At 33.6% G+C, this 72,089-nt stretch overlaps 1 protein-coding gene across 1 annotated transcript; it reads left to right on the forward strand.

Moving 5' to 3' along the window:
* Positions 1 to 20,123: 20,123 nt before the first annotated feature.
* On the forward strand, positions 20,124 to 26,216 carry LOC123566331 (clumping factor B-like). Its single transcript, XM_045360308.2, has 3 exons — positions 20,124 to 21,012; positions 25,378 to 25,422; positions 25,826 to 26,216. Exons 1-3 carry the CDS (start codon positions 20,946 to 20,948, stop codon positions 26,122 to 26,124), a joined length of 411 nt encoding a protein of 136 aa, XP_045216243.1. The 5' UTR covers positions 20,124 to 20,945; the 3' UTR covers positions 26,125 to 26,216.
* Positions 26,217 to 72,089: the final 45,873 nt, after the last annotated feature.

The raw sequence follows: 72,089 nt of genomic DNA on the forward strand, positions 1-72,089 counted from the left end.
TCAAAATAGGGCACTTGGAGCCTTTAATGGGTCACCAGAGCTAAAAATAGAAACATGTTTCAAATACTTCTTGAAACACTGGATGGATCTTCATCAAACTTGGTCTAAAGCATTAGTAGACGGTCCTTTCGCAAATTTGTTGGAATTGAGGCACTTGGCCCCTATTAAGGGCCGCTTGAGCTAATATAAAGATACCTTTAAACGACACTTCTCATGAACCATTTGATGGATAAACATTAAACTTGGTCTGCAGCATTAGTGTATGGTTCTATCTCATGTTTGTTCTTATAGGGGCACTGACCCGTTTTAGGGGCCGCTACAGATAAAAAGTAGATCTTGAAACGACTTCTTCCTATAAACTGTGTGATGGATCTTCATCAAACTTGGTCTGTAGCATCAATGCAAGGTCCCTTTTCAATTTTATCCAAATAAAGGGAACTCGACCCCTCTTTTGGACCTCTAGAGTTAAAATTACATTTAAATACATTTAAACGACATCTTCTCATGCACCACATAATGAATCTTCAACAAACTTAGTCTGTTGCATTATTGTAAAGTCCTCTGTCAAGTTTGTTTAAATGGGGGCACTTTGCAAGTTTTAGGATCACTTTTGCTAATAAAGAAATACCTTTAAACAACGTCCTCTCTTCAGGAACCATTTGATGGGTCTTCATCAGACTTTGTTTGTAGCATCAGTGTAAGGTCTTCTCTGGGGAACTTGGTCCATTTTAAGGGCCGTTACAGCTAAAAATAGAAATAGCTTTGAAAACATTTTCTCACGAACCACTTAATGGATCTTCTTCTTACTTGGTCTGTACAATCACTTTTAGGTCCTGTCTCAATTTTGTTTAAATCCGGGCACTTAGTCAGTTAAAGTGGCCGCTAGAACTAAAAATAGAGAAACAAACGACTTTTATTTTTGCATAATTGTAAATTATCCTCTCTCAAATTTGTCCAAATAGGGCCTCTGTAGTTTTATTGTCAGGTCCTCTCTCATTTTTTCAGATGGGAGCACTTGGCTCCTTTTAGTGGCCGCTATAGGTAAACATAAAAAACTTTTAACATTTTTATCTCATGAACTGTTCGGTAGATCTATATCTATAGCATCATTGCATGCATTGTAACTGGGGCACTTGGCCCCTTTAAGGGTTCATTATTAGAGGTAAACATAGAGAGAGGTTTAAACGACTTCTTCACATAAACCGCTGAATGAATCTCCATCAAACTCGGTATGTAGAATCATCCTCCGATCCTCGATCAAATTCATTCAAATGAAAACACTTGACCTGTTGTATGTTTTTTATTAATAACTGCCATTACTATCTATTATATACCGAAGTATATAACATCTGTAAAAAATCGGCTTGTATTTCACAATTAAATATGAACAGGTAGAAAAAATCCGTATTGTACATTTTGAATTCCGTATAGTACCTTCCGTATTGTATGCTGCCGGACTACTTTCATTAATATGCATGACCTGACACATGTCAATAAATAGCGCACATTTAAACTTCACTAGGTTCTATTTTAAACATTGAAGATTTCGTTCAGTAACAAGACAACAAACAAAAAGGTAGAGGTATATAATAAAAGGGTCATTATAACCGTAGCTAGATCTGGGATTTTCTATTCGGCTGTCATGGATTTTGCAAGGTTGGTGAAATCCGATCTGGCAAGAATACAGCATCCCAGATTGAGCTACTGATATAATAACGCTATTTTATAATTCACTGCGTCACATGTTTATTCAAGGTCAAATACTCAAGGTCAGATGAGCGACGTAGGGTCAATATAGCCCTCTTGTTTTGTTTACAAATTTATTATATTTATCCATAAAGATAAAAAAAGGCGGTGAATTTTGATGCACACAATACTTAAAGATGCTCGACTTAAGCAGTTCTGATTTACGATTTTTTATTGAAAAAGTTAATTTGCTGTTTCGAAATATTACATATTTGAACAGCTGGACAAATGCTCCTTTTTAAAAGACTTGTAATAAAAAAGATTTTCACTCATCGTTGAGAAAATGTATAAAAAAGGAATTTGCACAAGTAAATCGAAGTTTCACAAAAAAGCCTTTAACAGTGAATAAGAGTTGACATCTTTTTTCAGGTATACACAAACAAGATACATCGGAAGCCGCTGAAATCGATGCAAACATGGAAAAGGCAGGTAAAGAGAGTTTTCGTCTGAAAGACTAGGCGTTTAAAATAAAATTCTCGAAAGTCAGTTAAGCTGAGCGTGATGGCGGACAGGGCGGGAGTATCCAAAACTTAAAAGCCGGGCTTAAAGGGGTGGGTATGTGGCCATATTCAAACCTAAAAATCTACGGCCCTCCAAAACTATTTGCCTAAACATCTGTGTTTGAACAGATGCAAAACCAAGTAAATACAGATAATAGCATATTTCAAACGCCCTTAAGATGGTATTATATTTATATTTTATACTTGAAAGTAAATGATAGTAGTCCTTTTCACATGGGAAGAATGTTTGTTTGTTTGTTTTTTGTTAACGCCGTTTTTTCAACAGTATTTTAATTATGTAACGGCGGGCAGTTAACCTAACCAGTGTTCCTGGATTCTGTACCAGTACAAACCTGTTCTCCACAAGTAACTACCAACTTCCCCACTTGAATCAGAGGTGGAGGACGAATGATATCAGACACAATGTCTTTATCAAATCGTCATGGAGAACATACGCCCCGCCCGGGGATCAAACTCACGACCCCACGTGCCTACTTCACCCGATTTACATTCGGAACATTTCCACGCGTTTCAGGTTTTATCGTATGTTTAACACGGGACTGTTTAACCGTCCAAATACGGATAAATACAAGTTTTTTTTGTACGCACGTGCGTCCAATAAAGTTATATATTGTACGGTCACGTGTTGCAAATAAACGTTCACGATTGGATAAATAAAGTAGATATAGAATAAATAAAAGATATAAACATTGAGTACATGCGTCTCCAAAAAAGATTAATTACGATTTTCGGATATTTTTGAGTAAGCAACAATCTTAAAATGCTATAAACAGGAGAAATTTATATAAAGAAACTTTCCCTTTTTGGAACTATGTGAATTGATGACATGATAGCCCATTTTATGTCTCTTATAATCCTTAAAGTTATGCTAGTTTGTGTTAGAGAATTATTGTGACCTTTCGTTTTATTTTTCTTCAAAACACATTTATGAATAAAAAATATATGATGTATTAAGTAGAGATTTAGCATGAACCCTTTTTACCCAAAGTAAACAACCTTTTATAGGCAGAACCCGTAAATCATTATAATTTCCATGATGTATCAATGCAGTGCAAAAGAAATCTATTTACGTTACCTGTAATATAGGATTAAACAGCCATGCATATAAATATCCTAAGCTTGTTAGTCCCCTACTGGTTGAAAACCAGTTTCGGGGACTATAGGAATGCGCTTTTCCGTCATTCCGTCCGTCCGCAATTTCATGTCCGGTCCATAACTCTTTTATCCATGAAGGGATTTTAATATTACTTGGCACAAATGTTTCCCATGATGAGACGACGTGTCATACGCAAAACCCGCACCCCTAGCTTAAAGGTCAATGTCACAATTGAAGGTCAAACGTCAACAGGGCTTTTTTCCTGTCCGGTCCATAACTCTCCCATCCATGAAGGGATTTTAATATCACTTGGCTAATTGTACCTCATAATAAGACGATGTGTCATGCACAACTTTCAGACCTCTAGCTCAAAGGTCAAGGTCACACTTAGCAGTCAAATGTAAACATGGCATGAACAGGGTCTGTTTCGTGTCCGGTCCATAACTCTTTCATACATGAAGGGATTTTAATATAACTTGAAACAAATGTTTCCCATGATGAGACGACGTGTCATGCGCAAAGCCCGCACCCCTAGCTCAAAGGTCAAGGTCACAATTGGAGGTCAAACGTCAACAGGGCTTTTTTCCTGTCCGGTCCATAACTCTCCTATTCATGAAGGGATTTTAATATCAATTGGCACAACTGTACCTCATAATAAGACAATGTATCATTTACAACTTTCAGACCCCTAGCTCAAAGGTCAAGGTCACACTTAGCAGTCAAATGTTAACATGGCATGAACAGGGACTGTTCCGTGTCTGGTCCATAACTCTGTCATTCATTAAGGGATTTTAGTATTACTTGGCACAGATATTTCCCATGATGAGACGATGTGTCATACGCAAAACCCGCACCCCTAGCTCAAGGGTCAAGGTCACAATTGGGGGTCAAATGTCAATAGGGCTTCTTTCCTGTCCAGTCCATAACTCTGCCATCCATGAAGGGATTTTGATATTACTTGGCACAAATGTTCTCCATGATGAGACAACATGTCATGCGCAAAATTCAGACCCCTAGCTCAAAGGTCAAGGTCACAGTTGGAGGCCAAATGTCAATAGGGTTTTTTTCCTGTCCGGTCCATAACTCTGTCATCCATCAAGGGATTACAAGATTAATTGGCATAAATGTTCCCCATGATAAGACCAGTGTCATGCAAAACACCAAGAACCCTAGCTTAAAGGTCAAGGTCACACTGAGATCAATGGTCAATAGGATTTTTTTCCTGTCCGGTCGATTGTCATGCAAAACAGGATTTAGATATCAGTTAGCACAAACATTTCCCTGGATGAGACAACATGTTGTGCACAAAGTCGGGCCCTAGGTCTCAGGTCAAGGTCATACTTAGAGGTCAAAGGTCATATTCAAAAATGACTTTGTCTGGAGCATTTCTTCTTTATGCATGGAGGGATTTTAATGTAACTTGGCACAAATGTTCACCACCATGAGACAAATTATCATGCGCCAGAACCAGGTCCCAAGGTCTAAAGTCGAGGTCATACTTAAAGATCAAAGGTCAAATTCAAGAATGACTTTGTCCGTAGCATTTCTTGTTTATGCTTGGAGGGATTTTGATGTAACTTGGCACAAATGTACACCACCATGAGGCACAGTTTTTTAGAATTACGTCCCTTTGTTGTTACTATTAATAGATTATACTGTAACTTTTTTTATTACTGACAGTAGGGAAAAATCGAGACCACTTTTCTGTGGTACAGCATGCATGTTACATTCAATTTTTAGGTGTACTTTGATCTATCTCTACCTGGTAAAGAGTTTCTTTTGGACTTACATTATATAGACTTTTTTAGGATTAATTTCACTTTGTTGTTACTATAAATAACTTTTATGATAACTTTTTGTATAATCGGCCAAAAAAATTCCAAATGAAAACGACTGTACGTTTTTATATATGCAAATTTTAATCCAAGTGCTTTGTTATATTATATTGTATATATAGTACAATATTGTTTATACATCATTAACAGATATCAGTTCATTATGTTATACTGCAGTGGAAAAAATTAGGTGCCTTCCAGAAGGGGACTTTGTATTGCATGGCAATACTTCATTCACTTGTTTTCCTTGATTTTCGCATATTTCTAGATATTTGTCCCATATTTTAACGCATGTGTATGTTCTCTTGCTATCAATAGCTTTATAAACATCTCCCACCTTGCTAAATTTTTACGGATATTAACTTTAAATATCTTTGATAAATTTCACTACAAAAATATTCAACTTTCCCTAAGGCATTTAAAAGACTAATAACGCAGAGCCACACCCCAAGTAATCGTACTTGCTTTTCATGTTAAGTGGAAAAAGCAAACAATTTTATAGACGAGTGCAATTTGACATCTGCTGTTGTTATTGAGATCCTTGTCAATTTTATATTAAGATGATAAATCATTAACTCTTAGAACTTAATTCATTGAAAGAAAATATATTACAATATGATTGTATGATGATACAATATCTTTATAGCAATGATTACCAAATAGTAGATATTGAATAATTTATCATTTTATGTTACATTAGTAAACACATGTTTGAATGCTTTGTATTCTTTGAATTTCTATTGTAATAAGGCGTTATGTTGGAACTTGAGGTTTGCATGCCATCAGTCTATTCCTCCGGAAAATCTAAATAATACGAAAACAACAAAAATACTTAAGATGTCTTCATGCAGCTAGAATGTAAACAGAGATAAAAAAAGTTATCTCAGGGACAGAAGAAGGCATTGGCGTTTGCTTATGTTGTAATGAACTTGAGACAAAAAGTCGATCTTTGACATAAGTTTGACTTAAAATCATTTAACCTTATTTAACTTGTATTGTTTTTTATCTTAATGAGTATGTTTGAATATAAACGTTTACATAATAACTTTTTATCATTTCTGAGAAAATTAATTGATTTGTGCTCAGCAGAGATTTTTTTTTTTCAATAGTATTTTTGAAAAGTTTTGAACATTTATCAAACTGTGTAGAAATATTATGTTTTGTTTCTGTATTGTGATACAGAAAAGTAACCGCCTGTATTTTAATTGATCAGAATATTTCCATATAGATCTAGTTTTATTTTGACATTTAACATTTTGTATTCTTACATTTGAATGCTGGCGGTTTGCTTTTTCGTGTCTAGAGATACAAGGTGCATGGTTTGCAGTAAATATAATCATATAAGTTACCTAAGTCACATTAGCCTACTTAAGTTTTAACAGAGTTATCTCCATTTATCCCGACATTTTACCTCGTCCTACAAATTTTTTTTGTCCAGACTGTGTACTTTGATGCAGTTTATTACACACATTTCTAAAATAATTAGTACCTAATTAGTTCCTTGACATCCCTTGCCTATATTGGCCTGTGTTTAGCATTTATTAATTACCTGAATATGAGTTATAGACAAAATCAACACTACTGTCAATTAAAAATGATATAATGATAGTAGGAAGCGTATAAATTCATCGCTTAAACTTATCTTATTTTTCTTCGAGTAATATAACCATAGCTGTCTATGGAAATAATACAAGGCTTAGGTAATTAAATGATGAAAACAAATAAAAAACAATACATGATCGGTAATTTCCAAGATTTCGTAATAATCCATCTACAAATGTATGTATCTAAATATTTGATAACAACGTCTAAATTGATACTTAATGGCATAATGCTCTGCTCAATTTATTTTTACGCCTTTGTACGAGAATAATACATAATACATAATACGTATAGTATCTTTTAGGATAAAATGGGTGAATAAATAGATCAGTATTTCTTATAACTAAACCAGGTCTCCGTGTATTGCTTGATGTATCTACACTTAATAACAAATGAAAATACTTTCTCACGATAAGTTTCTATTAGTTCAAGATTTAAAATACACATTTGAGCCGCGCCATGAGAAAACCAACATAGTGGGTTTGCTACCAGCATGGATCCAGACCAGCCTGCGTATCCGCGCAGTCTGGTCAGGATCCATGTTGTTCGCTAATGGTTTCTCTAATTGCAATAGGCTTTGAAAGCGAACAGTATGGATTCTGACCAGACTGCGCGGATGCACAGGCTAGTCTGGATCCACGCTGGTCGCAAACGCACTATGTTTATTTTCTCGTGGCGCGGCTCAAATTTTTTCATATCGTTAATTTTCGTGTCAAAGTTCCATTAGTTTTAGGCAGGTAAAACATGTTTTTTGCAAATTACAGAGAGATGGAGAAAATGCAAATTTGCTGAATCAGTAATATACAACACTGGACGAAAAATGGACAGCAGATTCCCAGCAAGTCCGTGGGTATGTCAGAGCTTTGCGTTATCAGCGAATCCTGAAATCTGTAAGAAAATCCTTTGGATGCACAGAATGCAACCAAGCAAAATAATAGCAGACTGGTTTAATCGAGTCTGTTCATGAGGTAAGGGTAAATGCATAAGTGCAACACATCCCATGCCCCCTAGCACCGGCTTAAGCGGAATTCTGTCACTTAGTTATTGAAACCACGAAATCAGTACTATAATAGGAATAATGCAAAGACGGATCAAACATAACGTGTAATTTTGCAGTCTAAAGTTTAATAGTACATGCAAATACATGCATTGTTCTCAATAGCAAAAAACCTTCTACACCCAAAAGAGACGCTCTACCACAATATGTGCTACTTATCACAGTTAATTACACACATTAAGGTATACTAGAAAACAATCATATTTGAAAATATGAATAATTTCCACATGTAGCTGTTGTAAGCATAAAATTAACACGTTTACATTTATTAACAGTATTATGTGTGAATTTGAAAAGTACACTTAAGGTAACCGATGATTTCTTGAAAATAAAACTGTAATTAAAAGGAATGTTTTTGTCAGTAGCCTCAATAACTCAGTTTCCGCAGCTAATACCTGGCCGCGTCGTATCAAAGATGTGAAACAAGGTACTGATAGGTCCATTGATTGGCACTCAGTATTCAAACGGGTTTTATCAGGTAATGAAATAATGCTAGGTAAGTATCTGTTACTGGATATTAATCAGTCTGCCATACAAGAGCTTAGAAGCTCATGTTGCTATTGGCGATATTCAGCGTTAAGAAAGCTTACGTTTACCTTTAGTTGTAAAGTAATTGATATACGTTTGTCGTAGGGCAAGTTATTTCACGTTAATTTTTATATGAACTTGTGATTTTACTGCAAAAATAACAATTAAACATTACAAAATAATCAGATTTTTTTTTTAACTTAATATATAAATGGTCCAAGGGAAATTATCCATAACGGCATTTCCCACACCTGCCGACTATCCAATATAATCTATATGTCCGATTATGTTACACCAATAACTTTACAGTCCTTGACATTTTGCTTTTTATAATCCTTTACTGTATCACTTTTGATATATAGTGATGATTACACTAAACATTGTTGATATATATTACATCTTGGATATTGTTTACAGTTTGTAGTGTCCTGCTCCTCCAAAAGAACCAATAATTAATGAAAAGTAGAATCCATGGAAGCCAGGTCGCAGTAACAAGAACCAGAGACCGCAATTCAGGCTAAAACACTGTTAAATATTTTGCATTATATACCAGAAACCACGAACACTTGTTTTAAAGAATTATTTCTTTATTATATTAAAGGGGAATATGTGACATTTGGCAACAGATTGAAAAGAGCATAGTGACAAGTCAATACAGGCGAAAAAATTATGAACACAGAAGTAACGCAAAGAAGATATAACCATTTACCTACAATCCATGGAATGTAACGGCGGACATTTCGAGTCTCATATTGGCTATACCACATTTGGAAAGTCAATGAAAAAGTACTTGGAAAATATAGTTTTAAGTCGTTATATAATAGGACCCTTAGTTTGTATGTTAAAGTGCACATATTGAATTTAAATTCTATTTTAATAGTATTCAGTATAATCCAATGAATGCAGTATTTGGCAATGCCTATGTAGGGAAAGAACAATGACATTATTTTGCCGAAAATGGCTGCCTTTTCTTTAAATTAATGATTTTAAAATTGTCATGCATTTTTAGTTTGTTGTCATTTGTTCATTTGTCACCAATTTTGAAGTTTTATTAAGCTCTTTCTAATGAAAAAATAAAGTCAAAATTTTAATGTTATCAATTTTTCTTCGAACTACGTAATGCATACAGAGGGTATATGTCACCCAATCTACTAGTAAATTGCTAGGGATAACAAAACCCTTCATCTTCACAATACTGTCATTTTTGTGATTAAAAGTACAGGCATTTCCCATTAGATGTTATTAGTCCCCTACTGGTTGAAAACCAGTTTCGGGGACTATAGGAATGCCCTTTTCCGTCCGTCTGTCATTCCGTCCGTCTTTCTGTCCGTCCGCAATTTCGTGTCCGGTCCATAACTCTGTCATCCATGAAGGGATTTTAATATTACTTGGCACAAATGTTCCCCATGATGACACAACGTGTCAAGCGCAAAATCCGGACCCCTAGCTTAAAGGTCAAGGTCACAATTTGAGGTCAAATGTCAACAGGGCTTTTTTCCTGTCCGGTCCATAACTCTGCCATCCATGAAGGGATTTTAATATTACTTGGCACAAATTACCTCATAATAAGACGATGTGTCATGTACAACTTTCAGACTCCTACCTCAGATGTCAAGGTTACACTTGGCAGTCAAATGTTAACATGGCATGAACAGGGTCTGTTTCGTGTCCGGTCCATAACTCTGTCATCCATGAAGGTACTTTAATATTACTTGGTACAAATGTTCCCAATGATAAGCCGGCGTGTCGTGTGCAAAACCCGGACCCTAGCTGAAAGGTCAAGGTCACAATTTGAGGTCAAAGGTCAACAGAGCTTTCTTTCTGTCCGTCCATAACTCTGTCATCCATGAAGGGATTTTGATATTACTTGGCCCAAATATACCTCATAATAAGACGATGTGTCATGTACAACTTTAAGACCCCTAGCTCAAAGGTCAAGGTCACACTTGGCAGTCAAATGTTTACATGGCATGTTCGTGTCCGGTCCATAACTCTGTCATCCATGAAGGTATTTTAATATTACTTGGCACAAATGTTCCCCATGATTAGATGACGTGTCATGCGCAAAACACCGACCCCTAGCTGAAAGGTCAAGGTCACAATTGGAGGTCAAAGGTCAATAGGGTTTTTTACCTGTCCGGTCCAGAACTCTGACATCCATCAAGGGATTTTAAAATTACTTGGCATAAATGTTCCCCATGGTGAAACGACTTGTCATGCGCAACACCCAAAACCTAAGCTTAAAGGTCAAGGTCACACTTGGAGATCAGAGGTTAATGGGACATTTTTCCTGTCCGGTGTATAACTTTGTCATGCAAAACAGGATTTGAATATTACTTGGCACAAATGTTCACCACTATGAGAGGGGGTGTCATGCACAAGAACCAGGTCCCTAGGCCGAAGGTCAAGGTCACACATACATACAAGAATGACTTTGTTTGGAACATTTCTTCTTCATGCATGGAGGGATTTTGATGTAATTTGGCATAAATGTTTACTATCATGAGACGGATTGTTGTGCGTAAGAACCAGGTCCCTATGTCTAAGGTCAAGGTCACGCTTAGAGGTCAAATGCCAAATTCAAGAATGACTTTGTCCGCAGCATTTGTTCTTTATGCATGGAGGGATTTTAATGTAACTTGGCACAAATGTTCACCACTATGAGGCACTCTTGTTTTTTTAGATTTATGTCCCTTTGTTTTACTATAAATAGCTTATATTGTAACTTACTTATTACATGCCGTAGGGAAAAATCGATACCAGTTTTTTGTGAAACAACATGCATGTTACATCCAATTTTGAGGTGTATTTTGTCCTATCTCTACCTGGTTAAGAGTTTTGTGTGGACTTATATGGATTTTTTTTTACTATGAATAACGTTACCTTTTTTGATAATCGGCCAAAAATGCTATATGAAAACAACTATTGGGTATTATATATACACATTTTAATCCAAGTCTTTTATTTATAACATACTGTATATATAATACAATATTGTTTATGCATCATTGACAGATATCAGTTCATTATGCTATACTGCAGTAGAGAAAATTAGGTGCCCTCCAGTAGGGGACTTTGTATTGCATGGCAATACTTCATTCACTAGTTATTCCTTATTATATAAATGAATTGCCTGCATTAAAGTACAGTATGTTAGCTTGTGCTCTCCCACACATCGGTCGAATATTACAATACACTTCCATGAAGTAACAGTAGTGGATGCTCAACGCTGGTAAAGGAGCGTAGTTAGCTTGTAGAAAAAGAAAATTACAAAAGCGCTTCTAAATTTGCAACTTGATTTTCATTTCATTCAAAAACAAACACGATATTGTGATCAGGTCAGGGATAAACGTTACAATATGTTGAGAAGAATAATTATACAAAAAGTAGAAACTAAGTCTTTAAAACTGATTCATTTATATAAATAGATTTTCCATTAAAGTATTATATATTCTAAGGGAACAAAATGAAAACCCATCTTAAACATGCAAATATTTCTTTCTTTATTTATCCTAGAAAATTGAACTGCTAATCCTGGCCTGTAGTTATCTAAAACATGTTCCAAAATAGCCAAGCAGAAAGGAGAGTTAGGACTTTCATAAGAAGCTTACAAATCTGTTTAGGCTGAATCAAGTAATGGATTTGACAGAAAAAAATATTTAATGTCCTTGACTATTTGTTCGGTACAGTTACCTCTAATGTAAGGAACTAAATAATGGACATCCACAAACACAAACATCTTTCTAAGTATACTTTTGTGATACAGTTTAGTTAACTGTATTTTTTCTGTAGGAAGCAGTTAATGTGAACTCATATTACATATAAAAATTCTTCTCTCCAATTCTTCTCTCCAATTCTGGAAAAGTATTGATAATAACGTTTTGTCCTTTCTGTAAATATAAATAGAGTAATGCATTTATTGTTTATGGTAAATCTTAGCTTTAATGAGGGCGCTTCAATGGCCGAGTGGTTAAGGTCGCTAATTTCAAATCACTTGCTCCTCATTGATGTGGGTTCGAGCCTCACTCGTGGCGTTTAATTCTTCATGTGAAGAAGCCATCCAGTTGACTTACGGAAGGTCGATGGTTCTACTCAGGTGCCCGCTCGTGATGTGATGAAATAAAACACGGAGGGGCACCTGGGGTCTATCTCCACCATCAAAGCTGGAAATTCACCATATGATCATAATTGTGTCGGTGCGACGTTAAACCCAACAAAATAAATAAATAGTTACGATTAAGCGTCAGAATAAATTAGTAATAAAAGTATTCAAATTTCGGGGATTGCTAACACCTTGTTAGTCGCTAACAAAGGGTCCGCAATTTTGGCGGTTTTTCTTCCCCCAACTTTGATTCTCAATAAAAATATTTTAAGATACAGTCTATTATTTTGTTAAGGTAATTTGTTTAGGAATGTATATAGTTATCCGTCATTTTATCATTAAAATGACAATATTTCGATTCATCTAAGTGTTTGTCTTTTCTTTGATTGCTAATCAAACAGAGCAAAGCTCATCAGGATGAGGTGGATTCATAAATAAAAATTTATATGAAGGATAAATTGATTTATGAATACCGAGGTGTTACCACGCAGTCAGATACTGAATTTTATCATTTAGTGGTATGACATCTACTTCTTACAAAAATTAGACATCACAGCCTAAATCCGATTATCAGTTTATCACGATGAGTATATATCACGGGTCACAGAAATATTATAATTAGCTTATGAAACAAAGGAAATTGAAACAATCGCTTTTTACCTTTTTACAAATAAAATACGTGTTAAAGGTGAATATTTTCGCTTAACCCACCCTCCCAACCCCATCGTCATTTCTTTTCCTTGACTGTGGTGACATTTTGATATTCATGCGGGGTTTCGGTTTTTCTTCCCCCAACTTTGATTCTCAATAAAAATATTTTAAGATACAGTCTATTATTTTGTTAAGGTAATTTGTTTAGGAATGTATATAGTTATCCGCCATTTTATCATTAAAATGACAAGATTTCAATTCATCTAAGTGTTTGTCTTTTCTTTGATTGCTAATCAAACAGAGCAAAGCTCATCAGGATGAGGTGGATTCATAAAAATAGTTATGATTAAGCTTCAGAATAAATTAATATTAAAAGTATTAAAATTTGTATCGTAAGTATTAGAAAAATGTCATAAATAGTACGAGGGAAGGGAAGTTCATAAATAAACACTTTTAATTACTTTACATAAAAAGTAGGTGCCCTAGTAACCAAAGAGAATCTATATTATGCATAGTTTCACTAACATGTAATCATTGTATTACTAGCTAGGGATGAAATGAAATTCCCACACATATAAACTCGGTATCTCGAAATCCAAGGGATCGAACATTTTACTTCAAGATAACCAAAACTCGACTTACAATTATACTTTGTGCAGGTGATTTTGGGGAAGAACTTGTAAATGTCTTCGAGATGGAATTTTGTAATAAGCGAGTTCGAGATATGGAATTTCAGAGATTTATTTTTGTTTGTATTTAATATGGTTACAAGACGAAAACTAATTTTGTATAAACAATCACAATACTAAAAACAACATCTGTGCGACATAATGTCATCATTTCTCAGTCGTTAGTCGCAGTTTTAATTACTTTACAATATATCAAGGCACTAGAAATGTGCATGACATTTACGAGATTGAATGTCTTGTGTCGCGCCGCATTGGTATATGTCATGTCGAATGTCGTGTTGAATGTGTTCGTCGCCCATGGACACGACAATCCGGCGCGGCATACAATACAACTCTGTGGCACGCGACTCATGACATCGATTTCGTATCAAAAGTTTGTTAGCTTTTCAACTTGTATTAAACGTATCTTTGACCAGTTGCTTGAGCAAAATGTTTCTTCTGCAATGCAATATGAATACTAACACTTCTGTATTTTACCGAAAAAATATTAAAGCAGTCATGATATTCGTATATAATACTAAACTATTACCTGCCTTTAAAGATATCGCAATTACAAGATAGAGTCATCATCGTTTCTTAAACTCGCTGGAGATAAGACAATCCTTTTTTTGTCTTTTTGTGACAAAATATGTATTTTACATTATGTCAAACGGATTGCTTGGAGAATAGGGACCTATATTTTTCAAACTTTAATAATGTACCAAACGTCATCCAAATATGGTACATCTATCATACTTATATCATGGTATAGGACTTGAATACTTAAACACGGAGAAAATGTGTAGGCAGCCGGGTAGCACAGTCGGTAGAGCATCGGAACGGTATTCTGAGGCCCAGTGTTCGATTCCCGGTCTGGCTGCACATTTTTCACTTTGTGACATTTGGGGCCCAACATGGGACCATGACGGCATTAGTCACCGACGCATGCAATTGCTTGTATATAAAGTACCCGCTGAAATTCGCGGACGAATTTCAAAAATGGTGGGGAAATATGTCACAGAATAGGACTGAATATTAAAACGCGGAGAAAACGTGTAGGCGGCCGGGTAGCTCAGTGGGTAGAGCATCGGAACGGTATTCTAAGGTCTCATGTTCGAGTCCCGGTCTGGCTGCACATTTTTTCTCACCCTGTGACATTTCCTATATTGTCTGATAGGTCAAATACTTCAACTGAATATTTTTGTGTTGTGTTACAAATTTCTAGGAAGATCCCTTAGAAGTATAAAATTTAATCACAAAGTAATAGCAGAGTCGATTAAATAAAGTCAGTTTGTAAGCATTAATGAAAAAGCAACACCTTACACCTGACTTAACGGTAATTTGACTTAATAGGAACAATGGATTGACTCAATGGCCCGATTCCAACCGGCCGGAAATGGAAAAAATAATGACACCAGTTTCACCCAAAATTCATGCACTGAAATTAAACATTTCTCGAGCCACAGAATATCAAATTTAAAGGATTGTCTAGCTAGAAAGAAGCCCAACTTCAAGCTTGAAAGAATCCTTGAATGGTTAAATATCCTTTGTAAAAGAAGAAATTACTTGCTAGGTTAATAATAGTTCTACAATTGTGCGACGCGCCTGATATTTCAGGTTAGATTTATGGCAATAATATCTAAGTAATTGATCTTAGGTTAGTTTAAGATACTGTTCTATTTAAAACTAATGAAATTATCTGGCTTAACTAGAACGAAAATTATGTTAACAAAATTAAATATGTTTATCTGTATTTTTTTCTTTATCGTCGCATTATTTTAAACATCTCCTATCTCCAATGTTACAAATAATTAGATAAATATAAACACGAATAAGGCTTACTTTTCTCTAACTCCTTGTGTTTTCCTTTCTCACATTGTCGTCATAGAATCTGAGATCGCGCCTATCAATATTGTTCTATATCCTCATTTTTTCATCAGGTTTTGGCCTGTATGTTATCATATGTCCAGTACATAGAATAGATAAAGAGCATTAATCTGTTTCAGTCAGTCAGTGTGAAGAATAGCTGGCACATGACTCTGGTATCTTAGAATTAGTCCAGCGAAGGAAACCACAAGCAGATGGAAAAATGTTGAACTTTTGCATGTTAGTTTTTTTTTATAGCCTTTGATAGACAACCATGCATTCTGCCTTTATATCTCATGCGTATGTTGACTATTATTTCCATTTTTTTATATCTGTTGAATTTCTGATATACAATTTCGAATGGAATAATGTACAAAGAATGGCACTTTACACCATGCTTGTAACACAAAATGAAACGTGTTGGGAATATTATGCCAGTTTCATTTTATCTATTCCTCTAAAAATCAAAGCTAGCTGCAGAGGAAAGTGTGCACACCATTTATTTTAGACAGTACTATACTTAAGTTACTATTCATATTGACACTGACCATAGATGTACAATTAGAATACAATATGTGTTTTGCTCTAAATATTATTTAAGTACGCTACATTTATTTTATTTCAGGTCAATTTTCTTTTCATTGCCTGACATATTTCTGCTGAACATCTTGGGGTAAATTTGTATTCAAGAACAGTTAACAAAAAATAAACAGAATCTGCAAACAGTTGTGTGATCTAATTTGTACCCATTCTTTGGAATGAATTCGAATTTGATTTTGAACTAACATCGTTATCTGAAGTCTTGAAACGTTCAGAACAACATCAGAAGTTCATTAAATATTCATGGTGAATCTATACACAATTGCAGTGCCCCTGACACTGATTTTGTGTTTGCTACCAAGTTTCATAACTCAGCAAGTCTGTATTGGCTTTCTCTAGCAGATTGTCTGATATCAACATTAAGGTTTTTGGGATATATATCAAATGTAGAAATTGTGAATTTTACAGGATGCACAGACCTGAGAGATGACGATTTTATAATCATAAAGGATTGTAAAAAGGTAGATCATACTTATGTTTCCTTCACAAATGTGAAACCAGAAACATTTTTTCACATTTAAAGAACATAAACATAACAGTTTTAGATGCCTGTTTTATGCAGTTCCAACTGCAGGATTGCAGACAGATATTGTCATTAGTTTCTCCTGACCTACAAACATTTAATCATAATATAAGAGACCATTTTATTGACTATTCGTTTCACGTGTACCTAAAAGCAGGAAAATATATAGCTTGTCTCAAGCAGTTGAAATGCTGGACGAATTAACAAAGATGGGGAAATCGGACGACGAAGAGTCCCAAGACATGGAAGACGATTTACAGGATATGAATTTAACAGATAGTAATGGTGTCTCCGACAGTAATGAAATGGATGTTGACAACATAACAATTATAGTATTAAATGATGATAGAGTAGACCTATCATGTGTCGGTGCGACTTTAAGTCCAAAAAAAAAAAAGGAAAAAAAAAAAAAGATCAGAACAGTTCGATTATTTATCCTCAAAGAAAAAATGTAAGTCACAATGTCGTCGACTGAAATGACAATGATAGTCACAGATAGTCATGCACAAAGTTGTGACTCACATGAACATTATAATGTCAAGGTATTGGCAGGTCAAATAAATAGAGGTGAAGAAACAAGTGATATCGATCAAATTAGTTGCGTTCAGACACTGACGAGACCAATAAACATATGTGTATGAAGAAGTGAAGTAAATAAATAATGGTACGAATGAAAGTAACCATGTGCCTGCATTGAGTCAAACAGTTGAGAGTGCAGGTTCAGCTTCTACTGAAATGCAGACAAAAGATGATTACTCCTCAGAAAAACGAGACCGTAAACGTTTCAGGAATACAAGTGAATGGAAAGAAAATGCCGACAACTTGTGTCACAGTCAGTGAGTGTTACAACTGGACCACTGCGTCTACTCTTAAAAGTTATTAGCCTTTTGTTACATGATCAATAAATAAAAATATTCCATTGGCCCAAAACAAAATCTATTTCATGGGTTTTGGGTTTTCTCTTGCATATTGTATGGTCTAAATGCAGAGCTTCATTGATACTTGGGGTGCAGAATTCTTTCATATGAGGAAACCTAGTTTTACCCAGGTGACCGCCCATGCCTGGAATAATGCATGGAGCGGTATCTGGGGCCTTCTTTCATCAACAACAGCTAGAAAGTCGCCATATAACCTATAATTGTGTCAGTGTGACGTTAGACTCACCAAAAACAAAAAATCAAATCACCTATATTCATTAACATTCGCTGGTATCCTGCTTTTACCACACAACACTTGTCTTGTACGCTGACCAATACTGGAACCGATCATCATTATACATCATCATGCATCATTTTTCATCATCATGATTAAATATTACTTATCATTTTCATTCACCATTCAACATTATTCTGCATTCACATGCACATTTTATCATTCATCTTCGATATCATTCATCACTTATCATTATTATTCGCCAACATCATTATCTATAGCACTGGTCACGTATCATACACATAATCATCATCGTCATCGTTTATCGTTATCAGTAGTTATCATAACCACAGTTATCATTCTTCAACATCTTTTGTCACAATCATCATCGTTATTAATCATTTTCGTCATAATCATTTATCGTTATCTGTTATCATTATTCATCAATATCATTCTTCATTATTATCAGCATTCAATTATTCATGAAAACCATCATTCATCATCATAGTCATCATCACCCATTCACTAATTATTACTAATAATTCATTCATTATCACCATTATTTCATTATCACTTTTCATCATCCATTCATTCATAATCATAATTCATTATATTAATAATTATCTTCAGTTTTCACCTTTCTTTTGAATTATTATTAAACCGACAAAATATCAGATACTGTTTCAGATGCTGACTAGTAGGGCATAGAGTATGAAGTTTCAGTTATCAATGAAACATTTATTACTAATGAATTTGATTATTTAGATAACAGTGCAAATAAAAAATAACTTGTTGACTAGTAAGCCGTTTTATATGAAGATATACATGTACTATGATATATACTTCTGTCATATTATATGTCATTCGCATTTCTACATTCTTGTTACGGAAAGCTCTGATATGCCTTGGATATGTTCAAAGCTGTTCAGACTACTGCAATCTGTGCAGCTGTTTCTATCCTGACGAAAATAACAAAACAACATCTGTTTGTGAAATTTAAATCAGTCTATACAAAAAATGAATATTTGTTTATGCTTTACTAAACAAACATACTATCGGATATCAAATTGATCTTTTCAGAAACTTCTCTCAAAAAGTTATGTCGACCAGTGTAAAGCGGTGATACACGGATGTTACTTATGTTACGTGCGTGTCGGAGAGGAGGTGTCTGTTTGTAGTCAAAATATCTGTTACATATGTTACACCTCATTTCATATAATAGGCCAAAAACGTCCTTAGTAGTGCTGTATATATGTATCAAGGATGCTACAGGGGTGTTAATTTGCCAAGTAATATTAAAATACCTTCATAGATGACAGAGTTATGGACCGGACACGAAACAGACCCTGTTCATGCCATCTTAACATTTGACTGCCAAGTGTGGCCTTGACCTTTGAGCTAGGGGTCTTAAAGTTGTACATGACACATCGTCTTATTATGAGGTATATTTGTGCCAAGTAATATCAAAATCCCAGGGTGGACTACAACGCAAGCGGTCCAGGTTCGATTCCCGGTCGCGTCTGATATCCCGATTAGTGTCCAGTGCTTGGTGATTTATTTAAATCGGTACTGTTTCCAGCAATATCGGCCTAGACTGGATGTTGGGGAGGTAAATATGACGCCTACCGTGGGCTCGGCTGGAAATAAGTTGTTCCATCCATTCCAGGTGCGGACTTTCGTCGACTACCCACGTTAAACAAGAAACCTTACTTTTACTTTTTGCACTAGACAAATTGCTTGTATCTGGAACAAAAATATACCTAAAATTTTAGGTTTAAATTACATGATTATAGTAATAACAATGCGTCAAATCAAAAATGTAAAAAGAGAGTGAACGAAAGTAAAGCGCAATATGTCCAATATATACTGAAAGTTTCCTTTGACAAATTGAAATATTTTCTTTGTTTAAAGAAAATAATATCAAAAATTAATTTGCCAAGTTTGAACTTTATTTCATCGCATAAGAGCATCTTCGATTGTATAAACTTAGAGAACGTGATATGACTTTTTTGTTGTTTGTCATATATTGATTTGAAATGCAACAGCTTGTTCAATGATTACCCTTATTTTGACCTAAATGAATATAAAGCAAGTGACTCATACTTTGTAGTTTATAGGAAGTTTGTTTAGACACTGATAAAATTGTATTTGGTTAGTGTGGTTTTAAAACGTAAGTGCCATGTGATTTAAAGTGTCATAGAAAAAAATCAAAGTTTCAATGAGGCCACTTGACACGTTCAACCATGGATATTTTGGATAGTATTCGTTTGTTAGTTGATAACTTTATACTTGATATACGTCACACCAGTTTTGTCTACAAACGACGGACATGTTTTCAGTTTATACTTCAATTAAAAGAACTGTTAATTATAAAGAAAAGCTGCCATCATTTTAATACTTTAATAATTTAACACATTATGTATATAAAATATGATTTAAAAAACACGTGATCAGTGACGTCAGTTGGAAGTATTCAAACTAATTGTAGAGATCCGAAAGTAGTGCTTCTGTATTTCATCACATATTTCACACAAAATACAAACTTAAAGGTTAGACTATAATGAAAAGTGTGTTTTAATTAGTATCAGTTAAACGTCTCACAAGGCAACTCACTCGGGCCAAAAACGTACCTAACTTCTTAGTCTTCGTTGGTTTACATTAATTAACAAACGTATCCGCTATTGCCATGTTTTTGTATCTAGTTATTACATTTAATTTTGAATACATTTGTATATATCTGTAGGCATATACCTTTAAAACTTTGTGTGAAAACAGTTCTGATTACAAAAAAAACCACCTGACGTTAGCAAACAACATGTGATCGCTATTGATAAACATGACAAGGTTATTTGTCACAAACAAGACCATCTGAAACTGACTTGTTAATTAACTTCAGTTTTCAAAACACCGCTCGCAACTTGCAGGAAACTGCACATATACTTGCCATTAACAGAAGTGAATTATAAAATTTGTTTCAGACGTAAAAGTTAGCGGGAAAATGGATATTCGATTTGCTGCGTTACTTTTTGTACTATGCTTGTGCGTAACAACATCTCTTAGTAAAAGTAAGTACTTGTTTGATTGTTTTTTTTTCAGTTAACTATTGAAACATTACAGTAAAATACACCTTATAATCTACAATTTCACAGTGAAAAATAACAAAAATACTTTTAAGATGTACAGAACTAGTAAAATAGTTATCCATTTTTAAGGCCATTAAAAGAAAGTAAATAAACTTGCTAAATATGCTATAGATAAATATAAAAAAACCTTGATAATGCTGTCACACATGGTCAGACCATTTCAAGAAGGAATTACTAACCTTGCGCTCATACATGATCAAGAAGGGATTGAAGAAATATTATATATCTTCAAGAGAGATTTTTGTCGGACATATCAACTAAAATATGAGTGTAAACACACCCGTTATAAAATTTGTTAAAACTTCCATAAAATACTAAAAACATCTTCTTGTAGTCAATAATGGAATAAAACAGCAACTGACCTACATAAAACATGAAAATACCACTTTAAAGGGGGGTCCTTGCGAACAAGGAGAAATGGCTAGCACCCCAACATATAATTACTAACACACAATTTTCATAATCATCTTGAATGTATATAGTCGGTTCAATTAGATTTGCTTTGGGTTTATTAGCTTAAACGTCGCACCGACACAATAAGAGGTCATATGGCGACTTTCCAGCTTTTGATGGTAGAGGAAGACCCCAGGTGCCTCTCTGTGCATTATTCCATAATTGGAGGGCACCTGGGTAGAATAACCGATCTTCCGTAAGCCATCTGGATGGCTTCCTCACATGAAGAATTTAACGCACCAGGTATGGCTTGAACCCACATCAGTAGTGAGGGGCAAGTAATTCAAAGTCAGCGGCCTTAACCACTAGGCAACGGAGTCCCCATATTCAGTTAGAGTACCATATGGAAATGAATCATGAAACTTATTATTTGTAAGCATAATTCAGTTAAATGAATTACGTTTTTGAAGACATGGAATTAAAATCAGGCATCAAAACCTTCCACTACATTTTTCCTTGTAAACTTTGTTGTTATCTGAACAAATTTTCTCTTTCTGATAATTTTAACATTATTCCAAAGATTCTATTTCTACCAAATAGTTAGCAGTTAGATTGAAAATGTATAATTAGTTAACAGATTTTTAATTTGGTTTTAGATTTTAGAATGGAATGTATTCATGAGTGTTTTACTTTTTCATTAAGATCTTTATATGATTCTGTTTTTGTATCAAAGGGAATTTTCAAATGAAATAAAATTCTAAAATAAAGGAATTATGTCGCAGTAATTAATACTTATGAACAAAATTATATGATGCATTTTTTTTCACATGGACTTTTTCAGTAATTTAAAAAAAGAAAGACACGTCCTATCAGTGCATATGTTTAAATACATGTAGTCTATAAAACAAATAATCATGGTCTTATTCAATTAAAAATGACAGGAATTAAACATCATAGTAACGAGACTAGCAGATGCAAAGAAATAAATCCCACATCTTTGAAAGGATTGGGGCATAATAAACGAACAGTACATGGCGGAAAATTTGATCGCAGAAATCTCTCTTGGGTATCACATCTTGCCAACCAGAGATTTGTAAAAACTCAAAGCCAAAGGTCAAAAAGTCATGACTATCTATTCCTTGTGCTTATTTTGTTGATAGTCGCAATGGCAATAAAAGCGCAGCACATGAAAACAAATTGTTTTGATCGCTAAAATCTAAAACACTCCCTAATATGTCTTCTTGATATTAGAGGTATATATAGGTTAACCTCCTAGCATAGCTGATCGAGCGAACCTTGCTACCTTTGAATTTGAACATACTAGAAGGAATTTCCTTTCCACTCCGGTTACTTCATTTTAGCGAAGCAAGAACAGAGGAAATAATTCATCCAAGATCTAACAGAATAAATGCCTACTAAATGATTTCCATGTTAGCCGTGGCGATAAGTTATTTATCACTTGGCCCCAGAGACCCCTCAAGTAAGAAAAGCAGTTCGTATCGCATTCAAATTTTTTAACTGCAAATTGTCAACTTTAAGTGCTTCTCTAAATGTCTGTGTCGTTCATACTACTATCTCACTTACATGCACGAGAATAAACAGCCTGAAACCACAGAATGACAAATATGTGGCAACGCATTGCACAGTGGAGCGCAATCGCAATCGCTTTGCATTCTGAAGCATTTTCTGACACTTCAACATGCTGATTGATCTGTCCAGCAGTTGTTATTAATGTTAAAGCTTGTCCAAGCCACGTACAAATTAATTGATTTGCACATAGTAAGATAAAAGCAGAAAACAATTTGCTCCATATCTTTACACACCCTCTACTTTAACTATGAGTGAGGTAAGGTGCCCACCATAATTTTAGCCAACGTTCGTCCCTGGGGGGGGGGGGGGGTGTCAACTGTGCCATTGATTCTTCCTTATTGTGTGCTGCTCTCTCTCTCCCTCTCCGTCTCTCTCTCTCTCTCTCTCTCTCTCTCCCTCTCGTCTCTCTCTCTCTCTCTCTCTCTCTCTCTCTCTCCCTCTCTCTCTGTTTGTACATGTGTGTGTGTGTGTGTGTGTGTGTGTGTGTGAGTGCATGTACGTGTTTGCTCTAAAACATTAGTGTACGGTCCTTTCTCAAGTTTGTACGAGTTTTGGCACTTGGCCCTTATTAGGGGCCGGTTGAACTAATATAGAGATGCCCAAACGACTCTTTTCATGAGCCATTTGATAAATAAACATTAAACTTGGCCTGTAGCATTCGTGTAAGGTTCTCAGAAAGGGGAACTGACCCGTATTAAGGGCCGCTATAGATAAAAAGTAGAAATATCTTGAAACAACTTCTTCTTATGAACCATATGATGGATCTTCATCAAACTTGATCTGTAGAGTCAATGCAAGGCCCTTTGATACATGTAAATACATTTAAACGACATCTTCTTATGCACAACGTAATGAATCTTCATCAAACTTAGTCTGTTGCATTATTGTAAGGTCCTCTGTCAAGTTTGTTCAAATGGGGGCACTTTGTCAGTTTTAGGGCCGCTTGAGCTAATACAGAAATGCCTTTAAACAGTCTTCTCATGAGGAACATTTTGATGGTTCTTCACCAGACTTTGTTTGTAGCATCAGTGTAAGGTCTTCTCTGGGGAACTTAATCCACATTTAAGCAAATATTTCTCACGAACCACTTGATGGATCTTATTCTTACTTGTTCTGTATAATCACTGTAAGGTTTTCTCTCAATTTTGTTTTAATCTGGGCACTTAGCCAGTTTAAGGGATCGCTAGAACTAAAAATAGAAAATAAAACGACTTCCTCATTTGCATCATTGTAAGGTCCTCTTTCAATTTTGTCCAAGTAGGGTCACAGTGTGATGGGGCCTCATCAAAATTTGGTCTGTAGCATTATTGTTAGGTCCTTTCTCATGTTTGTTCAGATGAAAGCACTTGGCACCTTTTAATGCCCGCTAAAGATAAACAAAAATCTTTTAACAACTTTATCTCATGAACTGCTTGGTAGATCTTCATGAAATTTGGTCTATAGCATTATTATAATGCATTCTATCATTCATTTTTTAATTGGGGAACATGGCTCCTTTAAGGGTTCATTATTAGAGGTAAAAATAGAGAGAAGTTTAAACGACTTTTTCACATGAACCGCTGAATGGATCTCCATTAAACTCGGTATGTAGAATCATCCCACGAGAAGGCACTTGACCTGTTGTATGTTTTTATATGCTAAACACTGCTATTACCATTCATGATTTAGTGTGTCATATGTTTATTCAAGGTCAAATACTCAAGGTCAGATGAGTGGTGTAGGGTCACTATGGCCCTCTTGTGTTTTATCTATAAAGAGAAAAATGAATCAAAAGGCAGGGAACTTCGATGTATACAATACTTAAAGACTTACTCGATCTAAACAGTTCTATTTTTACATAACGGATTTTAGATATGCTTCACATTTTTACATACATGATTTTAGATATGCTTTACATTTTTACATAATGTGCTTTACATTTTTACATGGATGATTTTAGATGTGCTTTACATTTTTTGCATGGGTGGTTTAAGGTATGCTTTACAATTGGCGTTTACAATATGACTTTTTCTCGGCGATATACATGTATACCCATTTTGTGTCGATTCGCCGTAAAACCCAACTCACTCACTCACTCCAGCTCTAGTTTATGACTTTCTATTGAAAAACTAGATTTTCTGTTTTGAAAAATTTCCATTTTCATGTGAACATTTGAACAAATGCTCCCTTTTAAAAGACTTATAATAAAAAGATTTTTTTCACTCATCTTTGAGAAAATGTATAAAAAGGAATTTGCAAAAGTAAGTACGAAGTTACCGAAAAACCTTTTAGCAGTGAAAAAGCGCTGACATCTTTTTTTTTCAGGCATACCGGAGGCCGCTGAAATCGATGCAAATATGGAAAAGGCAGGTAAAGAGAGTTTTCGTCTGCAAGACTAGGCATTTGAAATAAAATTCTCGAAAGTCAGTTATCTGCTAAATGGGATGGCGGAAGCAGTATTTCATATTTCTATAATAATGCGTACATTTGAGATATTGAAACACATTTAACAACAATGTTGAGGATTATAAGCAACCGTGTTTTCTACTTTTAGCTTTTTAGCCAAATGCCTCGATTTAAACCTTACCTAAAATTTCGGATAGCAAACAAAATAATTGCATAAAAATGGTTTAGCTATATATTTAGCTAGTGTTTGCTCCTGTCTATGTTACTTCAAATGTTCTTAAACAAGCATATTGTAAAGTAATTCACAAAGATAGGAGACGCTATATGAATGAATTTTATACTATTCGAAATAAATTGGCCATTTCAGATCGTTTGGAAAGAGCAGCGGCAGCAACTGATAATGCCAGACGAAAAAGAGCTGACAGTAATGCCATGATTGGCGTTGATTCAAAGGATTCTACGGGAGAGGAGCTTAGCTCAAAGAGGAAAAAGCGTTCTGCTGGTGATGCTACTAGTGAATCTAGTGATGACAGTTCCAGTGAATCTAGTGATGACAGTTCCAGTGATTCTAAGGATGACAGTTCCAGTGATACGGGAGAGGAGTCTAGCTCAGAGAGGAAAAAGCGTTCTGCTAGTGATGGCACTACTAGTGATTCTAAGTCGTAATTTTGTTCTGTCTGGGTTTAAATTATATTTTAATTGTTTAAAATTGTACTCATTTGTTATATAAAGTGTATATAATAAAGAAAAACTGGGGAGATTAAGCCCTTTCCAACTATGCATCCTTTTTAAAGAAACGTTGGTGTATTATTTTTCTCTTTATTAACCATATTTTAGTGTTATTATCGAGCCCGCCCGCCTAGCTCGATAGCGAGGGCGCAGATCTATGGATCACCCAAAATAAATCGCATATTTACGTCTTTGAATTGTGAGCAAAATAGCTGTAACATTTCCATAATTTCTAATAGTCGAGATAAGAATGAGAAAAATAGAAATGTACTTATCACATAATATTCTGTTCAATAATTTGCTTTTAGGCGGGTCAGAAAGAGCTATTTTCAATACCTTAATTGTAAAAGGCATTAAACATAACACTCTTTGTAGGGTGGCCATATGGTAGGCGCTAAGCAAACAAAATTGTGTCTAAGTTTACATGTCGTCTCCTTAATTCAATTGCGTTATACTCAGTTGTATAAATTTACCTTGCCCTTTCTACTCTCTTTAACACCATCAGTGGCCGAAATGCCATAAAAGCTTACAAATACAATTACCTGCTCTGAGAAATGTCTTAATGAATGAGTTCTTAAGAATGCGCATTTCGGACATTATCTCACAAATCCTGTATATGGATTTCACATGTATGATGTATTTATACAGTTTAAAAATGCATTAACAAAAACGATTTTAAGGTAAACACAGATGACACAGGCTCTGATCATACGGTAGATACAGAAATGTCTGAAAGTCATTTCACTGTAGATGCTTGTGACGATAACAGTGGTACAATGAACGAGTCTGACTCTAGCAGGAAAAATTGTTTTGGTAATTATTACATAGCCAGTTATGATACTGACTATAAGATGCCATTAGAACTACTGTAAACCTAGAAATTGCACCGCCCTATTAAAGTCATCGACTTTCGCCGTTAACATAGTGTTGAGGATGGATAATACATGCGATTTTACAAATAGTATCGAAAGGCTCACACAAATGATTCATTTTTTTTCGGATTTGGTAAAAACACGGCCACCAGGGGTCGTGGTCATTTTCCCTTTATACACATAATGAAAACTTTAAAACTCTTTTTGTCAGAGACTGCTGACCCAATTTTGGAATAATGTCACTTAAATGTTTCTTAGGTGACTTTTTTACAATATTGATCAAATCCTTCAGATCCCGGGAGTAGGGTTTGAAGCGATGTCACTTTTCCTCACAGGTACATAGTTGAAAGTTTAAAACTCTTCATGGCTTTGAAGTAATTCCTTTTAATTTTTTCTTGGGTTACCCTCTATCAAGAGTGTCAAAATAACTTCAATATAATTATCGAATATGTTGAGTTTGCAAGAGGCTCCAGGCATATGTATATAATGGAAACTTTAAATATCTTCTTGACAGAGACTGTTGACCCAGTGTCGAAATAACTTGACACAAATATTTCTAAGGTGATGACCTACCATAATTGTTTAAAAATTCCGTTTTAATAAAAAATATGGTCGCCAAGAGACTTTTACCAATTTGTATATAGTGGAAACTTTAAAATATCTTTTCCTTTGGTAATCCTCCTCCAGAGTTAAAGCGGGATGGGCAGGGTGGAGGCATCTAAAACTTAAAAGCCGAGCTAAAAGGGGTGGGTATGGGCCCACCCAAACCTAAAAAGCTACGGCTCTCCCAAACTATTCGCCTAAACATCTGGGTTTCCACAGGATACAAAACTAAGTAAATACAGATAATAGCATATTTTAAAGGCCGTAAAGATGTAAAATTATTTATATTTTATACTTAAAAGTAAATTGTTAGTAGTCCTTTTCACATGGGAAGAAGGTTTGTTAGTTTTTGGGTTAACGCCGTTTTTTTTTAACAGTATATGCCCGGGGATCGAACTGACGACCCCACGATCCGTAGATCTGCATTCTCCCTATTGAGCTAAGCGGGCGTGCTAGGGAAGGTTCATGGATGTACATGGAAAGAAGGCTATTGTGTTGTTTTCTTCGAAATAGTTTAAAGAAAATAAGGATAGACCCTTAACGGTCCGAAACCGCTACTACGCAAGTGAAGTGTTATTTTGAATGGAGAGTTATAGACTCACTTTGTTGAAAGAAGTTGAATACTGGAAACGTATCGAGAGTTTCAATTCGTATATTATTTAAGTATCTTCTTTAGGTCCGATATCGTTATCCCCATTTACTTTCCCCGTCATTGGCATGATAAGGGCCTACCAGACTTACAAGGTTCATCAAACTGAATATTACTATAACATGAAAAGAATTCACATAAAATTAAGTAATCCAAGTTAAATCAAGCAAATTACTAACACTCGACAGTCACAATATGTTATATACTCAAACAATATGAAACAATATGAAAAACATTCGCTATACGATATTGTCTGAAAGCGAACAGTGATAAGGCTGAAAAGCGTAGATAAATTTATCTATATTAGATCAAAATCGTTACAGCGTTACGTCCCTTGCCTTAAACAAAATGTAACTTGCATTTCTGAAATTTAAACCTTTTAAAAACCAGTTAGTTTCGAATGATAAAGTATTTACAAATCCAATTATTAAAGTGGGTTTTCATGTAAGCCGAAACGTATTTCGAGTATAGTGAAAAAGTTGCGATACATTTTTCAAAAAGAAACTTCTGTACTAAAACATTACAAATATCTTCCCACATCAAATGTTTTAAAGATTTTATGTATTGTACGCTTATATGAAGATTTCTTAAGATTTAATTAGCGTTCCGTGATTATAGTCCTATGTATAAATTTCCACTGAACTGTTCCGCCTTTTTTTCTTAGGAAGTAAATTGTGAACATTTTCCGTGGAAGGGTGCTATTTAGTTAATTTTCCCATTTGTGGTCCGATCTTAGTTTAAACCTTTTCTTTTCAATACCGCAGATATTTAAATTAGTTTCACATTTCCCGGTTTTAAGAACTTTCGTGAAATGTCTTTTAATTGCAGTCCTTCAAGATGAACTGACAATTCATTAGCACTGAACTTTGTACTGCAATTCTTTTGGAATGCTGGATTTAATAATGTTCCATCTAGAGATCAAATTACGTTCTTTTGTTACTAATTTTAGGAAGTTTTATGATGAAAATAAAGTATTTCTGTAAATATCACAGATCTGTTTTAACGAAATAGAAATACTTTAAAAAGGGGATACAAAATTCGAAGAATAACAACGATATTTTATGCGAAATGGGAACTGATGAGCACTACTTTAAACGAAAATGCACTGATGCAAAACATCCTGGTACTTTTTCCGGTCTCGAAGAATTGAAAACAGCGTTAGACTGCAAAAATGATCGTTTACACATCAATTGCAAAAAGTTATATAATATTCACACATACACAAGATACATATACTGCTAACGACTTATTAGGCAGATATTCAAACTGAATCATGTCATAACAAAGGGTATAGGTGGTATATGGGACATAGATCTGACCGACGTCAACTGATAAGCTAAGTATAAGAGCAATGTGAAACCTTCTTTGATCGTAACAGATGTTTTCAGCCGTTTTGCAATTGTCGAACCTCTTACTGACAGAAAGGCGGCCACTGACTCTGCCATAATCAATAATGTCTTATCAAAAACAAAACAAACAAAAAAAAAACAAACGGCATACCCACCTATTGAGATGGGATGTGCGAAAAATTCAACAGCTGTTATAAGGTTTCGCTCTTCAGATACTTTCATTTTGATACCTTTTCCCATCTTAACCAGTTGCAAGGTTAAAATACAACCATACAGTCCACAGGTCGCAAGGCACCTCTCCTAGCTAGAGCGAGGTAAACAAGAATAAGTTGTTGCCCCCAGGATACTTTAGATTTAGTAAATGCTAAGTTGTTCATAACTAAAATTAAAGATAAATTTTAAAGAAGAAACATAACCATTTATATTCTAGAAGATTTGCAACACGATCTTATTATAGGAGCACTCTATACGTCTGAACTTCAGTCAGTATCAAAATCAAAGGACGGTCTTTTTACAATAGAGAAAATGATAAAATAAAATATCGGGGCAAAGGAAGAAGTCGTGAAGTGTTAGCTCGTTGGCGAGATTACTCACACCTAAGTTTGATTCTTACGGTCTGTATTCTTCTGTAAAGAATAATGTAAACAAACACAACTTAAGCACTGATACCATCTTAGTACACATAAAATACTATTTACTGTTTGATTAAAGCACTTAAACGAAACATTACATTTACACAAAAGCTTAAAGTATTTAATGTTAAAATACTAAAACAAATGACAGCTGCTACTGCTCCTTATGATGAAGACGAAACCTTGTACTACTCCTAATACTCCTCCTCCTCCTACTACTACTACTCCTTCTACTCCTCCTACTACTACTCCTAATACTCCCTCCTCCTCCTCCTCCTACTCCTCCTACTACTCCTCCTACTACTACTCCTAATACTCCTCCTCCTCCTCCTCCTACTACTCCTACTACTCCTCCTACTACTACTACTCCTAATACTACTCCTACTACTTGCCCCTCATCGATGTGGGTTCGAGCCTCACTCGGGGCGTTGAATTCTTCATGTGAGGAAGCCATCAAGCTGGCTTACGGAAGGTCGATGGTTCTATCCAGGTGCCCGCTCGTGATGAAATAATGCACGGAGGGGCACCTGGGGTCTTCATCCACCATTTAAGCTGGAAAGTCGCCATATGACCTATCTGTGCGACGTTAAATCCCCCCCCCCCCAAAACAAAAAACACAAAAAAAACTACTAATAATAACAACAATAATTTTATTTTAAGACGACTCTTTTGAAAACTAAAGAAGAAGAAGAAAAAGATGGCCCTTAACATCCTCCGCAGCTATAAATTCTCTGGAAGAGAGACACACAGATAATATTTGTTTGTATAAAGATGGAGGGTGTCGGTAAAATTAAAATAATGATATAAATACTTGTATAACTGATTTTGCTGGTGTTGTTGCTGCTTTTGTAAAAAGATTTTTAGCATATCTAGCTGTTGAAACCAATTATGTTACGGTGGGAGAGGATTGAGAAATATAGTTGTAGTTATTCATAATTTTCTTTAATTATCCGGTGTCTCTTAATCTGTATTTTACGAGCGCTTTAAACTCATCATTTCACGTTTTTAATTCCATTTGCAAGCGCGCAATCTGGTTTATGTAAGTTTTATATAACTAAAATAAATATAAATTTAACTGTTGAAGTGTCAACTAGTTGTACATTTTATAATTCTTTCATAATCATTATTTCACACTCTGTATGATTGATAAAACTTTGATGATAATGAAGGACAAAATAAATATTTCATCAATGTTTGAAAGAAGTCATGCCCTTAAGTAGATGTAAATATACCTTGAGTTCATGTTTACAAATCAGACCGATACAAAGTACAATGCATGTTGCTGACGGTAAGTTTTTTCTCTTTATTACCTTTCTTTCTTGAATTGCAAAATGATAACGTTAAATTAGATTAGAAGTAATTATTTGTGATACTTTTTTTCTTCTTTGTTGAAATTCTGTTTTTACTGATTACTTAAGATATTAAGCATTTCATGTTAAAAAAAGATTTGGTGTCATGTTGATTCCATTTCATTACGGGGGCGTAAAGACGCCAAGACGACAAGTGAACGCGCCAAAACGACAAATATGGATTTTGTCGTTTTTGCGCGTATAATTCTCGTCCTGGCGGGTTGGCTTCTTGGCGCCCTGCAAACGCGCTAAGACGCCAGAACGCCAGGACGACACCTTCCCAATTTAGCGTGTTGGCGTCCCCGCCAGAACGACAAATGCCTTGTTTGTCGTCTTGGCGCGTATAATTGTCGTCCTGGCGTTCTGGCAAACGCGCCAACACACCAGAACGAGATGGCAGAAATCAGCCACCATAATAAAGCGACTACAGAGGAAAGACTAAGATATGTATCACAGGATATTACTTATTTTATTCAATAACTATATGCCGTAAAGAAAGACTGATAGTGGTGTTTTAATCGCCAATGGAAGCATTAATTCTTCATTTTAAAATAGATATTTTTTATATCTTTGTAAAGAGAAAAGAATGACAATCACTTCAATAGGATAATGAATATTGTGCGTTCATTGTAATGAAAACAATAATTGTTCAAAATTTTTCCCTTCTTTGTTTCTATTGGAAAACTGCAACCAGATGAAAAATCGATATTGCCCAGTCAGGCGTTTTCAAGGGGGATACTTTTACCATTAAGACGGCAAACTAAGCATAATTGTCGATGAAGAGAGCACAATAATATATATTTTATATTATTAGATTCTTTCTTTTAATCTGTAACTATTTTATTAACTATTCTAACATGGTTCGATTTGTTTTCCAGTTAAATAAAGAAGAAAATCAAGCTCTATATATTCTGCGATTAACAACGGTTGACGCGTGGACCGGTAAGAGAGCATTGTGACGTCAATTATGACGTTATATTGCCACATGACGTTCGATACATTACTCCTTAGGTAAACGAAGTCCAGTATAATATCTATTAAAATATATCAATGAGCATGTCAGAATGAAAACAATCAAGGCCTTCTTGTTATTTATCGTCTAATTTACCACGGTCCATCGTTCAGATGCTTCAGTATTAAACCACTCGGGCTAACGCCCTCGTGGTTCAATTCCTACGTATCTGAACTCTGAACCGTGGTAGATCAGACGATAAACAACTCGAAGGCCTTGATTATTTGTTAATTAAAGAGGTGGCTTCGAGTGTCATGTGACTGTCGTAAAATATTCAACTGTACCTAGGTTAAGTGTTGTTATATTTTCTGCTTCTTCTCTTTGATGATGGAATCTGTTAAATTTTGAATTTTAGAGTTATTCTTAACGACAAGAATTTATTTGAAAGTCTAGCATATTACGATTTTGATTTATCAGCAGTCTGACTTTAATTTGTCTGCTAATGATTTACAATAGCAATTTCATTTCTTAAATTGCTATAATGTGATTTAAGCACAAAATATGGACTTTTTTCTTTTCAGTTCATCCCAGCGTTAAATCTCAAAACAGATTAGATATTCGAGCGGGTGTACTGTAAAGTGATATTTTAAATCACAAAAAAAAACCCCACATCATGGCAAGTAAGGGCATACCTTGTGAATATATAATTCTGATATTTTATCTTAGCTACCGTTGTTACTGGACGCAGGATTTCTTTCTCTGAACGAACTACGTGTGTCGAGAACAAGCTTCGCAAGCACAGCATCAACTATAGCCACATCAACTATAGCCTTAACATCGAAAGCTTTCGAATGTTACTGATTTGTGTTATTGCAAAAGGTGAAAGAGAACTATCATTTCTAACTATACTTGTTTCGCAATCAGTTAGATTTCGAAATAATTTCACATAAGTGTTCCTTGGGTGACCTTTTACTAATAGTGTTCATCGTACACCGATTTGTCAAAAAAGGTAGAGCTAAAATAAAAGTTAGAAATGTGTCCAGAGGATACGGACTGAAAAATATATCGTAAATATTTATTTCGTCATCGAATTATAAAAATGTTACATTCAATTGTTTTGGTGAAAATTTGTTACATCTTTTTAGTATCCTTCTACGAACATTAAAGTCATAGGTTTAACGACAAAGAAAATGAAAAATGAAATTTTTGACGTCTAAATGAGACCTTGACTTTTAACAGAATACAAAAGTTATAGCCTAGACAAGAAGAATAAACTAACAGCATCTAAGGGTGATCTGAACCTTTTGGCTAGGGATGTAGGTCTTGCATGCAACAAATTGTCTAGTTATGGTGAAAGAATGTGCCAAGTTATTTCAATATTCTTCCACAAATGTTTAAGACTAAACAAGAAAAAGATATATTGACACATTTGTCCAAGTGTGACCTTAACATTTAAGGCAGAGGTATTATTTTGTTTGCATGTCCATGCATGGATAAACGGGGACAAGAAAATTACCGTAAAGTACATGCGCTTTTGGTTCTTAAGGTTTTGATTTTTTTTATATAAAATTTCCTGAGCAATATCTCTATTTACATACCATGCCTTCTGTTGCCATTGCGACTGTTAGGGATTCACCGTGCGCGGAATACTTTTCTTTACACTGTCCTGAGACTTTGAAGCATGTTGTGTGTAAAAGTGAACTAAGGTGCGCGCTATAAGCTCCCCCACTGGTGCTTTTTGGAACGTGACAGTAGCTTTATGTTGAATTCTGAAAGTTTGTGCCAAGTTTTCTGAATATCTAAGAAGTTATAGAGCGGACAAGAAAAATGACCTTAAATCTTTGCCCTCTAAGTATGATCTTGACCTTTAAGGCAGGGTACGTATTTTCTACGCGACAAAGGTATTTCAAAATTCAACATAGCACAACAAAGTGTTAAGCCTAAGTCAGTTTTGTGTACTTATGTGGACAGAGAAAATACATTATGAACACTCACATTTTTAATCTAAATTTTGAAATGCCATCTCAATTTAAACCAAGGGTCCGACTTTAAAATAATTTGAAAGAAATGTTTCCCTCTGGACCTTCTCCGTAAAATTGTTCAACACCATCTTGAAAACTTGCCTTTCAATGGTGGATATAGTTTTCTCTATATTGCTATATAATATAAATGATATTGAAAATTCTTCCCACCGAATCTTCAGGTCAATTTTCAAAGCAATTAAGTATATATGTACATGTTTCTTGATATACGTATTTGAGATGTGACACCCTCATTAGCGATCTAAGGCCATCACAAGCCTAAAAACATCCATGAGACAATGTATGGTTTGATATATCTGTTTCCTTCAAATTCTTTGTACTATTAACTTCATGTAAGTATACTTGTTTTTTGATGGCATTATTGTATAAGCTAAATGAGTTACATTATTTACCATCTTGTGTAAGCTTAGTAAAGATGTCAAAAGAAATTCATCGTAAATGAGCAAACATTTCTAATAGCACTGTTTCAAATAAACCATATTGACAATCATGTAAAAACACTCAACCACCAAAGAGTAATAAGATATTTTGCATTAGCACAAGAAGCTTAAAAGAGCAACATAAATCAGAAACAAAACTTTCAAGGGAAATATCTGTTAAACCATGACATTTAAATGACATGACCAGGTCTTTTGTATAGGTTACCGACCGTTCCAAGGCGTTGCCCCTATTTTCAACATGTTTTCTGTTTGTTTCGTATTTTGTGTTGCGTATGTTTTCTTCGTTGTTGTTGGCGTTTCTTTCCTCTTTCTCCTCACTACACCCATCGCCCCCTCTCATCCTTTGCCCTTGTGTTTGCGCTCCCTTGCATTTGCACCCTCTCCTTTTACTATAAATAAGTTATCGTGCCCACTACAATTTTTCATCCTTGCTCCATTTCCCCCCAACATCCGACTCTTTTATCTATCCCTTGCCCCATCCCCCATTTTCTGTATTTTACATATAACTAAAATGTACTTTTGTTGGATTTTTGAGCAACACGTCTACAATATTTTTCCGTTACAACATCTTTTTGTTGTTATCGCAAGTTTGGCATCTTTCTTTTTTGCGGTTAAAGCAAACTGAACAGCAGAATTTTCAACGGAAGTACGATATAGAAATCGAATCAAAGCTCATTCAAATGAAAATGAAATAAAACTGTATTATGAGGACTGGTTTTCCAGTTATATATAATCAATGAGTTATGCTTAAAGCAGCTACGAATGGTATGTTATTTCAATTTCTATTGAGAATTGAAGAATACCAATTCATTTTTACAGTTTGTGTCTAAGTTGGTGTTGCTGTCGTCTTTTGAGCATGGACCTAAGTAAAAAAAGATCCACAGACCTTAAAAAACGCCAGCCTCAAAACGTACATGGTAGCAAAAAGACATATTTTGTATTTTTCACTACCAGCGACTACAAACACTTGTCTTAAAGATTAGTTTCCATTTTCACTTAGATACTACATGTATTGATTTTACTTCAGTCCGTGTAAGGGGCCTCCTTTGCCGAGAGGTTGAAGTCACTTGTCCCTCAACGATTTGGAAACGAAACACCGATTGTAGCGTAGAATTTATTATGTTAGGAAGACATCAAGCTGGTCTACCGGAGTTTCGAAGTTCTACTGTGATGAAATAATACCAGTCGGGCACGTCAGGTTTTTATGCACCATCAAAGTCACATATGACATGGATTGTGTCAGTGTGACTCTAAAGCCGTCCAAAACAGAAACATCAATCCGTTCAGTCAACCATATATCTAAACAGACGTGTTGGCATTATGGTTTTCTTCACATTATGCTTATATTTCTAATACAAGAAATTTGATATTACGCCAGAGTCCACACGTACTCTTGTCAAATTTATTTATTTTACCAAATGGCCGTCCATTATGTTATTATGCACGTAAATACAACAAACTGTAACCTGAAACCCAACTTAAACGTACAAACATTTCTGTCTTCAATTCTTCTAGAAAATCGACCTGCTTATCTTTATTCGTATTAATCATACTAAAACATGACCCAAAATAAACATTCAGAAAGAAGACAGTTGCGTTTATCATAAGAAGCTTACAGATTGTAATAACGGACTAAATCATAATGTAAGGTATGTCAAGGTAATAGACACTGTGTTCTAGTTAGGTTGGAAATAAGGATCATCTCCTTACATAGATCATTTCTTTGTCTAAACACAATTTTTGAAGATGACTACAATTTAATCCTATGTCTGTATAATAGGGTTATTATAACAGTAGATTGATCTGGGACGTTGTATTCGGCTCGAGTGGATTTTGCCAGATGGGATCTCACGAGGCGCGCAAGCGCCGACTGTGATCCGACCTTGCAAAATCCACGAGAGCCGAATACAAAGTCCCAGATCTAGCTACTGTTATAATGACCCTTTTATTATATACCTTTACCATTTTGATTCTTGTTTTGTTTTTGAACGAAATCTTCAATGTTTATCGATATTAAATGGAATTTAGTGAAGTTTTTATGTGCGCTATTTATAGAAATGTGTCGGGTCATGCATATTTATGAAAATAGTCCGGCAGCATACAATACGGAAGGTACAATACGGAGTTTAAAAGGTACAATACGGATTTTTTAGGATCTCTTTACATAATTTCTTGTTGAAAAACAACAATTTTTATACACAATTTATATCAGTATTAATATGTAATTATCTTACCTCTGCAGAAAGAGTTACTTGAAACCGATTGAAGTATGAAATTGCTGTTAACATTTATACTGGAAAAGCATTGATAACGCTGTTTCGTCCAGTCCTAAATCAGTCATATGGTAATTCAATCTTTGCAAACGCCCTTATGTAATCCTTTATCAAAGAAGTAATAAACGGGAATAAACTTGTACAAGAACAATGCTGATATAAGCAATTCAAAAACTTAAAATGTAGTTACATATAGGTTTTATTTTTATTTATCCAAACAAATATCAAATGTGAAATATAAGTGCGCGTGCAGTAATCATTTTCGCAGATCATTTTGAAAAAAAAGAGCTGAAAGTGTGTTTCTTAAATAGGACTCTTTTGAAGCCTACCGGTCATTAGATGACAGTTTTGGGTAAAATAAAATCCATAAGAAGTCCGATAAATATCGGAACTATTGTAACTGTCCCAAATCAATCATAAATGTGAAAAATATGCAGATTTCATGAAATGTACCAAAGTGCGATCTTATTCCAGTACGGTTTTAAAACACTTTTAGAATCATGTCTTTTACTTTTAAGTTTAATGGATATCAAAATACTAAATATTGATATATTACTCACGTTGCTAAACATATTATGAACATCTACCTACTGAGGTTTAAAAAGCTTCAGGATATAAGCCTTTTTTTCTCGTTAAGTACTAATATGAAGCCATATTCCTAAAATGAAGTCAATCATTTATTATCAGTTCATGACAATTAGGATTGAGCTGAGTATTAAACACCACACCCTTAATGATTTCCGGTCTTATCAAGAGTTTTTTCTTGATTGGAAGTAAAACGACTCGATAACTAGTTTGTAGTCTCAAAAAGCAAGGGAAAATCAACGGTTTTTTGCAGAGAATAATAGATGAAAAAATATCGCGATCTGTCATAAATATCGCTTCATGCACGAGATCACGACGGCGAAGCGCGACATGTGTTTTTCGCGATTTTGCGCTTCGTTGTCGTGATAACGTTGGAGAAAGCGATGAACGAAGTGCGAAATCCAATTACAAAGCGTCTAATGCGAGAATCGCTCTTCGCCATCGTATAACATCAGAAACAGATTTTTAAACTATTATTTTTCAAGTACATACCCGTCCTTAATGTATGTGCTTTTACCCGGCGGTCTTCATAAGTGCTCTATTAGTTGAAAAGTTTCATTTTTTTATCGGCAGTAAAACTTGATTGGTACGAAATTTAAGCAAAGCGGTAGAAATTCGCTTACGTAGGAATGACGAAAACAGCTTATAAATAATTAAAGAGATTTGTGTGTTTATGCTTAAACACAAACAAAAATCAAAACTGTTTTGCAACAGAAACTTTGCACAGCTCCTGTCACATGTTGTATCCTGAAAAAGCATTCAAATATAATAATGCATGCAGTAAGAAATAGTCTGTGATGGTTTCCAAACCTTAATGTATGTAGAGAGCATAGTACTACAATTTTTGAGAATTTGATTCGCAGACGTTATTGACAAGACCTATACTTTGGCTTGTTACAAACGGTATATAAATTAAGAGCCTGTCTACTTTTGATCAATGTAAAAACTATAAGATTTGGCATTTAGAAAGTAGTGTGTTGTTAAACATTTTGCTTCCTACTTAAATGACTTGAGACTGAAATATTGCCGTAAGCTATAAATGTTATATCAGTCTGGTAGACATTGCACAAGTCTGTAAAATGTGGAAGTTCTAATTCATTTAAATCTGAATCTTATCGAATAGTATGTTTTTCTTAAATGGATGTATATACAGGTAAGGTAGAAGATACATTAGGAAGGACAAACACCTAAATTTGTTTCTCAACAAGACAGAGTACCACATTTGAATCTTAACCTTATCTATGTTTTTCTTAAAAGGATATATATACAGGTAAGGTAGAAGGTAGGAAGGACATACACGGTGACCCAAATTTGTTTCTCAACAAGACATAGTATCACATTTTCTGAATTTATTGCTGGGTTCTGAAATATTTATATACTATATACATAGCTACAGATGCTCCTTTAATAACCGATGCCATGTTGTTTAAGTAGTAGGAGTGGAGGTAGTTAAAGAGGTGTTTGTCTTTTCATTGTAAGACACAATTACAAATAAAAGATGAAAAATAAGTCCGTGACTTATAAAGTTTCAAATGAAAATTATAGTATATTGTTAATATATAAAACAGTTTACTGTAAATATAATGAGACAATATAATATGTATTATATTGCTCTAAGCAACGGCAAAATGCAGAAAACTATTATGGTAAGCGCAGAATACACATACTGCACATAATAACCATTCATATGTACAAATGTCATGCATTTTGACCAAACCGAAAGGTATGTGTATTGAGAAAGTTAATCAACATCTTTCGAAAACAAATTTGCACACCCCCCACCCCCCCCAAAAAAAAGAACCCAACGAAATCTGCAGTAATATTGGCGCCTGACAACTAAAGCTGTACCATGCAGTATGTTCTTCTTATACGACTGTACACAGCGCTTTCTGTAAATTTATAAAATTTGTATTTAAACGGGATTTTCATTTCACAGACATACTAATCATGTGCTAAATAAACTGATCGAACTGTAAACAGTGTCTTTCACATGAATACACTCAGTCTTTTTACTCAGCACTGCACAAGACAGGGAGTGCAAAAGGAGAACAATTTTATTCAATTGTTGCATATATCTTTCGTATAGCTATAAATACTTTTGATACATTATCAAGCAATCTTATTTGACAACTTCTAGTCAATCGAAGCTACAATATTTTTTTGCGGAGATTTCATCATTTTTCCAAAATATTTTACACAGGATAAAGTTTTAGAAAATGATCTTTTAACTGTTTGTAATATTTCAGATTGCGGACTCGTACTTGCACATATATCTAATAAAAAGGCAAGTGCCAAGTTGAAAGTCTGTATATTTTTTACACTGCCAACCAAATACCATGTCATACTTATATACAATTAAACATTTTAGCTGCCCCTTCGTCCCAATAATCTCAAACGCACGTACATCTTAAGTTGTTTATCACGGGTAATTATTTTAGAAAAGAACAAAAATTATTAAAGGGATTCCATTATTTTTCTCAAAAAACCTTCTTGTTTAAATAACAAGCAACAATAAGATAAAGCTCTGTAGTAGATGATGCTTACACAAAATTTGAAAAGTGGTAGATAAAAAGGCATATCACGTGTGAAACCGAGGACGAAGGTCGAATTCTTACAGCAGGGAATGTTGACGATAAAACACTCACATTTGATATCTTAGAGAATGCATAAGTAATTTGATAATATATAAGTAGAATGGCAAATTAACTTTTGCATTTAGGCAAGGTGTAGTGAATACATTCTTATCAATGCAATTAAAATAATGTTTCTGTAAAACCTAAATATTTTGAAGGTTCTGAGAGGGCTCTGTAGCAGACATTTCAATTATATAAAAGATATAAAAAGGGGAAGGGAAAACAAAGATGGGAAGGAGAATAAGAAAAAGCAGCCATCCATAACCGCAAACGATAGCAGTAAAAGCATAGTCGTACATTCACACACACACACACACACACACACACACACACACACACACACACAAACGCGCCCCCCCCCCCCCCCCCCCCCACACACACACTTGCAATGACATTGACATTGATGAGAACAAAAACGATAAATAAAGAAACGCAGTAGGGGTGGGGAACCAAAGCTTTTGAGATAGTTAAAGTTTGAGACATGTCTTAAAGCTTAAATGATTTTCGTTATAAATTGAAGATGATTTAAACATACATGTATAAACGTGCGCCAAGTATAATGTAAAATCTAATATGGATCGTCTTATAATAAAATCTGTAAAAAGATCCTTTGGAAGCAAAGACTGCAACCAAGAAGAATAATAGCAGACTAGGTTTGATTGAGTCTGTTCATGAGAGGTAATGAAATGTGCAACACCTCGCATGCCCCTCTAGCACTGGCTTAAACACATGAACATATGTATACGATAAGTTACATCATACACTTAGTGATACATTGAACTTCAATAAATTATCTTTTCGTTCCTACATAGGAAATGCTAACAGTTAAGTATAGAAAATATTTCTAAAGCGTGTATAATTTCTAAGTACATCGGTAAAGTAACAAATATTGCATTTTCATTGACTGTCCTCGGTAATCATGAATGTTATAGTAATGTAAACAATATAATGAATTTAAAACCTCAGACTACCCAAGATACTCAAATTTCACTGAAGATCGTTACTAATACAAATTAATTAATTTCACTAGGTCCTTCTATTATTTCATGCCTGAAGAATGAAGCGCATTCAATTTAGCTGGCTCTACAATATGGTGTCATATTTTCTCATAACAGACTTCCGAATAAGAAATTCTACCAATACTTCCAAAGTGAAACTTTATAAAAATAGCAAGCTCAGCATGACTAAGAGAAATAGTTTGACTTTTATATATTTTATTTCAAAGATAATGTTTTCATTTAGTTTACATTTAGGTAATACATATAAAGAATATTAGGTTACTGTCTTAAAATCTTAAGTTTATCCGCAAAGTTGAAGAAAAGATTGTTCACCCCGAGGCTTGTCGAGAGGAATAAACTTTTCGGAGACGAGACAGATAAGCTTAAGTTAAGAAAGACAGAAACCTAAGATTCTATTTATCCGGCAGTCAATAAAACCTGTGTATAATATATATTTCTTTGAAAACTGTTTTTAAATACAAAAAAAAGCCGCACAGATTTTAACTCAATTGTAAATTCCTACGCCCTTGCTTGATTCAGTTACACAGTATTCCTTACAATAAAAAGATATCCCTTACCTCATACTTGGCCTTCTGTGTATTATAAATCATAGATGCTAACAGTGCATTCGTGTACAAAACAAGCAAAGTAGTTTTGTCTCGGATAATACAGCCGAAAACCACGCTTGAGATGAATTCAAATGCCCGCAGTCTCTACCTTAAGTGGGGTAAACAAAATTCCTTCCACCACAAATGCTTTAGATATAATAAGTACAATAAACAACTGCTTGAAACTGGTTATATGTCTACATTTCTAACTTGAAATGTTAAAAACGCCACAATACACAAAGTCAAGGTCGATTCATCCAGACTTTAAAACCGTCACCGTACCACTCCGTATTGATATTCTAGGATAGAGTCAACTAATTTTTTTTTGACCATGGCTGTTCTCATATAACGGTTATTCTTTTTAGCTTCGAACTTCAGTCTTAAAACTATAACTAAGAGGTTAATTGCAAGTGAAGTCTCGAACAATTCGAAGATATCACCGAGTACAAAGAGATAGATGAAACGCCGTCACAATTTTCACGTCGATTATTAAGTACATACAAACAAGCTTGAAAACATCTTAATATAAACTTAATTCTTAGCTTTATTTCTGGGAATGTTGTGAGTTTCTGATGTGCTTCAATATTGATTTGTACTAAGCTTCTTGTCATAAATAAATGAGTCTTATTGCACTTTCTTGGTTTGTGGTTACAAATAGAGAAAGGTATTACATATGATTAACAGTGATTTTCAGAAGAAAATGTACTTTTGCCTGACGCTCACGTGGCAACGGATAGTAAAAATGACAAATTTACAAAAGAAAAACATTAATACCAGTGCGAGAAATGTCATAAAAGATCTTCCTGTTTTGACTCCCTTCGGTACCTTAGGTAAGTATTTTAACCTCCATAAATTCGAAACATGGATTCATAAATTTTACAGTCCCCTGCCACTTTTACTTCTAAAATTTTCATAATTGAAATAGCTATTCATTCTATATACAAACAATACGTCAACTAAAAGAAAATATATGTCAGGAGATTGACTTAAGACACGTACATTTGATCTTTACGTTCATATTTTTAACATATTTCATATTTGCCTTTATTAACCTTTCTCTTCTTTATACAATTTAATGCAGAATAAATGTTTCACCAGTACTTGTTTTTAAAAAAGGAAGGAAGTCTAATAGAAAGAATAACGCATTCAAATAATACAGCTGCAGCCCGAGTAGCACTCAATATTGAAATTAGGTTATGTAAATAAATGACTACATGTACCAATGTTATAGTAACATGATTACAGTAGCAAGCAGAAACAAACATACAGAAGAAGTAACAAAATTGTGAATTGTGTAATACATTTCATGATATAAATAAATAAAATAGACAATACCCAAAAGTCCCCCAACAAAGGCTCACGTAAAATTTTAGTGCATGAGAATGTAGTCCATTATCTAAAAGGACCAATTTGTATCGCAATACGGCAATCACACAGCATTTAAAGATTGATGTTGATCTTTGTAAATACAGAATGCAAACAAGCAAAATAATAGCAGACTATTTGACTGAGTCGGTTCTTGGGAAGTACTTGAAACTCAACAACCAACCAGCTAAAGCAAAATTCTATGACAGATATTGAATGGACTCCCAGACGGAATGGACTCCATAATCCCGAAGGACAAGAAAAGCTATTATCGACATAAAAATGCTCATTAAAATTGATATGAGTGATGCATTGATTCTGATGAATTTTAATTGTGCCAAGCGCGGTCAAATGCAAGATGAGGTTGGCTATATGTTTGTCCGAAAACACTGAAACAGCAGAAATTGAATAAATGTTAAGAGTAATCCATCATACCCGAGGTAGGAGCTCAACCCGCGTCGCCACAGAGACAGTGCCTAGCAACGACATAATTATCCGACCACTCGAACACCTGCACCAGCACAATATGATTTATAGTTATAAACATCCTCAGAGCAGCTGTATTAGATATTGATTATGAAAAGGTTTTTTACAGTACACGCAATATAATATGTACTTTAGTTCTTGTAAATCTTAGTCGGCAAGTTTTATGTTCGCGTCGGATGCGAAGGTAAACAGATATTGTTACATGTTCGATAACGTTAATGGCAAGGTTAACAAAAGGACTGACTTAAATCAAGACTTACTGAAAATATTCTTTTTAGTTTTTTTAATGCATGCCAGCCAGATACTATTATAAAATAATCTACCGAAAAGATTTTCCACAAAACACAATGCTAGTCTGTTATTAACAGATAACATCTGTTTCGGTTAAAAGTAGAAAAAAAACGAAGAAAATCCACCTTGATTTAATCTTTTAATATTAAGGTTTTTCTCTTTTTATGCTTGTAAGGGCAGTTCTGTTATTTTGATATGTGGAGATTATAATCTATAAATAATTTCTAGTTCGTTGAAAAAACAACAGAAAGCAACAGTTGGTACTGCCTCTCTGATCATGCTCAAAAATGCTAAGCCAGATCATGCGTTTCAAAGAAATGCTTAGCGATTTGCAAATTAAAAGAGAACGATTTAGTGAAAATTTCAGAAAAATGGGACGGTAGCTGATCGATGAATAAAAGTTATTCTTTAATTCACGTTATGTTGTTTCTACAGTTTCATTTAGATATTTAGTACGAGGGGCAGTATTATCTAGTATACATTATACAGCAGTTTCATTTAGATCTTACAGAAGGAGGGGCAGTATTCCCTAGTCTACATTACAGCAGTTTCATTTAGATCTTACAGTACGAGGGGAAGTATTCCCTAGTCTACACTGTACAGCAGTTTCATTCATTTTTGATGATAAATGAAGAATTGAAAGCACTTTTCTGGGTATTTAGTGAACAACACTTATACAGGAATAAATAATGTGATGCTTTGATATCATTTCGTTGAGAACAGTTTGTTAAATGCGTGTCATTTGTCAATCAAGAAAAAAGTGGAAACACTCTTTCAATATCATGTGTTATTAACAATCTTCCATCGAAGTATGAGCATTTAAAGCAGTTTAAAAGTATAGTGTGCATCCCTGTATAAATCATGATCAATGAATAACAATAATTGTTTTATAATCCAGTACCTAGAAGTTATACACGGTCCAGAGAAATATGTAATGGGGAAATGATGTATTCAGGGTTCAGTGTGAAGTGTATAATTCAAGACAATTTATGTAAGATGTTTATTCCTTTGTACATTTACTAGTTTAAAAACGTATATTTATTTGTTTTCCATGATCTATGCGTTCATTTCAGTGTATCTTCATGCAAAAATAGCATATTTATCTTTGGATTTCAAAATTTCATAAGAGTTGTTGGGAAGAGGTTAGTCTCACTGAAATTATTACTCAATTATTTGGTTAAGATTATCTTGTAAAATAATTTTACAAGATGTTCTTGTTCAGTTCAATCAAACAAATGAATAACACGCAGTAGAACATGCATGATGCTCATACTTCTGTAGGCTGAGAAAAAGATGTAGACCATTCGACGCCATTGTAATGCTGTATTTACATGGCAACAAGAAAATTGTTTTAAATATTTTGTCGTTTTATATTTCCTAAGAAATATTTTCACTGAAAGACTCAACACTCGGTATATGTTATTTTGGTGGGCTATTGATTAGTATCGTCTGCGTTTAATGATAGTTTTTACACTGTGGTTACCGGCACAATACAACATCAGATTGTATTCTTATATTTTAAAGTAATATCTCAGAAAAATATCTTGAATATAGGTTTATAAAACTGCTTTCTAGAAACAACAATTATTATAGTTGAGATACGATAATAGAATATGGACTCATCTGAACTGCAGCAGAGACCTTTATTCCTCAAGAGGGAAAATTTTATCTTCATATCCAGTGTGCGTATAATGACTACATTCAGCGTATCCAAAAGTAAAAAAATGAATATGATCCATCAGACTTAAATGTATCTGATTCATATCAATTATAATAAGCAGGGTACATTTCAGGAACTTAGACTTGTCTTTAATACTTAGATTAGTATAGTATCACTTGTTCAAACATAAAATAAACGAAACGTCGAGTGTACTTCAATCATTATAAAGCCATAAAAATGTTGTTACTAGACAAATGCTACTGATTTATATGATGTAATTACGTTGTAAAGATTCTGTTGTTCAGCCTTTAAGTTTGATGAGTTTTTAATCTACATTTTCATGACAGATGAAATCCCTTGTATGATTCTTATACATGCAATATTGTAGTCAGGTATTGTATTTTATGCTAAAGAACAGAAGCGGAAAAAAGGAAAATGTAACGTAGCGTGGCCATTCAATACAACAATTAATAACCTTTTAACCAGTTTTTATTTAACATAGGAACAGTCTTTATTAATTTAAACATAACAATATTACGTAAATATTATCAAGTGAATGTGACCTTAACTATCTCTCATCTCTCCCCATCTCTGATCACATCAAGATATCTTTCAACATATATTCAACTAGCAGTCTGGCCGCTATGTAAAATTACGGAGTCCGTCGTACCTTTTTCCTTTAACATAATCACTTTGATCAAGGAAGCAAATTATGTAAACGACCAAGTATACCTGTTTAACCCTTGGGCTACATGTTTTGTGACAGGTTTGACAACTCAGCAAGCTTTCAATATTAACAATTTATAGAACAGAACAGAATAGAATATTTATTTAGATTCAAGCATTACATCTTATCATCTATCTCCATAACATATGATCTGACCATTAAAAGAATATCATTTTGAATGAAACGGAGGCAATTATTACAATTTATAGTTGTTCCAAGCAAAGAATGTTGTAGTTTGTCCCTGTAATGAGCAACGAAAACCCGCTACATTATATTTGTAGTAATCAGAACAAAATAGCGTAGGAAGATTAATTGAACTTTATTCCCCGAAATAGTCACGTTCTAAAATCATTCCTTTCTCTGAAATGAAATATATATGTATATAAATGTATGTGTGCAGAAAAGGTCTGCATATAAACACATAGACGAAGAAGTTATCTTTGCTAGTTGAAAGTCTGACACTTTTTCAAAGTTTTCAAGTTAATATGCATACAGCGGTTGCCAGGTGTTATTTGTATGTACATATATATAAAATGACTTCACATGCTTTTCTAACAGTATTTAATTACAAAAAATACAAACTAGTTTCGCCTATCGGCTCATCAGAGTATATACAAATTAACGTGACGTTACAATTGTAATGAAGTGACGTCAATATCAAGGGACGTAATTCTGAAGTTATTTGTCTCAAAGGGGCTTAATTGACATTGTTATTGATTGTTTAGCATCTAACTGTCAATGTAGTCTGTTAAGGTTTGGTTTAAAGCTAACATAGCTGAAGTACTATCTAATTTCATTTTAAAATATACATATATATACAAATAACACCTGGCAACCACTGTATGCATATTTACTTGATAGCCTTACAGAAAGCAGAGTAAAGCTTTTCAATACATTAAATACATTATCGTTTGAAGTAACTTAGCACGAAATATCGATATCTTATGCCATAAATTCAGCACGAAATAGCCATACATCGTGATTTCACCGTGATGGTTAGACTTTGACCATGACGCGGGATGAATAAGACTTTAGTTGTTATAAACCTCTTTCTTTTCATTTTCATGTTTTTCTTGCGTGATATCTAACCTCATCACTTCTAAGTACCATAGTGCGCATGCACTGTTTGTTATGCCACTTCTTTGAATAATGTACACACATGTTCTCATACAAGCATATAATACGTTAAACACCTTTTATATAAAAGGTTTAGTTTAATAACAGTCAATAACCTTCCATTTATAACTATTACAAATATGTTTCGAAACTAAAATAAATTTGAATCAACATGTCGAACAATGATGAAAAACCCTTTCTTTCTCTCTTTTTTTTTAAAGATAGAGAAATCTAAGGAGAGGTCGAATTTGTTATTGATTGAAAAGAAGTGAGTTTGGTATTTAAACATTTTTTCCACTAAAATTGACTTTGTGTAATACTACGGGCATTTTTCAGTGATTCATTTACACATAGAACCATGTCAACGTAGCAAAGCTATAGCTCATATAGCTCTACACAACGCGGTTTCATACAATACGCATTTAGTCCATGGGGCAGTGGTCAAAACTAATGGGTTTGATACTTGCGTTTACTTTATCTAACTGAAATGCGTCATGTGTGAACATAAAAATAAAACAGAAATATCGGAGCAGCGATGCACTTAACATACACGTCTCCTTGTCTAAACCATTTACAAAGCATTTACATAGTCGTATTTAAGTCATGCAGGCTTTGAAATTTATTCCATTATGGCAAGCCCATGTGTAGACATTGATTAATACTTAAGCTATATTAAATGTACTTTAGCCTTTGTAAATTTAGATGAAAAGTTACAAAAGAAATGTAAAAAATCACGTCTTAGATTATTATATAAATGAAACCAAAGTAAAACTACTATGTAAGGTATTAGACCCCTAATAGTAATGTTTAAAAAATGGCATTTGCTTGGTATATTCTTACAGTTGACCCTGCTTCGCACTATGTAGCAAATTTTTAAATACTTTTACCGTGCCGTTTTTTATAAATTTTATATAATTTATGGTATTTCCTCAAGCTTAAGTAGAGACAAATTTCAAAGTGATGGCCTTTATCCAAAACGTTTGCAAAGAATTCATTAGTACATTATATTTTATAAAAGAAACATTAGACTATTGGTAAACAATTATAAAACTTAAAATAAAACTGTCAATATCATTATTTTTCTATGGTGCCTCAAGTAAACGGATTTAACGAGACAGAATTCTAGCTCCAACATTGAAAAATTAAGGTCGAAGGTCTGTTTTGAATTTTGCTCACTTTATTTAAAAATAACCTTGGGGCAAAAGTAAAACCTACCTACATTTCTTTCACAATATGTAATCTAAATCTAAAGAGTAAAGGCAAAATAGTGAACTTTGACCGCATGTAACTCAGTATTTTTAAAGATGTCTAACTCTGCTCTTTCTGTTTCAGAGGTAAATTCACCTTGAACAGAAAGAAATCGCTTATCAAATGATTTTTCCACTTTTGTACAATAAATCAATAATAAGTCTTGAAAGAAGTAAAGCGTACTAGAAAAAAGGAAAATAAGGAAAAAATGGTCCCTGTGGCGCTTGAACCTACGCCCCCCTGAAAATTGCAGTCAAAGTAGGTGTATGGTAGGAATTGAATATACTTCAAATAGCAGGTACTCTATTATTGGCCTAGTACCTAAACAACAGCTTCAAACTTTTAGAGATATTGCAAAGTACAGCTATTACTGTTTTTCTTAAAGAGAAAAGGAATTAGTACTTATCGACATTATTTGTTGTATTCTGAGATTTTTAAATGTCAGACAACTGTTAACATTTAATATTTTCTTATAATCATGCAAGTAACCCCTGTCATGGACCCGGGAAATCGATAAAAAGTTACCGTTTAACAAATTTACTCACGGGTTGCCAACTATTTTCATTTCTGCATACCGAGTCCTGGCTTTATTCTCCGTTATCCGGATAAATGACTATACGCCATTTATTCTTGTTTATGAAACATGCAGAGTAAAGAATTTTAAGTAGGACTTGTGTACATGATTTTGTTACAATAACAGTTTGTTTCATCTGAAGACATTTTCTGGCAATGGCTTTTCAATTTTTGTAAGAACAAATGAAGGTTCAAGCGTATTTAAAATTATACACAAAAATGTTCTACGAGTATAATACATCAATTAATATTTGAATAGACTTAAAGTGTGAGTTTGGATTTTTTTCAAACTTATTTTGTTAATAATATCCAATTGTATAACTAGCTTAGGAAACTTAAATCGTTTCAAAAATCGCCTTTGTATCTCATTATGTATTCCTAGTTATGCAAGTCATGCACACTTTAAGATGCCTCGACTAGATTTTGAAAGCTAAGTATGGTTGTTTTAAAATGATTTTGTTAGGAAATTAATCATTCTATTTTTCTTTCCTTAAAAGTTTCATAACATGTCTTTTTCTAAATTATCGGCGATAAAATTTTTCTTTTCAAAAACATGTCAACAGATGGAGGGGAAATTGTAATTAAAACACTTGAGGCTCAAAATATGGTAAAGGATTTACATGATATTCCTCGATAACGTGTTCGAATCGAAATAATATAAATTATTTCAAACAGTGATTTGTTCTTGAATAAAATTAATGTTTGTCGTCCAGACGCTTATTATTATATCACCTAGGCTGAACCCTCCTTAAACCCTTAGAATCTGAAATCTAAACAATGGTTGTGTTCAACAACACATCACTTTTTGGGATATTTTATTTCTTAAGTAAATATCGTTATCAATTTATATTAAGGAGGTAGTCGTTTTAATACGCAACAGTTTCTGTCTGATGGCGAATAGGCTTTTGCAATAGACTATGTTGTCAGGTCTTGCACAAAGCTTTTCACATGTAGAACCCTATGATTGCGATCGTATTTCGATATTGTAAACCGATTTCTAAATTTCGGAATCGCATAAACTGCAATAATAACAGACATTTTTTAACTCATTTAAAATCAAGACATAAAACAAAATGCACTATAGCAATTGTTACGAAACTTATTCCGTGTAACATAAAACATTTTGTGGGGATTAAAAAGAGAATGTGAGGTAAAGAGTTTGTGTCTCTTACAAATCACCACATTAATTTACGTAATAAAAATGGATTCAAACAAGTTGTCTCCACAAACACGTCGACACTGTTTACTATCACATAACAACAACAGCTGACTCCAGAAAATAAACTATTTGTTTTGATAAACTCATTGCTTTGTTATGCGCAAGTAATTTGTTTTCATTTTAATGTTTTTTTTTTATTTACAAGTGAATACCTTTGGAAAGAATGCGAGACGGATGCTTTAAAAATGTGAAAACAAAAAGTAAAGTAAGATTATTTTAAGCTTTGTATTTATACAGCATCATCTTTACTAATGAATGTAGATTGGAATTTATATCCACTTTTAAGGTAACCATAAACGTAAAAGAATACATACAGTATCTCATATAAGCACGATGGCGGTCAACCATTGGATTGTTTACACTTTCACGTCCATTTTGTTTGAGTTAGGGATACAATGTTAAATCGGACCAGTAACTTTCTCCACCATCCCTCACCAAACTGATCCACACATGGTCAGAATTCCATATCTGAGAGTAAGATTTTCGTGTTACATTGCTTTTTCTTTCGAGACAGTAGTCCCCTCTACCTTTCTCTGTATTTCTTCTTTCTGATTACTATAGTCTTTTATATTAATGCTGTTCATTTTTCTATCTTTTAATTGTCATTATTATTTTATAATATATAGATTATTGTATATGACCTCTTCCCACTACGAGTATATATAACGCTCTCTTTATTTACATACAAACTGTATTGTCCACTTAAGGAGAAGAATTCTGTAAGACATGTCTTTCATTCTTATCCTTTCCTTAATATCATGTTAACTTGTTGCAATTATACAAATCTATGTTATGTACTCTTGGGAATAAATATGTTTAATCTAAACTGATACCAAAATGATTAGAAGAAACCGTGATAGATACATAAATATTGCATGTTCCACAAAGTATCTAAACGAATATTAGCAAAACTAATAATTATATTGGATCTAAATTGTATTACGTACATGATATAATCTGAATTTATATGTAATATATCCAAATGTATTTTGCGTTTTTTTGCACGTTTCCAAATATATGAACTTTTCAAAACATTGACCTTTGAAGTGACCAGATCGTGATGGGTTAAAATGTCACATGCTTTTGTACTGTTAAGCGGATCTAATTGCCCGTTGGAGTGGAAAGACAAAAAATCATAATAGTTCTTCATTCACACTGTGAATAAAAAGTTATGATTGACAATGAAAATAGAAGGAATGTAGGCCTGTTGATATTTGAAATTGAGCACACTAATTTTAAAATGCGAGTAATTTTGATATTGTATCAGATAAGAAAGGAATTATTCTTCTTCTACTCATGAAAGTTATTGTAAGAAGCAAAATGTTTAATAAGCTCAGCGGGATTACTCATTTATTATTCCGCCAGTTTGTAATTAAGGAGGAAACTGTCTTATTTAGAGCAAAATTACTTTCTACGTGATCTATATACCATACTTTTACATGTATTTGTAATAATAATATGTGTGTATACTAGTAAATCCCTGGATTCCAAGCACTTAGGTTATAGTAGATTTTAAAGAAATTACTCTTGAACACAGTAAAGGTTACTTTATTTATGAATTAATTCGCATTGTAAAAGTATCAATTGCATAGCAGTAAAATGGTCTTGGAAACACTACACAATGTATTATGTTTTAAGCTTTATAAAACAGAATATCTCTGAAAACTCTTTACAGCAAGTTTATAAAAGTCAATTGATCATTAAAATTTTCATTATCTATTTTACATAAATGTTGAATGTTATATGTGTAAAGATATCACATCTCATATTTCACTGTTATCATATAAAAGATTTTCATCAATTTCTTCAGGAAAGCATTAACTATGGAGCGGAAAGATAAAAAATATGATGAATGAAGGCCAAAATGCTTTCATTACAACAACGACAACAGCAAATCTTTTATTTTTTTTAGACTTGAGCTTACGCTCCTCATCCTTAAACAAAAATATCATGCATCAAGGTCAAACGTATACATATATAGAAATAACAAACCTCCATACAATAACAAACATCCAGACAATGCACACAATTAATTATGTTCATTGCACAAGTTCAGTGTATCGCAGATGAAACAAAGGTGAATATTGATCACCTTTATTTGCTTTAATTTGCTGATTGATGTGAAACTATGCTTCTGAGGTCATGTAGGAATTGACAAACAATATTTTGACGAAAATATTTAAAGCCACAAAAAAGGTACGGCATAAGATTAATATTTCCCCCAAAACACGCCAATATCGTCTAATATATATCTAAATAGTTGTAATTATTATTATTATACCAGATTTATATAGTGCCTTTTTCATGATAAACACGTTCAAAGGCGCTTTACATATAGAAACGCAGCCACACAGGGCACGAAATATATCCTCTACTAGTACAGACTCATATCGTCTAATATATATCTAAATAATTGTAATTATTATTATTATACCAGATTTATATAGCGCCCTTTTCATGATAAACACGTTCAAAGGCGCTTTACATATAGAAACGCAGCCACACAGGGCGCGAAATACGTCCTCTACTAGTACAGACTCAGAGCGATCTGACCAGAGGGACAGAGTGAGATAAAGCCCCAAGAACAGATGGAGAGAACAGATTTAGATACAGGCCTGTCCGGCTAACTTAGCCTAGCTCTTTGCGAATAGACAGTCTGGTTCTTTAACGTGTCCGGTGTTTAGCACCGATACACGCGAAGCCGTCTTTCCTGGGAAGAACAAGTACATGCCTCTTAGGTGGGAGACACTCAAGAGCATCACAGAAATTTCCAGTGCCTGGACCGGGATTCGAACTCCGGACCTCTGGATTGACAGTCAAGCGTGTTACCATTAGACCACCGGTAATGATCACTGTGCGGATGTCATAATGTCATTATTTAGCCTATTGTTTACATCAAAATGACCTTTCCCACAAGTATCATTTACCTGTAAGTAAGGAGTTTCTATTAAAAAAACTTAGGGGTACGTGATGTTTCTTTATGTGTATCAATATAATCACCAAACATGTAATAACATGCTGTCTACCTATTCTTCTGTATAATGAATGTTCAATAAATATGTGTACAACCTTTTCCGAAAGGTCACGAAAAAGTGAAATTTGTGTTGCTTCAGCTAAAATATTTTGGTTATAATTTTAGTGTCAATACCTGCTGGTCGACAATGTTTTTTGGTCTATATTCACTAACTCGTACCTGATGTTCTAAAAATTACCTTTACGCTTTAACAATTATGGTGTATTTTGATAATTGCGCTGAAACGGTCAATGACGAAATATTATTCAAGAGTATTGCCCACTTACACAAGTTATATTTTTCTTAACATCACGTATTTTTTCGAGGTTACAAGACAGTTTTATCTGTCATGAAAATAATTTGAGTTTGACTGTGTCTTTTAAAATCTTAACAATAGGGGGAAGTGAAAGGTTCATCTTTTTTAAACATTTGCTCTGTGCAATATAGAAATATAAGTTCATGAAACCCAACTGAATTCTAGCTGAAAGATCTTTTGTGTTTAACATACGATATTTTTTCAATACACATGATTCAGTTACAAGTATTTCTCTGGAAGATCGTTATTTATACATATTAATGAATTGTACAATGTTTTCAATTCTAAATTAGCGGACTTTACCATACGGTATCAGATGTTCTCAAACCCTGTTTCTATATAAGAAATTCTAACAATACGTTATTGTGAAAATTTTTGAAATAGCAAGGTCAGCATAGCTAAGAGAAATGTTCTTACTTTTATATAGTTTATATTTCAGAGATCACGTTTTCATGTTACCAATATCTTAAATGTTCTTAAATGTTTATGCAAGTAATCTAAACTTACATTAAGATAATACATAATATTAACATTGTTTCCTACGACAGAGTACATTACAACAATCAGCATTAATTTTATTCTCGAACAAATGGTAACCAAATGGTAACAATAGCGTGTCCGGTTGTCTCTCGTGCTTTGTTTTCGCCTACCCTACATCCCAGTCTTAAATCTATAACTAAGAGGTAAATTGCAAATGAAATCTACTATACATAGTTCGAAGATATAACCGAGGGAAAAGAGAGAGGTGAAACTCAGTCAAAATTTCTACGTAAATTAATGAGTATAAAATGTAAGCTTGAAAATAATCTTAATATAAACCCAATAAATTCTTAGGTTTATTTCTGTGAATGGTGTTAGATCAGGCTCAATCAAACCGAGCCTGCAGCATTTCCATTTATGTTGTGCTTGGTGACCTTTTTATTATATCATCACAGCAGCGTTGTTTGTGTCTTGTGGCGGCCGTAAAAAGTTTTCTGTACCTTCAATCAGAGCTGTTACATTTCGATCTCTTCAGATCGTTAAGCACGACATTTATGTTGTGTCAGTGTACTGTTTAATTTTTCAGCTTGAACATTTCGGCATAGGTGGTTCCAATACTCCCATTTTAAAAGCTTTGCGTATTGTTTAATGACACCTAGGATATGATGCCAGCTTTTTGATTTTGTCTTTTGGTAGTTTCTGTAATATGCAGGCTCCATAACCACAGATCCCCTCTCTAATTTCCAGTTTGTTTAGTTCTGTCCATTTCTTTTTCGTTTAGGGCAAAGCCATTATTTTATCTGGGGACCATACGTCGCTTTCATGGAATTGCACTCTGTGCATCATTGATGGTTCCATGTGCACCGCCGTATGAATACATCTGCGGATGTCTCTAAATTATATTCTGGTACTTATAACATTTGTAAATGTTGAGTTCTGTTCAACCTGGGGCTAGAGGGCGTAGAAGGTAGCTAGCATTTCCTCTACAGTCTATGAACAGGCTCAGTCAAGCCTAGCCTGCAACAATTTCGTTTATGTCGTGTTGCGCGACCTGTGGTTTTCCACTTTTTTTATTTTAGTTTCTCATATGGTTCATATTGATTTTTACTAAGCTTCTTGTGATAAAAAGAGTCTTATTGCTTCTTCTTTATGTCTGGCTACGGATGAAGAAAGGTATTTTATATGATTTACAATGTTTTGTTGTAAAAAAATGTACTTTTGCCAGACGCTTAGGTGGCAAGAAATAGTAAAATGGACAAATCTACAATAAAACATAAATACAGCTGCGAGAAACATCATAAAATATCTTGTTTTGAGATATGTCAGGCAAAAGTAAAGGTACACACTCAGAATCGTAAATGACTGTAAATGATGTTGTGACCATATAATATAATTTAATGAAAGATATCACCACTCACTCACTCTCCTTTTGTCTTTTAGAGGCAACACTTTTAGACAGAAAAAAGGTGTAGCTGATCATTTCGTCAAATGAGCTAAATCTAGAAGAAAACACACATTCAAATACAGCAGCTGCTGCACGAGCAGCAACCTAAATGGAAATAAGGATATGTGTAAATGTGTACATGGACGAATGTTGTAATAACATGATAACAGTAAGATGCAGACACAAACATACAGAAGAAGTAGCAAAACTGTAAACTGTGCAAATCGAAAAACGTCCCCAAGCACAGGCTCAAGTCGACAACACCCAAATGTCCACCAACACAGTCTCAAGCAAAATTCTAGTACATTAGAATGTAGTTCATTATAAAAAATTTGTTTTGCCAAAGTCATGCTTTGTTATGCGCAAGTAACACGAGACTTTAGCATTTGTTTTCATTTTACGATGTTTATTTACAAATGAACACATTTAGAAAAAAGTACGTGACGGATATTTAAAAGAAATGTGAAAACGAAAAGTAAAGTAAGATCATATGCAGCTTTGTATTTATACTGCATCTTCTTCACTGGAATAGATATTCATTTTTTAGTTAACTAATCATAAAAAGATCAACACCTACACGATATTGACATTAATTTTACAGTTAATGTTTCAGCGTTATGCCGTTTAAAAAAGGCAATCAGTAAATCAGAAATTACGTAACGTAAAAAACGTAAATTGGTGGATTCATACGTTTGAGGTACATAGATATTGCATGGTCCCCGATATATGGAAAACCTAAGATGCATTTCCCATCGAAAATATATTGAACAGATAATATGAAATAACAATATTACTAGTTAGGCATCAAACATCGAGCAATATTTTCAACTTAAAACCGTTTCTAATATAATCTTGTTTATTCTTAAGCAACGTATGATGGACATAAACAATTATGACTATTCACCCGTTTTGAGACGGTTTGATCAGTTTGACAGACGTATTGAAAATTACATCTTATACAATTAATACTAACGTAAATGACTTCTTTCGAAGCACGGCTACCGTGAAAATGCACATCAAAAGTTTTTTATTCAATCGAGATAAATTTTTATTCTGGACAAGATAGGACCGATTCATACAGAATTATTAAATATCAATAATAATGTAGCATACAGCATACACATGTACATGTAATCTTATGTACTTGGTATCCGTGTATATTTACAAGCTGAAATTAACCTAGTTTTTTCGGTTGACAATACTTAACTTAACATATAACGGTAATTAACTTTTTAGAAATATTGCTGCTAATATTGTGTCCGATTATATCGAACTTTCTGTTCTAAATGCGACTGCTGATTAGCCTTATTTGAAAAATCGATAATCTTGTAGCTTTGATCGTTATCTTCCGTAAATTTACGTCCGTCTCCGAAATTTAGCGGGGTCCTATAAACCATGTTTTTAATAAAATCGATATTTAAATTGCCTTAAGCTATATCTAATTAATGGCTCAATGGACAATCTTGTTTTTACTATGAAATGCTAATGGTGGTAGGAAAACGTCAGTAACATTTGTTCAATATTAATTTGCGGTTAAATTATTTCAATGCCAACGCATATCAATTTAATTGTTTTTTATATTTTTATATGCTTACTCTAGAAAAACATTATTGTGTCGACTTACTGACGCGACATTAATTCTTTTGCTATAACTAAAGTAACTAGATATCAACACTTCTTCTTCATGATATTCAAAACACGTTATCTACCTCCCTCTTTTTTCATATTTGTAAAACACGCATTCACTTCCATCAAAACTTAACTTGAATAATTCTTTGTTTTCTGTTTTAATTGATAAAACCACATAAACTGTCTGCGTGAAAAAAATGAAGATTTATCACTTTCTAGTTTTTGCATACAATAAAATAAGTTTCTTTATTTAATGGTAATACTGTTGGTTTAAAACACGCTTTCTTTTTCATGTTTAATTAAAGTGTCCTAACCCTTATTAAAACATATGAAGAGCAATATTTATATGCCAATAGATTTATCCTTTCCTTCCATCTTTATTTCTATAACATAATAAGCGACGCTATAATTATGAGATAATTAAAAAGGCACTGAACTTCATATCGTGCAACAACAACAAAAAGAAAAAGAGAATTTTTTAGATATCAGAAATTTACTAATCTTTTCCTAAGTGAATGATTATAAGTTATGGAAATACATAAGAAAACGTTGTTTTTACTAATTTTTCTCTTCAATTGTAACGGGATACCGGAGGTAAACTGTCTGAATTATAAAGCTTTATATCTAACGGCTTTTAGATACGTATCCTGCGTTGTGTACTGGTCAAGTCCGCAACATAATGTTTATTGCCGCGGCGACCCGGCTTCGATTCCCGACTTGGTCATGTTTGATATTTTTGTATTATTTCGCATTTTTAAGACAGTCAAGAAACAAAAACTCATGTTCAAATATTCGTAATATATTCAGTTTTAAAGAAGATCATTCTTTAGCAAACATCGCGAGGTCAGTGCCCTAAAATTTAGATTTGACATGATTATTTCATTTATTATATATTCTTTTGCAGTATTTTTTCATAGTTTATTTGGCAAAACATATACAATGTTCATCGCCAATACTGTTAGTAGGATAACTTTACTTCGCATTATATAATTAACATGAGCAATTAAATTTTTTTAAACATTGTAAGTATCCTTACTGGATAGTGTAATATTATATACAGCCAATATCGTACACAATATTAGGAAACTATGCAACAGCGATTACATTCGACTGACGTAACAAGAAGTCGTGATATACAAACTTTCAAGAGCGCTGAATATTGTGTAGTGCTCATAAGTTCAGTAAATTTCAACACACTTGCTCTTACATAGAAATAGGGTTTAATATATCTTTCTGATATCTCTGTAAAAAGGACAAATTATTATAAAATGATATTCATCTTCAATACTACCAGTATGACAAAAGTTACAAATACGTAAACTGCGGTCTATTCTATCAGCACCATAACGTCCAGATTCAATACGTAATTGATGGGAAGATAATCTCAATCGTAATCATCCAACATTGCTTCATATAAATACTTAACAATAATGTTTTGGGTGCGCACCATAAACGGGTTTAAGCTCCCCAGTGGTGTTTTTGCCACTGACCGTTCCAAGGCGGTGCCCCACTATGTTCCTTTGTTTGTACGTTTTGTCCTCGTGTGTGTGTATGTGTGTGTGTGTGTTTGTGGTGTGCACGTCTGCGTGCTGTAGGTTTCGTTTTTGGGAGGCTGCGATTTTGGTACGTGGCATTCCCTGCTGTTCGATATTTGTCTTTGTTTTTTTTGGAATGAATAATTTTGCACCAATATTTAATAATGCGTACATATCTGTTAATAAAAGTAACAAGCAAGGGATAACTTTTTAAATATCAGAGTGTACGCAAAATTGTCTTTGTATTATTGTACCTGTTTGAAACATCTAAATATTTCATCAATTTTGACAAAATAATAAATCTAAAATAAAAAAAAATATTTATTTGTTAATTTCCAAAATTAGATTTTGCTTACACATTAAGACATTTGTTCTTTTCTGAAATAAATATGCTAACAGATCGTTGTTTGAAATGTGGATAATTTACACACCATATTATAATTCATCAGATGCATAAACGACCCGATTCGGAAAGCAAGAATAGTTTATCTAAAATAATGTTTAAATAAATGCCTATTACACACATTTTGATTTTTGATCTCTCTAGTGGTGATTCTAGTGCACATGTAAACATGTTAAAGATACGGTTCAAATATAATTTTATATCCATGGGTCATATTTTAACGGTCTAAAGAAAACCATTCGACAAATAATCAAGGTGACACTTTCTCTTCATCTTTGTGCGTGTTATTTTTTAAATAAATAATAAAATCAGTAAAAAGATCCTTTGGAAGCAAAGAATGCAACCAAGAAGAACAATAGCAGACTCGGTTTGATTAAGTCTGTTCATGAGAGGTAATGGAATTGTGCAACACCTCTCACGCCCCCTAGCACCGGCTTAAGCGGAACTCTATTACACATATGTTGAATGGACTCGATGATCCCAAAGGAACAGAAAATATAACAACACTGAATCCAGTTCCTGTATATATCTACTTTTGTTAACCCCTCGTACCTTCTTTCACCATGCATTTGCAGTGCCGAAATATGTGATGATAAGACATTTTCAACAAGTTTAAATCAATTTAGGAAAAGAAATAGAAATCTAAAAACAGATAAATAATGATGATCTATTAAAACATAAATTGACTTGAGCATAAACATTTATCTATAGATCACAAAAACGCTGAAAACGTCTAAAGTAACCGAGTCGTCTGCTTGGATATTCCCACGTGTTCGGGAATCTTCGGAAATTTCCGAGCCGGCCCGAGTCTCAATTTTAAAAGAATAGTGATTGTATAAAAGGCACAAAGGGTAAGCGAAATAATAACAAGAAATATCTTTAAAAATGATGGTCGGCGAATTGTAATAAGGAAAGAAGTTTATGAATTTTTCATCTAACATTCATCTTTCATCTAACATTTTTCAAATTGCAAAACTAAACACCGCACTTTAACAATTTAAATGGTTCTCTTTTAATTTTTCGCAAAGGTTTCTAAGGTTGCAATTTTGTTTCGTTTATGCTTAGACGAATAATTACAGCAGTAGTTTGATGAAGATTCATGAAGCGGTTCATGAGAAGAGGTCATTAAACGTGTTTATATTTTAGCTAAATTGGTCCCTATCCCTATTTGTAACAAAATAGCAGGAGACCTTATGATATTGTTACACATCGGTTTGATAAAAATCCATTACATTTTAGTGCTTAATGCAAAGAAAGGCATATCTACTTTTAGCTATAGTGGTACCTAATAGGGCCCAAGTTCCTATATAAATAAATTTGGAAGAGGACCTTATAATGATGCTCCAGACCAAGTATGACAAAGATCCACCAAGCTGTTCATGAGACGCTGTATTAAGGCATTTCTAGTTTCAGCTCTAGCAGCCCCAAAAAGGGGTCAAATGTCCCAGCTGAACAAAGTTGGCTGCGGGCCTAATAAAGATGCTACAAATCAAGTTTGATTAGAATACATGAGAAAAAATCAAAGGATTTTTTTTAGTTATTATTTTTATTTATTTCTAAAATAGGCCTACTGATCCCGCTTTAACAAATGCATATTCGCTATTCATGAATCTTTGGACAATGACGTCACACCTATAAAAAGTGAAGGTCAAGCAAAACATACAAATATAATTATTTCAATATTTCTGTTTCATAAGCAAAGTTCGATCATTGTCATAACACATTGATAAACTGTATGCAGCGTACCTTCATTTGAGTGTAATGAGATTCAGTCATTATTTAGCATATATATAATGAAACAGATTTCAACTGAGTCCAATATTTGCATACCATACTAAAGAAAGATATTCATATATAATAAATCAGTTAAATAATTCATAACAAATATATCAAAGCAAACAAGTACTCATTTTAATATGCAATCTGAATAAGTCACAAAAGCAAGAAACCTTTTCATATACAGACGACAATTGTAACAAGGATAATCTTTTAAAAAGCACTTCTCTACATAAAAGACTCTTATCACACCCTTATTCATGTGATACGCACACCGTATTCAGCTCTTTCTTTAATTTGATATATGTTGATATCTGAACAGGTTTTTATCATATTTATTAAACTTACTTATCATTTTGAGATATATCAATATTCTTGCTAAATATACTGAACCAAAGTTAGCTTTAAAACTGTGAACAGCGTCGTTTAGGATAAACGCTTTGTCTACATTTCACTCAGCGTACCACAATCAACAGAGTGAAAGAAATTGACACTCTCGTCCAATCAGGCAGAGTGTTGCATAAATCTTCCATTTTGATAAATTATCTATAATGCGTTATCAAGTAGTTTGATTTGCAAACTGAAGTCACGTGGCATAGGTAACGAAAACCAATTTAGACGGCGTCGCCGAAAAATATTTCTTTTATTTTTACACAGTTGAGTCGAGCAATAATGTTTTTTTGAAACACCACCGAAGCAAAAACGATTATTTTTTCCGTTTTCCGTATTTTGCGCAATATAAAAACGAAAATGACCCTAAATTGTGTCCAAAATTAGACTTTTACTTACTGACTTCAATGGAAAATAAGGGTGGTTATATAAACGGTTCAAAGGCTAAGTGAAATAATAAACTTACAATTTCTAAAATTATATCATCATTTAGAGGAAAGATTAAATCAACGAATGCCGCCGAAGCAATTTCGTTATCTTAAACCATTTAAAAGATCCTTTTTTATTTAATGAGTCACAAAACCGATAATACCGATTATTGGAAAAATTGAAAGTTCAATATGATTTTTTTTTTTCATATTATAGGAAATTTTAATTACCGCCCTACATTTACACAGAACTGTAACAGTCAGTTATCCCGACAAACACTCATGTGAATAGATATAGAGCCAGTACAAGGCGACCATTGTCATATTGTTTAGTATTGCTAAGCGGATCTAAGACAAAACAAACATAACTTTATGCAAAGTGACGTAAAATACGTTATGCTAGTGTGCAAGCGTAAGTGTGTTTTAATACGAGATCTGTTTTTTATCAATTTAGATTGTACTTTGATTTGTTGCCACGCTATATATTAGTTCATTCACATACCGATGAAAAATTATGATGGAAAAAAATGAAGGCCTGTTAACATTTGAAATTGAGTACACTTGAATTAAAATGCAGAACATTTTTGATATTTTATCAGATAAGAAAGGATTTATCCTTCCTCTACGCATAGAAGTTCCTGTTAGATGCAAACAGTTTAATAAGCTCAGTGGGGTTGCTCATTTATTATTCTGCCAGCAGGTAATTAAGGCGAAGAAAACCCTAACAAAAACAATTTTATTTACAAAGAGAATTAGTTGCCTACGTGATCTATATACCGTATTATTATTTGCAATATCATATGTGTGTATACTAGTAAATCAGTTCTTTCCAAGCTATAAGTTTATTGTAGCTTTAAAAAGGAATTCTTAATAATAGCAAATTTGCTCTGTTTATGAATTATTTCACATTGAATATATTTATTAAAGTATCAGTGGTATAAGAGGAAAAATATTGGTCTTGTTCAAAAGTTCGAAAAACACTATACTATGCTTAAAGCTTTACGCTATCCAGATGTTCACTTAAGTTTATGAAACAGAATATCACTAAAAATTATTTACAGCAAGTTTGTAAAAGTCAGTTTATCTTTTAATTATCTACATTTACATAAATACTGAAAGATATATGTCAAAAATATTAATCACATCTCATATTTCACTATTATCATATCAAAGATTTTCATCAATTTTCTCATGAATTCATTACTTATGGAGCGAAAAGATAAAAATTTATGATGAATGAAGACCAGAGTGCTTTCACAAGTTCTGTGTATCACAGAAGAAACAAAGGTGAATATTGATCACCTTTATTGATTTGCTTTTGTTGATTGAATCAAATTTAGATAATCAGAACAACTGTTATTTATCAATTATGATGTATTTTGATATTGCACTGAAAAAGTCTATGATAAAATATCATTCAAGAACAATCCCCACTTAAAGAAGTTTTTTTTTGTTCTATAATAAGTTCATTTAAACAACCTGATTGTAGTGAAAAATCCTTTGTGTCTCACACACCGTACTTTCTTTTGAAATACACCTGATTCAGTTCCTCTTATTTACCATTAACTTAAGTATAAAAAAGTGAAAGACTAAATGGTCTTATTGGTGGAGTTACTTGATTGTTTTGGATTGAAACTTATAAGTAAATAGCGGGATGCTCTTTTAACGGAGGTTTTCAACCATTGCACAATGCATTCCGAATCTGTGAATCTGTATGAAGGTTGGTGAAAATCATGAGGAATTTCTTAGTAGTATTCATCAACATACTTCAACCTTTGCAGTATTCTTTGCAATCTTGTCATTCCTTGTAAATGTTATCATTATTGTAGCATGTATGCATAGCAAAGAAATTCGGCATGTTGGGTATTGCAACCAGACAGAGAACTTTTCCGTTTCTTATCTACTGATTAGTGTGTTTGTCCTTCCGCTCACCATTTACCACATAACCAATGGAGTGAAATTTAGGGCAGTTACTATGTAAGATAAACGTTTTAAGCGACATCTTGCTGCCATTCCATTCTCTTTATCACCATAATCATATTCCTCAAAACAGACAAACTTACGTCAATAGTTCAACCGAGATTTTGTTCATGAAAACACTGAAATCAGTGATTATTTGTTTGCCATGGTTTGTAGCCGTGATAGGTGTTATGCAAGCAATTTGACTTTGACCTGGGCTGGATGTTTCAGTGTTTGGGTACGTCCGGTATTTTGCTTCATGGACAAATAGCTCAAGACAGGTCTGCACATGCACTGTACAAAAACGACACAGATTCAAATGAAAGAAATGACGTTACATAATAGTTTTTGGAAGATGTTAAAAGGTATTGTTCATTGTTTACTAAAGTTCATTATTTACTAATGTCACAGTAGAAGACGATTTACATTTAAAGACATTCCCAAGACTCCTTTTTATAAACAGAAGTTTTTTTTAATAATTTTAAATGTATTTACTTCAATATTTAGGATTAGGATATTCAATATCATTAAGATATATCACCAAGTCTTTTTAAAGATATGTGCAGGATAAGTTCCCGACCAGTTCAATATTGGTAATCATTTATTAGAACCAAGACCTGGAGCAACCTATGAATTAAATTTTATGACGAATTGGTATAATTTCGTTCATAGATTATTTCATAATTGATACGTAAAATTCAATACATTCCAAAATGACATTATTTTTATTTCTAATCTTTAATTCTGAAAAAAACTGTGACATACTAAACTGTAACAAAATTGCTCCCTTTTATTCTAGTTCATCAATGAACATTGATGTTTTCTTTTTAATGTATGTTCTATGATATACATCAGAAAAATGTTATAAATATCATTTGTATCCATGCGTTTTTCTGAGACATTTAGATTAATTACTCGGGTTTTATGGCGTTGTACTTTTGTTCATGTTTTTAATAGATCAGATAAGTTTGAAAATACTTCTCTTTTTGTTTATCTGACAGCCTATGTTGTTAAATATGATATACATATATCCATAATATAAATTAATGTTATAATAAATCATGTATAATTTGTTTTTGAACAATTTTATATCATATGAATTATATAAAGGTACCATTATGTCAACAGATACAGTAATATCTTTCTTTAACGACTTTTCTGACAAACAATTACTACAGAGTATGGCCTGTATTTTCATTCTAGTCGGATTATTTGTAAAATAAATGAGTCCCTATATAGCAACATCCCTGTTTATTTCAAATATTCAAGACCAATTCGTTCATAAAGCTGTTTTAACAATGTAGTTCTTTGATTGTGTACTTTATAAATTTTCTTTCAGAAAATGTTTCCCATTTTGAGATATGCATGACGTCAATGCGGATGGCCATACTATGACTTTCTGCATTTTGGAACGTTGCTTTCCCTGTTAGATATTCTTCCTCGTTTGGAATGATAAAACTATCATGAACTACAGCTATTACCAAAAGTGATTGATAATGACATTAATTATCTTGAACCCAGTGACCGATATCACTTTGATACGACTAAAAATGCATGCTAGTTTTATTTAAAGTCTTTCAGTGGTAAAGAAGATATGGAGCCGACACAAATTTAAGCCATATGATCTTTGACCTCTTAGTGTGACCTTAACATAGGACCTAGTTCCCTGGGTAATGCGCTCTGCAGGTCGTCTTGAGAACGAAATATTTGATGTCAGTTTTATGAAAAAATACAAGCGGTTTAGAAGACAAAGAGCGGACACGAAGTTAAGGTAATTTACCTTTGTCCTCCCTTATTGCTATTATTCCTCAATTAGAGTAACACAGATTTAGTTACCTAAACACTCACATCAACTGGTGAAACATAGCGTGTATTTTTCAAGATCCTTACATCCAACTTCCATATAACCTGACCTCATCTACCTTCTCTGTATTAAGTGCTACAGAAAGAAAGTCATGATCAGAAAATAGAAAAAAGGTATGTAATTCTGTAAAAAAATGTATTTCCTTGATGTCTCGAAAGAAGTTCTTAGGAAATAGATATTTTTTCATTTTTTTGGTGCATTTTTTTTTTGTAGAAAGGGTGGCTTAAATCAGAATGCATTCTGTATGAATTGAAACGATGTCCATGTTGGTACTCCAACGATGGCAAGACCGAAAGCAGATGTTTATTGTGCGCAAATAGGAATAGGATAACTGATTTATTCTCTAGGAAATATTCAAACCTCTATTTGCTTTCTGATTTCTTCGCCAATTTATGATAGAACTTTCATGAAAAGTAGGTATTGGAAAAGTTGATGATCTATAAAGATATGTAAATCAGATATGTGGTTGTCTTGTTGTAAGTTACGAAGAAGGATTTAAATAACTGACCTTTAACCTATAGAATCCGACTGACGTTTGTATTTTCGATCCCGTTGTTGACTGGTGCCAGGAAACATATTCTTGATTTCCTTTTAATATTACGCTCGAATGTATAATCAAGAACACCAGAGTGTCGTCTACGCTAGATAACTCCAAAATCAAGTATCTAACAGTAGATTTTCTATCCTGGCAGTTATTAGGGTACAGTGAACATCCCTTGCAATTCTTTTGCCGAATCTTTACCTTACATAAGTTCAAATATAACATCTGGTTCGGTTAATACGTATCTTTTCTCATTAAGAAATTCTAGTACCAAAATGAGTCCAAATGATTTCGTTATGGTTTACTGCTTAATTAAAAAAAGGTGCTACTCATCCGGATGATATATAACCATGATTCCATTACGTCTTACTGCCCTATCCATTTTATTTCCCTATTAAGGCATCACCACAGTCACAACTCAATAGCTGTTCATATTTTCAGGCCGAATATTTTTCTCTTGAAAATTGCACTAAAGCGTTAACAGGTGGTAAAACTTATCATCAACATAGAAGCATATGATGATATATAGTACATACGTCGCTTGTAAAATGTTTGAGTCACGTTTAGACCGAAAGTTTACCCCCAAATATTGAAATCTTACGGGCAGTCAAACTCCATTATTACAAAGACAAAATTTAGTTCTTTTTAAAGTACAATTTGTATACTACAAAATCTTACGGAATTTGTGTCGAAACTGTTCCTGGTTATTGCATTAGACACAAAAAGACAACCCCATGTAAATTTAATTTAAAATGTTGTTTGTAAATGTATTACTGCCCACAGCTGGCCAGGTAAACCAGTACACATCGATTGTTCATCGCAACACTACACTAACTCTGTTGATTTATAGAGGGAGATAAGATAGTTTTTCATTGAACAGTCAACCTATTATATCACCTGGTTTTATGCCTGTGAATTATGTGAGAACAGATAAAACAAATTGGATAAATTGATGGTGTTTTGATTTTTGTGTATTATTCAGTAACCAGGAAAAATTTCAAAATAAATTCCCTAAGACTTTGTTCTCCATGGTCTGCTTTACAATTGGCTGTAATTATTTTTTACATGTATTGAGTATATATTGAGTTTGACTACATGTAAAATTGTAAATTTTGTCATTTTGGCCAGAGAAAAATATCGAATAAAGGCATAATACAGGTAGTGAAATGCATATCCTTTTACTTGCATATGTTCACATAGATATTTAGAACATAATTATGACAAAATTATTGACTTCATTGTTACCACTTAGTCATCTTTTATTTTTATGAAAATTTGCATGTAAAATTTTGAGTAAAATGGCCGCCACTGTGGCGATGCCTTAAGTACTATCACAATTACTCCTGTAATGGGTTTTTTGCATTTATTCCCGACAGGTCATGAGTACTGTACTTAGACTTCTTTATCTTTCCATCAGTAAAAATAAAAAGGTCTTTGTTCAAAAGTGACAGTTGCTATGCGACTGACACTACAGTAAATATCTGTGCTTAATAATTTATGGTGTCATCAACAATTTTCCTTGTATAGTTATAGAACCCGGAAGAGCCGCTGGGAATAAAGACCACTGTTTTACTGATGGAATAACTGACTGTATAGTCTCTTCCAGCGTTTTCTAAAAGCTACATTTCATGTCATTTAAATCTAAGTGAAAAACAACAGATGCCACATTTTCATTTATATATTACATTTTCACATAGGGTCTTTAAGGAGGTAGGTTACCTTGTTACAAGGGTACATTCAAGTTAGTTTAACGGCAGCATTTGTTTGTATTTCGTGTAATATGAAGTTTCACCTGCTACAATCTCAATATCGTTTGTCTCTGTCCCTTCAAATTCAATTTTTATCTAGGTTTGAAGAACATGACCCTCTAAAGGTATTTCATATTGAAAGAAGAAGGAAAATACGGATATTCAACACTTTTCAGTGTAATTTAGTTTCATTGATATCCGTAGAAGTCTGCATAATTGATAATTTTACTAGTATGCACGTTAGCTTTCTAATATAAGCTTTAAATGCATATGTCGCGGGGTTCGTGTTTCCATGGTAATGCATTTTCTCTCATTTTTTAACAACTATGTATAAAAATAGGGGTTTTCGACGACTTAAGTGGCATTCTGTTAATGACTAACATGGAATATTTGGGAAATATTAAAAGCAAAATACCATGCACTTTACATGGAACGCTATTTTTCTTAAAGTTTACAGTAACCATGGCAACAGAGATGTTTAAAATAGCTTATATCTTGCTTTTTGTCGTAATTTCTTATAAAAAATATTGAATAAGATTATCTTTCTAGTTAATGTAGCTTTAAAACATATTATTTCTAACGTTAGTTATATTTTCTTGTTATTTGCATTGATTCAAACAAATTTCACAGCTTAGAATACATACGGCAGTACCCCTCGCCTGGCATTTTTCATGGAAAAATCGTTCAACATGCTGATATTATTCTAATGGATATTGTTGAAATGAAAATAAAAAGCCGAAGCTGTGTTTCTTAAATAGACCAGTGTTAACGCTTTTGAATTTTACATTTAGATACATAGGTCACGGGCTTCGTTTCCATGGTAACATCAATTAAATTTAAGGAACCACATTTTTCCACTGAAATTTGAACAATTTTAGATCTTAGTTTTAGTATATAAGTAACAAATTATCAACGGAACCTGAAAAATAGGTATTACAAATCAAACTGCTAGATTTTTTATTTGAAAATGGCCGTTACAAGTAACCTTTCATCTAACTATGTTCCAAATAACATTGGTTACCATCACCCATTTTCTTACAATCCGCATAACGTTTCAATATAACTACATAAAAGAAGCAAAATATTGATGATTATTCAGAGCAAAAGATTCATAACAAATATTTCAGCAACTATTTATTATTTGAAGATAGTTAAAATAAAGAAAATGCACAGAATTACGTACTTTCAAGATAAAAGCTATTAATTTTGCGCGGTAACTGACACGTAACGTCATGACGTCAGTGACGTCATTTTAAGGCAACATTGTTTTGAAGCGTTTCTGCGGCAGTTGATTCATTATTTCTGCATTATTAAACCATAAAGTATCAGATCGGAGGCAGGTTCATGATTTGTTTTCAGGAGAATGAATATACAAACACATTTAGTTTGTCGTAAACGTCATCGTAAATCGTCACGTTAGCTTCCGGTTGGACATGCGCATATACAAATATGAAGGTAACCTACCTCCTTAACGTTCATTCGCAAAAGATTCCAGTCACATGTTATTAAATACACAGTTTGTTTATTTAATTCTCGGATTCCTTTGTTGAAGCAATAGTATGTAGATATTTGCTTTGTGACCCTTGATTCCTGCATTTACGCATTTGCCACCAAAATCAAGCGCTTTAGTAACTTCAATTGAAGGTGAGGTCTTACCTGATGACCAGTGATGCGAATCGGACGGCTGAAGTGGAATCGATTAATCGGTCCGATTCTGATCTCTCCCCGATCCGAATAATCGGAAAGAATAATCGGAATCGGAAGACCAAAATATACTATTGTAATGTAGCAATATGGTAGTAAGACTTTCATATATTATATGACTACTTTTATTACTTTTGATGAAGAATTTTATGACACTGCTGTTGTAGTCTTCAGAATTTTACAACTGACGGGCAACCAGACTGGCAGTCTTAGAGGAGCTGTTGGACGAAATGGAAAACTAACTTGAATTAATTTGTTCTCAAAAGGATCTGTGGTTTAAGCCATGCTAGAAGTAATTATGCCAAATTTGACAAGAAAATATGTTGGGAACATTCCTGTCTGGTCCGGAATTAGTTCTATAATCTTTTTGAGTCATATCCACTACTACTATTTTCTATTGTGGGAAAGATAATAGCTTGTTAAATAAACAAATAAAACAGATAATCCTAGCAGTATCAAGGTTTTCCTTAACAGGACCCAACTTCTGGCATTCAGGCTTCATGTAGAACCCGGATATTTCCAGGCGCCTAATGAATTATTGCCGGGACAATGAAATTTTTCATCTTAAAGAGCAGATATTTTGAAATACTAACCCAAAGATGATAAATGCGCAATTGGATCGTCACTAATTGCCATACATTTCCAATTCTACTTTACTTTAATTAATTCAATTTTACTTTACCAATTCTTTTGGTTGACTTTTACGAATCCTTTTTAGAGGTAACAGACATTCCAAATACATTGTAAATTGTATGTATAGTTAAAATGCATACTAACAAAGAATGTTTCTTAAAGTTTGTAGCTTTTTTTTCTATACTTAATCGACATAACGTCTATCTGAAATTGTATGTTAATTACAGGAAATGCACATTCATTAAATTTCTCGGCGGAATAACAAAAATATAATTGGAAGTTTGAAAAATAAAATACCAGGTAATACATAAAATTGTATCATGACCGAAAATTGGTCACATTTAACTCTTTTACAATCATCCAAAAATCTGAATCCAACAGACGTAATTCCGTCCCAGTGAAGGTCAGATAGGATAAACACCCACCAGAAATTGACAAAATAATATCTTGGTTTGCCACACACCTTAAAAGGCAAGGAAACCATAACAATAAGTTAATTCTATATCCTCAAGTCTTTCGTAACGCTGAAAGAATTTTTAGAATTGGACCAATATTGAAAAAGATATGGCATTTTGAAATTTAAGAAAATGTCTGATCATGGAGGCAGCCATTATAGTGTGTTTATGACGTCATTTACACACTGCTGAATTCTTTATTTAGCAAATAACCTTTTAAATAGTTTTCGAATGTTTCTTGCGTTTAAGATGTAAAACATGGTAATTTCTTTCATTATGTCTGGAAAAGGTAGAGAAATTATTTTACAGAAATAAGTACAGTTCAAATATGTATCTAGAAATTGAACAAATCCACCATTTTGTTTTTGTTGCCATGGAAACAAAAAGGCTGTCATTTTGATCAAATATTTAAAAGCTCATAACTGTCTCATTTTAAGCCTATTTTGAAAATTCTTACACTACTTTAAATGATTTAAGGAATCCTAGCAAACGAAATTAACATAAGAAAAACCTTGCATTTCCCTTTAAAATAATTGAAATAGAAATGCTTTCTTGGTACAGAAATTCCCACGGAATTAGAACAAGTGTAACATGCATTTACTTTATGTGTCTGTAAACAAATCTCACAAAAATACATCACGTTGCGGTAAATATGTACATGTATTTGTTTTCAAAATCAAAATTTGTCACAAATAATATAAATATGGTAAAAATTGTAGTTTTAATTCAGCTCTTGGTTTTATACTTAGAAATCAAACAAAATAAAAAATGCTGTTATTATATGCATAAATTTTAAAATTCAACAAATGCATTTTACCTCGCCTGAGCTCAAAGAATTCAATGTGGGCTTTATGATTATTCGTCAAAACGTTCTATCTAATCCTCGCAAAACTTTGTCAAAATGTTTGTCTCTT

This window comes from Mercenaria mercenaria, chromosome 8, assembly GCF_021730395.1.
Source record: "Mercenaria mercenaria strain notata chromosome 8, MADL_Memer_1, whole genome shotgun sequence".
NCBI lineage: Eukaryota > Metazoa > Mollusca > Bivalvia > Venerida > Veneridae > Mercenaria > Mercenaria mercenaria.

What these genes read in the sequence shown, in the direction of transcription:
- LOC123566331 (XM_045360308.2), top strand. Translation starts at nt 20,946, where the DNA reads ATGGATATTCGATTTGCTGCGTTACTTTTTGTACTATGCTTGTGCGTA. An exon ending in AACAACATCTCTTAGTAAAA is followed by an intron (nt 21,013 to 25,377) that starts GTAAGTACTTGT and finishes TTTTTTTTTCAG; the next exon opens with GCATACCGGAGGCCGCTGAA. An exon ending in TGCAAATATGGAAAAGGCAG is followed by an intron (nt 25,423 to 25,825) that starts GTAAAGAGAGTT and finishes TGGCCATTTCAG; the next exon opens with ATCGTTTGGAAAGAGCAGCG.